The sequence below is a fragment of the Wyeomyia smithii genome, chromosome 2 (genome assembly GCF_029784165.1).
Source record: "Wyeomyia smithii strain HCP4-BCI-WySm-NY-G18 chromosome 2, ASM2978416v1, whole genome shotgun sequence".
Taxonomy (NCBI): domain Eukaryota; kingdom Metazoa; phylum Arthropoda; class Insecta; order Diptera; family Culicidae; genus Wyeomyia; species Wyeomyia smithii.
In genome coordinates this window covers 125,106,560-125,176,371 of record NC_073695.1, presented here as the reverse complement: position 1 = coordinate 125,176,371, position 69,812 = coordinate 125,106,560, and the positions used below count along the sequence as shown (strand labels likewise).

The window sequence follows — 69,812 nt, the reverse complement described above, 5'->3', positions numbered from 1 at the left end:
AGGCGACCACTCCACCATGACCAAGGATAGCGGCTGGAAGGGGGACCCTTTTAACCAAAATGTTTACCATTAAAATCGACGAAGAGGCGAAGGTAGTGGATGGGGCGGACGGGTTAGTAAACCCGTTTGCCAGGCGGGGCATCGCCCGGTCTCCACCGAGACTGGCCGATGCCGGTAAAGGCGGCGCACAGGTTGGTACACCTTTTGCGACACCGACAGGGGAGTTCCGAGTTGGGGCAAAGGCGGGCACGCCTAAGCCAGCACCAACCGGAACGGCGAAGACTGGTGGCAAGGTGGAAACACCTAAAACCGCCAAGGAGCGGGAACAGATATCTGGGGCTATGCTACTCTCTGCGGTAGAAAGCCACATGAATAAGTTCCCAAGCGTGGAGGCGGTGTCCGTACAACTTGATGAAATACTCAAGTTCACGGACGAACGTAGCAACATTTCAAAAGACCTGAAACAATGTCTTCTGTTGTTACGTATGAACGTTTGCAGCGCGAAGTCCGAGCTTTCGCAAGCCCTTAAACGGGCTGACGATGCCGAAAGCAAGGCACTTGCGCTAGAGGCGAGGCTCAACCAGCCTAAAAAAGGGAGTGCTGCAGCTGTGTCTAAATACACACAAACAGCTGCAGCATCGTTTGCCGAAGTCTGTTCAACCGAACCGACTGGCAAACGTGCGAGGGGCTCTCCGGGGGAAACGGCCCCCAGGACGCAACGAAGGCGGTTGTTCGGTGACAGCCATGAAGCTGGCTCGTCGGTCCGGCCGAGCAAAGAACCAGCAAACGGCGAACCGGCAAACGGCGTAGCCACGGATTGGACCACCGGCGACCGCAATAAGAAGCCGCAAGGGGCGAGTAGGCGGAGCAAGGGTGACGCCCTCATTTTCAAGACCGATGCGTCTAAGTACGCCGAAGTCTTGAAGGCCATGAGAGGCGAACCCAAGCTCAAAGACCTCGGCACGGACGTCAGGACAATTCGTCGGTCACGCACCGGCGAGATGATCCTCGAACTCCGCAAAGAGGCGAAGGGCAAGTGCTGTGCCTATAAAAAGACGGCCCAGGAAGTGCTAGGCGAGGAGGTTTTAACCTCACTCCTGAAGTGACTCTCCAGCTTAAAAACCTGGACGAGATCACCGAAGGGTGTGACATAGCACAAGCCTTCAAACGTGAGTGTGGAGTGGTAGTGACCGCAGAGGCAGTTCGTCTCCGCAGGGGCCCGGCCGGCACCCAGGTTGCTACCATAAAGCTTCCACTAATGGAGGGTAACAAGGCCCTGAAGAAGGCCACGTTGAAGGTGGGTTGGTCGGTCTGCCCTCTGGGCACCTTTCAACAGCCTGACGTTTGCTTCAGGTGCTTTGAGCGGGGGCATAAATCCTGGTCGTGCAAAGGGCCCGACAGGTCCAATTTATGCCACCGCTGCGGTGGCGCAGGCCACAAGGCACGGGACTGCGGTGCACCTCCCAAGTGTCTGGTATGTACCGGTAAACGGGACGCCAAACACGCCATGGGAGGCCCCAAGTGTCCGGCTGCACGGCCGGCTGCACGGCCGGCTACTAAGCCGCAGGCCTGAGGGTGATACAGTTAAACCTGAACCACTGCTATGCGGCGCAGCAGTTGCTACACCAAGCGGCTACTGAGTCGTTGTCGGACGTGGCCATCGTCTCGGACCCATACCGTATCCCAACCGGAAACGGTAACTGGGTATCGGACAAGTCTGGGAAGACGGCCATTTGCACGACAGGCAGGTCCCCGGTTCAGGAGATTGTGTCGACCTCCAGAGAGGGGTACGTTATTGCCAAAGTGGATGGAGTATTCTACTGCAGTTGCAATGCTCCGCCAAGTTGGTCTACCGAAACGTTCGCGCAGATGGTCGATCAAGCAACCGTGGAACTGACGGGCCTACGGCCGTTGGTGGTTGCGGGTGACTTCAACGCTTGGGCTGTCGAGTGGGGGAGTCGCTGTACAAACCAGAGGGGCCAGGTCTTGTTGGAAGCTTTGGCAAAGCTCAACTTAGACTTGGCTAACGTTGGTACAAAATGCACCTACAGTAGAAACGGTGCCGAATCGATTATCGATGTGACGTTCTGCAGCCCGGGACTGATCACGAAATGGAGGGTAGACGACAGCTACACGAATAGCGATCACCAATCGATCCGCTATGAGGTAGGCGTGCGGAAGCAAGCAGCGAGTAGGGCCAATATTCCATCCTTCTACGGCTGGAAAACATTGCATTTCGATGCAGATGTTTTTGGGCAGGCAACTAGATGGAAGCACGAAGGGGGTGAACTGCTCCCGGATGTGGACCATCTAAATTCGATGCTGTCATGGGCGTGCGACGCCACGATGCCTAGGTCTCGTCCGCCTAGAGAGGGTAGGCCACCGACATACTGGTGGAGCGATACGATAGCAGGCCTGCGCAATGCATGCCTCCGTGCAAGACGGAGGATGCAACGCGCACGTTCCGACGAGCAAAGAGCGGAACGCGGTGTCGCATTCAGATCCGCTAAGGCAACGCTTAAGAGCGCAATCAGAGCCAGCAAACGAGCCTGTTTCGAACGACTCTGCGCCAGCGCCAATTCGAACCCGTGGGGTGACGCCTACAGGATCGTTATGACCAAGACTAGAGGTGCGCTAGCCCTGGCCGAACAATTACCAGCGATGCTAGAAACGATCATTCAGGGCCTCTTCCCAAGCCACGAACCAAGTCCCTGGCCTCCGGCTGACGAGTCACCACCTACCGTGAGTGACGGCAGCCGTGCAGAGGTTGACGATGCGGTAAGGGTGACGGAAGATGAATTGATCGAGATCGCAAACTGAAGGTAGGCAAGGCTCCGGGACCAGACGGAATCCCGAACTTGGCCATCAAGACGGCCATCAAAGAAGCCCCCGGGTTGTTCAGGGCGGTCATGCAGAAATGCCTTGACGACCGCCTCTTCCCGGACGTGTGGAAGCGCCAGAGGCTGGTGCTGTTGCCGAAGGTTGGGAAACCACCAGGTGACCCATCGGCATACAGACCAATCTGCCTGCTGGACACGGCGGGCAAGGTGCTTGAGAGGGTAATCCTCAATAGACTGGTGAAATATACAGAAAGTGAAAACGGTCTATCAAGCAACCAGTTCGGTTTTCGAAAAGGTAGGTCCACGGTGGATGCAATTCTCTCCGTCACCAGAACGGCTGAGGTTGCAATCCAACGCAAGAGGAGGGGCATTCGTTACTGCGCGATCGTCACGCTTGACGTGAAGATCGCGTTTAACAGTGCCAGCTGGGACTCCATAGCCTTAGCGCTACAGAGTCTCAGAGTGCCGACGTCGCTGTACGAAATTCTGGGCAACTACTTTCAGAATCGAGTGCTAGTGTATAACACAAACGAGGGTCAGAAAAGCGTTCCGGTTACCGCAGGTGTACCGCAAGGTTCCATCCTGGGTCCGGTACTGTGGAACGCTATGTATGACGGCGTGTTAAAACTAACACTCCCTCCAGGGGTGGTGATCGTGGGCTTCGCCGATGACATAGCTCTTGAGGTCTATGGCGAGTCTATTAGAGAGGTAGAGTTAAAGGCCGCGCTATCAATACGCGTAGTGGAAGACTGGATGCACTCCAGGAAACTGGAGCTAGCGCACCATAAGACTGAAGTTATTGTTGTAAATAACAGAAAGTCTGAGCAGGAGGCATCGATTAGTGCCGGTACATGCACTATCGCCTCAAAACGCTCGTTGAAGCTTCTGGGGGTTATGATCGACGACAAGCTCACGTTCGGGAGCCACGTCGATTATACCTGCAAGAAAGCTTCCATGGCTGTGGCAGCGCTGTCTCGCATGATGGCAAACAGCTCAGCGGTTCGTAGCAGCAGGCGCAAAGTCCTTGCTAGCGTGACCACGTCCATACTCAGGTATGGAGGACCAGTGTGGTCCAAGGTATTGAGTACCTCGTGCCATCGCGGCAAACTCGAGAGTACGTACAGGCTAATGTGCCTAAGGGTCGCGTGCGCATACCGAACAGTGTCGTACGAGGCGGTTTGCGTCCTGGCTGGCATGATGCCCATCAGCATCATCGTCAAAGAGGATGTAGAATGCTTCGACCAACGCGACACGAGGGGTATTCGTAACACCATACGGTCATCCTCAATGGCCAGGTGGCAGCGGGAGTGGTCCAACATTACAAAAGGTAGATGGACACACCGACTCATTCCAGAGTTAGCAGGCTGGATTAATAGGCACCATGGGGAAGTAACCTTCCATCTGACACAGATCCTGTCAGGCCATGGCTGCTTTAGGCAGTACCTGCATAGGTTCGGGTACGCCGAGTCCCCTATGTGCCCCGCTTGTACGGGTGCGGAAGAAAGCGCAGAGCATGTGTTCTTCACATGTCCGCGCTTCGAGTGGGTACGGAACGATGCGGATGCGGTCATCACGGCAGCATCACAGATCGTTAGTATTTTGCAGGGCACCAATCGACGGGAAACCATCGACGTGCCCCAGTTAGTTAACGGTTAACTAACTGGCCTGTATAGGCTGCTCTGATACCCATAGAGGTAAGTGCGAAAAGCACGACGGGCCCTCTCCCTGAAGTAATGCCTAACGGCGGTCCCGGGGAGACAAAGGGCTTTAGCTGTTCAGCTTAGGTTGCTCAGCATGGGTAAAAGCAGACTACCCTTGCTTGGGGGTTGCGGTGGTTGATTTCCGACGTGCGTGTTTATGCGTGTTCAGCGTGTATATGCGCACGTCGTTGAATCGTGTGCGCCTGCGTGCGTAGATAGATACATCCATGTACTTGAAACACGTTACAGCACGACGGAGTGTGAAGGCATTATGTGCCGTTACATGAGTGTGGTGTGGTCGGCAAAAGACGCCTGCTGTGCAGCATCGGAAATTAGGTGTCATACAAATGTATGGAATCGATGAATGCGAATGAACTTAGAGAAGCGGAACGGCAGAACTTGTAACTGGATAGCGCCCTGTTGTGTGAGTATGCTACCCGAGGCATATACTATCATCCAACCTCTTTCTACAAAGTTTGGTAGGCTAGTGTGATTACCACGTTGGCATCTTATTGCTGCTCTCGTCAGTGTGCGAGCCAGCAGCCGGTCTGTGGTGTATGTCTCGAGTGCGGTGGATGATTATGTCACGTAGCCGGCACGTAGTGTATCATCCCGTATACAGTGCTTGGCATGATCGATCGTCATCATTGCGTGTAGCTGAGAATCCAAACACCCGGACTGTGGTGTATGTTCCGGGTGCGGTGAATGATTATGTCACGTAGCCGGCACGTAGTGTATCATCCCGTATACAGTGCTTGGCATGATCGATCGTCATCATTGCGTGTAGCTGAGAATCCAAACACCCGGACTGTGGTGTATGTTCCGGGTGCGGTGAATGATTATGTCGCGTAGCCGGCACGTAGTGTATCATCCCGTATACAGTGCTTGGCATGATCGATCGTCATCATCGCGTGTAGCAATCGATAGCAATCGATAGCAATCGAGAACAAAAGACATCTTTCGTCAGTAATAGAAAACAAAAGACATCTTTCGTCAGTAATAGAGAATAAAAGACACCTTTCGTTACTGATAAACAACAAAAGACATTGTTCAGCTGCTGGATAGATCGGCTGGGTATAAATGCGAGCTCATGGCAAGAACCGTTTCAGTACAATTTTTATACTTGTGATACGATTACGGTTTTTGCTTTTGCTTTTGATTCGATTGGATATACAAACTGTTCGATATGAGTAACGCGGCAGTGAAACGTGGTGAACGGGAGCAGGCGATCAAGTTGGCGATTATTGCCATTAAGTTTGGCAAGTCGTTACGGGCAGCTGCTGGAGAGTATGGTATACCCCGTACCACCTTGCTTCGCCACAAGCGGTTAAACGCTGGCCTGATGGTGCAAGCGGACCCGCTACATCCTACGATATCGATGGAGGATGTGCAAATTTGTAAGCGCGAAGACCACCGTTGTTCCCCGAGGAACCAGAACGGGCATTCGAAAAGTATTGCTTGCTATGCTCGGACAAGTTCTTCGGTCTAACATCCAGAGACATTCGTGTGCTTGCACCACAATTCGCGAACCAGCTGGGGATTCCGGTTCCCGAGAATTGGATCGCGAACGCAAAGGCAGGCCCTGTTTGGTTTCGGAACTTTCTGCGCCGAAGGCCGAACCTGTCGATGCGTTCACCCGAGGCGACCAGCATAGCCAGAGTCTCTGCTTTAAATCCCACAAATGTGGGCAAGTTTTTCGATCTTCTACGCACAGTAGGCGAGAATATAACGTTCGAACCAAATTCCATCTGGAATCTGGACAAGACTGGAGTGACAACAGTTCAGAAACCTCAACGAGTTGCCAGTCGCCGTGGAGTCAAACGTGTTGGTCGAGTAACTTCGGCCGATCGGGGCCCGTTGGTTACGATGGTACTTGCGGTTTCCGCCACTGGCAATAAAATGCCACCATTTTTCGTTTTTCCTCGAAAACGTTTCCATCCACACTTTCTGGATGGTGGTCCAACGGGATGCGCTGGAGCGGTGAGCAATACAGGGTGGATGAATGCAGATATTTATCTGGATGTTCTCCGACACTTTAAAGCATTTACGCGAGTGTCCAAAGAAAACCCGCTTTTGTTGATTGTGGACAACCACGGTTCACACAGAAGTCTACCTGCAATCGAGTTTTGCAGGGATAATGGCATTCACCTACTTACAATACCACCCCGCTTACAACCCTTGGACGTGAGTGTGTTTTCGCCGTTCAAGCACGCAATGAATGTGCTGTGCGACGAATGGACATACAGGCATCCCGGAAAGCCGATGTCTATTTTTGACCTTCCGGCTATCATCGACAGCGCCCTCGAACGGAGTGCCACGGAGCGAAACATCAAGGCCGGGTTCCGGGCATCAGGTATTTGGCCCTTCAACCCGGATGTATTCACTGCATTGGATTATGCTCCATCATCAGTGACAGGACCTTCCTTGGTTGACGAAATAATACCAGGATCACTGCTGGACACTCTTTGCAGAATCAGACCAATCCCGCGGGCACCACCGCGTGCTACAGGCAGACGAGGACGAAAACCTGGACGAGCTGCTATACTGACGGACCCCGCTGAAATCGCTCTGATGGTATGTTTTTATTTCTCACGAAGCTCTGTTTGACACTAAATGATTCATTCTCTTCAAAGGAACAAAACATACAAGCGAAGGGAGTAGCCCGACCCACTCAACGGCGAGTAGGCCGACCACGTAAAGCAACTGTGCAGTTTCATTGCCTCGTTAGTGCACCACCAAGACCAACGATAGTGGTGATAAAGAGACCACCTGGAAGACCCCGCAAATCACAGGCTGCAGCGGATAAGAGGCCCGTTGGCCGACCCCGCAAGCCTCCAGTCGTTATACTAAAAAGGCCTGTTGGCCGACCTCCAAAGTCACTAGCCATTGCTAAGAGGCCCGTTGGCCGACCACCAAAGTATCCAACCATTGCTAAGAGGCCCGTTGGCCGACCTGCTAAAACTAAAGGCACTGCCAAGAGGCCCGTTGGCCGCCCACGCAAGATTAAGAGGCCTGTTGGTAGGCCACCGAAACAACCAGCAACCAAAATAAGACATGAATCTGAATAAATAACATTAATCTCATGTCAAATTATTTTAGTTTTTCTTAATCAGAACAGGTCCGCATTAGATCACTTTCCCCTAATAATAATAATAATAATAATAATAATAGTAATAATAATAATAATAATAATAATAATAATAATAATAATAATAATAGTAATAATAATAATAATAATAATAATGATAATAATAATAATAATAATAATAGTAATAATAATAATAATAATAATAATAATAATAATAATAATAATAATAATAATAATAATAATAGTAATAATAATAATAATAATAATAATAATAATAATAATAATAATAATAATAATAATAATAATAATAATAATAGTAATAATAATAATAATAATAATAATAATAATAATAATAATAATAATAATAATAATAATAATAATAATAATAATAATAATAATAAAAATAATAATAATAATAATAATAATAATAATAATAATAATAATAATAATAATAATAATAATAATAATAGTAATAATAATAATAATAATAATAATAATAATAATAATAGTAATAATAATAATAATAATAATAATATTGATAATAATAATAATAATAATAATAGTAATAGTAATAATAATAATAATAATAATAATAATAATAATAATAATAATAATAATAATAATAATAATAATAATAATAATAATAATAATAGTAATAATAATAATAATAATAATAATAATAATAATAATAGTAATAATAATAATAATAATAATAATAGTAATAATAATAATAATAATAATAATAATAATAATAATAATAATAATAATAATAATAATAATAATAATAATAATAATAATAATAATAATAATAATAATAATAATAATAATAATAATAATAATAAAAAGCATGTGGTATAACTATCTATACACATGTCAACGTCATACACACTCTGTAGCTGTAAAATTTTTCCATTCACACACTATTCATATTCCATACAAACAGTGGCGCGTTTTCAATTGATGTTCTTTACGACTCAAAGGGAATTTCTTTTAATTTATTTTTATTTGAGTATCACTTGGTTGCAAGTGTGAATCTCTTGAAAATCAATCCACAATCACTTTAACTTGTGAGGTCTCGTTACGAATGGGGTTGTTTAGCTATTCACGGATATCCGATTTTCATATATCATCTGAAAGAGTGTAATTTTCTGAGCAAAACGTGATTTTTTTAAACTTTATATCACTATCCTTCGATTTTGAAATGAAGAATAAAAACTCGCTCTAAATCGCTACAATGACAGTTGGTATATGAGCGAACTGTCATTGTAGCGATTTCGAGCAGGTTTCAAGCAGTTTTAAATCGTGATTTGAAAAGCGAAGGACAACGGTAGAACATTTTTTTAAATCACGTTTTACTTAGAAAATGCAGATCTTTCACATGATATAAAAAACTGATATAGCTAAACAACCCAATTGAGTCAAGTGCACAATCTCTTGAAAAAACATGACAATTTTTTACCGTGTAGGTTTCGAGCAGTTAGTGAGCAGTTGTCCAGTAGTTAGTATACTTAAAAAATTTGGCATCTTTGCCGACGAGAACAAGTTTCTGTCTGTTTCTGACATCAACAAAGTAAGTTTGTAAAATGGCCTTCACGCAAAATAGTTGTAAATGTGAATTGATTTTTGGAATGTTTTTCGTTTTGATTTTGTTTTAAAAGACTGTATTTGATATCCGTTAAAACCTTATTTATGAAAGGCAATAAATATTTTGGCAACAGCAAAACTGCAAAAAGTAACGATGTCAACCCGATCCCAACTAACTAAAGATTTAAACGGTGAGTTTTTAAGTTACATTTTTAACTTTCTTATTTGGATAAAAGCCAGGTTCTATATTAATTTATTTTTATGGTGAATGTACATCGAAAGCTAAAAACTGTTATTCGACTATTAAAGACTATAATGTTATCAAGTTAAAATATATTTATCACAGAAAGTTCTATTTTTGTCATCTTTCCCATATTAAATCATCATCATCTTTCCTATATTAGAAGAACTTAGCATTATCTTAAAATAGCATTAACATTAAAATAGCATTAACTGCATGAAAAAACATCTATTTCTACAATAATTTAAGGATTATTGTAAAATTGGAAGCATCACCTAAAACTCATGTGCATATGTTCTTTTATTTGGTGCAAAGGTACGTTTCTTTGGCACCTTCATTTCGTTCTCTGTAGACAACTAAGATTGAATAAAATTTCGCCATTAGTAAGATGTTTCAAGATAAGCTTATAACACAAACCACGGAAGACTGAAAACTCGCTGAAAAAAAAATCAACAGATCCCAAATATGCAAAATGTTCTAAATAGTTTCCTTAAAAAAATCAACATATCTATTATTTTTTTCTATTTAGAAAAAATTATAGCATCTCTGAGTCTCACCCGAATTTTTCGGATCTGGAAGGTGATCTTTGAGTGAACGCGGCTTTTCTTCGGGACTGAAAGGTGATTTCCGAGTCTCTGGGAAAACCGCAATTTCTCCGAGAGCGAAACTATTTTCAAGTCGCTCTAGAAACCGCATAAGTCATAAACTTTGACAATTTGTTCTTAAATAAGAAACTCAGAGTTTTAGCGTAGTATTTTAGAATTTTCGGTATTAATTTTTAAAATTTCGCCAAAGGATGTTTCAGGGCTGTCGAGTTTACGGCGAATCTCTATCGTTTACTAAATTCCAATCAAGAATTGGTTGGCATTGTCGCAAAATTGCCGATGTCGACCGGCTGTTAAGAATTGATAAGATAAATAAATTAATTAAAAAACAGGGTAGAATCATTTTGTGAAAATACATGTTTTGTTTCTGTAGAGCAAAGAAATTTGGAAGCTTAATTACTTAATTTTCTTGCATCTTTGGCAACAAGCAAGCCAATGCAAGACTAAAATATATTAATTATTCAGTAACAAGACAGCAGATCAAAGTTCATTTTCTTTGACACAATTATACCACTATGCATTTTTTGACACCATTTTACCGCTAGCAGGAAAAAACAAACAATCGACGCTACCCTGTGAAAAATTTGCCCAGCAGCACAAAACGGAAGGTCATCTGTGATTCGAAAACTGCTTAGTGCTCAGTGTATTTTGCAGCGCTCCCTTGTGGTGGAAAGAACGCATTTTACACAGAAAATGAACAGAATTAATACTTCTTTTATTGAAATCTGTCAAATATCCTGGTATAAATCTGCCATGCGAAAACATTACCAGGGCCGGCGTCACATTATTTTCCCGAGTGGGTAGTAGTGAATAGGGAAGGTTCATGGGTGACAAAGGCGTAGCCGTGCAGGGGGGGGAGGGAGGTTGAACTTCTGATACCTGAACAAAATTTCACGAAAAGTTGACAGTGCATCAACAATAGGGTGCCAATGGAATGTTTAAGAGAAATTAGATTTTCGAGTTTCGTTCAGTAGTCATGTCTCCCATTAAATGGAAAGCAATTATATAGGCTCATTGCAAAAGTAATTTCACGCCCTTGCGAGTGACTTTCCGAGGGTTTACCGAAACATTCGCCATGGTGGACATGCGTGTTGGCATGTTTTTGAGGTCTTTCTTCGTTCTATTTATTAATTCCTCCTTAATTTTCGCGTCAAGATTGTTGAGGTAGGTCTCACGCTTCTGGTTTGTCCAGAAACTCTGGAGGGGATGCAGCTGGGGAACGTTGGGTGGGTTGGCCGACCTGAGTACCGTATCGATTTTTAGCCGCTCCATCTTTTCCAACGATTGCTTCGAGTAGTGGGCCGACACCAGATCCGGCCAGAGTACCGCGTCTTCGCCCTTACGGTATTTCTTGATAAACGATGCAACTTCCGGCAGGCACTTCGTACCAGTGCTGATAAAAGTCATTTTCCCCAGCATAATTATTCGAAAATTACAGCCAATCATTTTCAATTTTCACTTCCAATGATCGTAGCACTCCTTCAGATACACTAGATTTTCGTCCTAGTAGCGTGCTGTTATACTCAGATGAAATAGATCGCGCGCATCGTTCACGGTTACGGAATAAAATTTGACGACAAATCCAACCAAATGATCTTCACTTCAAAGCGAAAAAGAAAAACAAACAGTCCACTCAACCAAAATAAACCTCACCGAAACACTTTTTCACTGACACTGACCGATGCCTTGACAATCTTTGTTAACTGATAAACTGATTTTGTTGTCTCGCTTTTCGCCAAAGGATGTTTCAAGGCTGTCGAGTTTACGGCGAATCTCTATCGTTTACTAAATTCCAATCAAGAATTGGTTGGCATTGTCGCAAAATCGCCGATGTCGACCGGCTGTTAAGAATTGATAAGATAAATTAATTAATTAAAAAACAGGGTAGAATCATTTTGTGAAAATACATGTTTTGTTTCTGTAGAGCAAAGAAATTTGGAAGCTTAATTACTTAATTTTCGTACCAGTGCTGATAAAAGTCATTTTCCCCAGCATAATTATTCGAAAATTACAGCCAATCATTTTCAATTTTCACTTCCAATGATCGTAGCACTCCTTCAGATACACTAGATTTTCGTCCTAGTAGCGTGCTGTTATACTCAGATGAAATAGATCGCGCGCATCGTTCACGGTTACGGAATAAAATTTGACGACAAATCCAACCAAATGATCTTCACTTCAAAGCGAAAAAGAAAAACAAACAGTCCACTCAACCAAAATGAACCTCACCGAAACACTTTTTCACTGACACTGACCGATGCCTTGACAATCTTTGTTAACTGATAAACTGATTTTGTTGTCTCGCTTTCATCGCATGAAATATAATGAGGTGTTTTGACAGTTCACTTCCATGCAAAAAGCGGGAAAGGAGAACTCTGAAAGGATTGTAAAAAAAATAACGTTTATGGATGCTTTTTTCACTTTCACTCAAGAGTGTCAACAAATATCAACCCTGCTTCGTACTATAAAGCTGAACCTTCTTTGAGAACTTGGTGTGTGAAATGAATTTCACCTCAGAGGTCACTTCCCTTGTGGGTAAAGTAAAATATGGAGTGCCCTGCCGGTCGTTGTCATCCAGGGTGAGACAGGTCTCGGCGTGGACCACCATCATCACGTCGCTATTCGCCCGAAAAATCGACTCGACCATCGAGCAACTTCCGCTTTCTGATGTCCATGTTCGCCAGGTACTTTTCTACTGTTTGGCCGGTTGAACTGACCTTTCGATCAAGCGTACGCAGCGATGTAGTCACTTCCCCCTCGGTTTTCCTCTTCAGCATTCTTTGGAGCTTTTTGTCGCTCAGGGTCATCGGCCGTCCGGAACCGGTCTTTATTTCGATGCTCTGATTGTAGTCCAGCAGTGCCAAGATGTTGTAGATACCGGAACAAGCGTAACCGGCGTCCCTTTTCCGTGCGATGTCTGTTTTCGACACTACGGGGTAACGTTCTTTGATCGCGCACACTTCTGAACGGAATAGCTTCACTGTTTTCGCCATTATGGTTAGAGTTTGAGTCAATTTTTTTCTGCTGACTCATGGGTGACTATGATTGATGCTGCATGGGTAGTTTCGTCAGGTAGTGTAAAGGTAAACTCATGAAAAATCGGCCTTTTTTGAGCGTTTCAATGCTAACGTTAGGGCTCAACAATTTTGTCTTCTCGAAAAAAGTTTCCATCCAAAATTTGAGCTTAATCGAACTTCTGAGAGGGTTTTACTTACAGTCGTGAAAGTCTTACATTTTTGACCAACCTAAAAATGCACAAGGTTCAAGTTTCAGAAATCAATTTTTTATAGCAAATCTCTTAGAAACGCATGCAATGTCGAGAACTGATGTTGTTCCATAAAAATTTGTTTTAAAAACAAAAATTAAATTTTAAGGACATGGAAACTTTTGCGTTGGAAGACTCGAGCTACACCAGAACACACAAGAGACACTCCCAGCTCGAACATTTCTTTCATCGATCAAAAAATTGTAACTTTGACCACTTTGAGGCTCTACTTCCCAAAGTCCGATTGAGCTCAAATTTGACATAGCAAATTTTTACGAGAAAACAAAACTTTAGAACTCTATCGTAAATAAAATTCAGAACTCTATCGTAATTAAAACAATTAAAAAATAATCTTTTTCTCTGAGTAACGTTACAACTGTACATAAGTCTGTAGATTTATAACCTCTCGCTTAACGATATCCATAAAAAAACCTGTCGCTCGCAACAGTACTTTTTTTGGTTTTGTCCGATAGTTCCGTGTGGGTTAGTACCCACATGGATATTTTCCGAGTGGGTACTACTACCTATACTACCCACATGAAACGCCGACCCTGAACACTACAGGTGCACTCTTTTAATGCAGTTATGTGTTTATTCTATATTATTACTTGTCAATTCGCTCAAGCTTCCCAGCAATAATGGTTATCTCAAATATTTGAGCCATTGCCATTTTTCAAAAATGAGTTTTTTTACATGAACGAGCAGAATCATTTCAAATCGCCTGGAAATACGCGAAAATTTAATCGACCATTTTTGATTTGAATGAAACTTTGCACACGTATTTGGCTTAGCAAGCTGAGCATTTTTCACAGATGCAGAGATTTTTTACACCCATGAGTTACATTCTAAAAGGGCGTATGCCTTTTGGTATAGGTTTTATTCGAAGCATTGTAGCCCAGAAACCGTTGATTGTATAGAAAAACTGTCTGAGAATGAGTTGTAGGGAATTAAAAATGCACCATAAAAAAATATACACTGCACAAAAAATTTTTTTTTTTACCAAAAAAAATAAACATTAAATTTCAATTAAAGAAAAAAGAGTTGAATTTTTTCTTATTTTTTTTTAAAGACACTTGACGTTAATACGCAACTTTAAAAAAAAGTCCAGGATGGAGAAATGAAAAATAATTTTTTATGGTAGATTAATTTTTTTATGAAAATTCTAATTTAAACATTTTTCAAAATGTTTGTATTCTGATGATTTTAAAAGATGCATAAAGTCATTTTAAATCAAAAAGCTCTTGGTAGTTAACATTCTAAGGCATTGGTTTTCGAGTTATTTTAAATTTAAGCTCGAAAAATTATAATTATTTGGGAAAATACACGTTTTTCTTAATTTGTCCATGGTTCTCCAGCAAAAACCATACGTTCATTCTTTGACAACAAAACGATTGGGCGAACGGTTCTCAAGAAAAGAGTTAAATGTTTTAAGTGATATAAATATATATATATAAGAATCAAATACTTATTTTCGAGTTTCATTATCTTAAGAACATATTTTTTCATGACATAGATACTTTACAGAACTAGTTTCACCTTATATTTCATATACATCATAAGTAAATGATTCGTCATCTTTTGAAAACAGCTTCGTTTATATCTTATTTTCTGAAATCGAAACAAAAGAGTAATACTTTTGTGTGGCAGCTATTATTATAGATTTTTTGAAAATATTGCTCCATTCTGTTACTCCTTGTTCATATTCTTCATATTATACCCAACTAAATGACATTTTTGATGAATTTTTGTTACTTTTCTGATTAGACCAATCATACAATTCTTTTGCGCTTGTAATGGGATGTTCATGTTCTTTAGCTAAACTTGCATTTCCTGCCATTCGTTTTAATATGCCACCAATTGCATCGCATGGGCCTTTAACATGAGAAGTCGCAAAAAAATGCCACTCTGCATCGACGTTATATTTTGTTTTGAACTTGCAAAGTTTTTTCTATTTTTATATTGTGAGGCAGCTCCATCAGACATTAATATCGCTTTTTTCAACTCTATTGTTGTTTTCAAAAAACTCATTAATTTGGCAATGAACACCTAAACTGCAACAGTATCATGATGGAGTACTTCCGATATTATGATGAAGCTGGTATTCTTAAGAGTTCCAGATTCTGAATAGTAAACAACGAAGGGATGAATGGTGGCTTGACTATCATTCAAATAACTAAACGAATCACAAATTGATAAAGACGTATTAAAATGAGCTTGACTGTTCAATGTTTTTAATTTTGCAATAACGTTTTCGTTTAATTTGCGTAAGCTTGATGAGCACCGATGACCAGGAAAGGGTTTACAGCATTTGGGCTTGGTGTATTCCATTTTCACTTTATTCATCTTCACAAAATGCAAACTGTTACTAACACATCTGGAGTAGTGCAATCGTATTTATATACGAAAACAGATATTATAAGTAACCCAGTAGTTATTGGTTGCGTACTTTGAAAACAGTTAGTATTAGTAAACAAGTAGGTAGTGTTGCACGACAAACATATTTTTGCCTTTCTCCTAGAAAGGTATAGCAATCACTTGCAAAACCGAAAGTATAAATGTGCTCCAAAGGGCGGAATGGCATATATCACTCGACTCAGCTCGACGAGCTGAGCATTTTCTGTATGTGTGTGTATGTATGTGTGTGTGTTTGTGTGTGTGTTTGTGTGTGTGTGTGTGTGTGTGTGTGTGTGTGTATGTGCAGATTTTTATTCTCACTCACTTTTCTCAGAGATGGCTGGACCGATTTTCAAATGAAGGGTCTTGTTGCGCCATAAAACCCTATTGAATTTTATTGTAATCGGATTTTTAGTTTAGAGGTTATGTTTAAAAATGTGAAAATCATGAAACATCAATATCTCAGAAACTACACAACCGATTTGAACAAAATTAGTCTCAAAAGAACGGGCTACCCAGAAAACCCTTAAGTTTTGAATTTCATAAAGATTGACCTTGTGGTTCAAAAGTTATCAAAAGAAACGTGTTCTGAAGACTGTTTAATCTCACTCATGTTTCTCAGAGATGGCTGTACCGATTTTCATAAAATCAGTGTCAAATAGAAGTTCTAATTGCCCCATAAGACCCTATTGATTTGTTTTGTAGTCGGACTATTACTTTGCCTGTTATGTTTAAAAATGTGAAATCCAGCTATGCAAAGGAACATATTTCGAAGACTACTTGGACTCACTCACTTTTCTCAGAGATGGCCGACCCGATTTCCACAAAATTAGTGTCAAATGAATGGTCTAGCTGCCTCAGAAGACCCTATTGAATTTTACTGTAATCGAACGGTAACTTTATTTGCCGACTTGTGAAAATCACGAAACTTCATTATCTCAGAAACTACACAACCGATTTGATTATTATTATCAGATGAGCGGGCTAGTTAAGGGTTAACTGATGAATTATGATTGAACACGTGGTTTCAAAGTTTGGCTGCCCTACACGTTCCCATTTTATTTGATTATAATCGAACTTAAGCAACCGTTATGTATTAAATTGTTAATAAAACAACGAAAGTCTATTATCTCGAAGATTACATGTCTTATTTGAACATAACTAGTGTCATACGAACGAGTCATCTCTCAAACTTACAAATAACAAACTTCATAACAATTTGATATGTGGCTCAAAAGTTATGGAAAGAAGAGAAATTCAAAGACTATTTAAAACTATACCTGCTTTGATCGATATATGTGGCCTCAACATAATTTAAATGTGGTGTCGTACTATTTGAACGTTCCAAGTTCATTGATTCCTTGCGGTTTGTTCGAAGTCTGCAAATGCACGACGAATCGGCCATAGGATATGATCAAAGTCAAATAACAAATCGTTTGAAATGATTGGTTTTATCGAAATGACAACATCCTCGTCTTTTGGCTTCTGTACATCGCCTTTATTCTGAATATATTCATATTGGGTGGTATTCGGTCATTATCAGCAGACTTTCTGGCATTAATCTGACATCAGAAATACCCATATTGGGAGGTATTTTTGGTTGTTTTCCAGGGTCAATGTTTGGTTTCTATGCATCATCACGTTTACGGAAATATCCATATTGAGTATTATTCGGTCATTTCCGACTGTTGCCTATAAGTTGCCACTTAGCAATTCAAAATGGTGCCAGAGGTCAGTTGTTAGCTCCTTGCATCAGTCTGGTTCCAGAGATACTCATATTGGATAGTATTTGTTTATATTAGGCTGTTTTTCACAAACCGGTAGTCGCCATCTTGGATTTCAAAATGGTATTTAGGATACTGGTTAAAGAAAAACTCATATTGGGTGATATTTGGTCACTTTGGACCGTTTTTCAGAAGCCGAAAGTCGTCATTTTGGACTTTAAAATTGCCTGTGAAATCAATTTCTGTCATCTGGGCGTAATTCTGGTTCCGAAAACATTCATATTGAATGGTATTTGGTCATTTCCGGCTGTTTGCCAGACACCGGAAGTCACCATCTTAAAATTCAAGATTGTGTCTGTGATCAATTTTTAGCTTCTGTGCATCTTTCTGGTTCCAGAAATACTAATATTTAATGGGAATCGTCTATTTCAGGCTGTTTTCCAGAAACCGGAAGTTGCCATCTTACAATTCAAAATGTTGTCTGAAGTCGATTTGTGGCTCCAGTGCATCATTCCGGTTCCGGAAATACCCATATTGGGTGGTATTTGGTCATTTGCCGCTGTTTTTCCGACACCGGAAGTCGCCATTTGGATTTCATAATGGCATTTGGAGACAATTTCTGGATTTTGAACGGCATACTGGTTAAAGAAAAACTCATATTGGGTGGTTTTTGGTCATTTTCTGCTGTTTTCAGAAACCGGAAGTTGCCATCTTACAATCCAAAATGTTGTCTGAAGTCGATTATGGAACATATTTGTTACCACTAAAAACATTCACCCGCCAATATGGTTCCATTTAGTTGATTAGTTCGCGAGATGTGCAAAAATTTGTGAAGAAACATGTATTTTCAGAAGAGGGAGGGGCGTCAAACCATTATGGACATATTTGTTACCTCTAAAAACATTCACATACCAAATTTGGTTGTATTTTCTTCATTGGTTATTGAGCTGTGCGAAATTTGTGTTTTATTTTCATGGGATCCCTCCCTTATAGAATTTCCCTTATAGGATTTCAAACCATTATGTACATATTTGTTACCACTAAAAACATTTACCTGTCAAATTTTGTTCCATTTGGTTGATTAGTTCTCGAGATGTGCACAAATTTGTGTTTCATCCAACTATTATGGACATATTAGTTACCCCTTAAAACATCCACATGCCAAATTCGGTTTCATTTGCTTGGTTTGTTCTTGAGTTGTGCAGAAATTTATGTTTCATTTGTATGGGACCCCTCCCTTCCAGAAGAGGGAGGGGCTCAAACTATCATAGGAACCTTTATCGGCACCAAAAACCCCTACATACAAATTTTCACGTCGATCGGTTCGGTAGTTTTCGGGCCTATATGGATCAGACAGACAGACAGACTTGACTGCATTTTTATATGTAAAGATTACAACATCAATATTTTAGAACCTAAAGAGTGAATATACATTTATTGGATTGAAGCGTTCATGTAAATCTATTTTTACAAATAAAAAATTGAATGAGAAAGGCTGGGTCTGACCGCTAGGTGGATTAATTTAGGTTTTTTATAAAACATTCGGCAAGGGGGAACGTGTAGGTAGGCTAAGTTTTAGCGCTTGAGTTATTTATCCAATCTTTTTGTTGTCAGAGACTGAATTGTATATTTTTGATCAAGCATTCCAATGAACGTAGGGTTTTTGCTGGAAAACCATGGACAAATTAAGAAAAACCTGTATATTCCGAAATATAATTAATTTATCGAGCTTAAATTTAAAATAACTCGAAAACCAATGCGTTTAGAATGTTTACTACCAAGAGCTTTTTGATTCAAAATGACTCTCTGCATCTTTTAAAATCATCAGAATACAAATATTTTGAAAAATGTTTGAATTAGAATTTTTATAAAAAAATTAATCTACCATAAAAAAATTATTTTTCATTTCTCCATCCTGGAGTTTTTTTTAAAGTTGCGTATTAACGTCAAGTTTCTTTAAAAAAAATAAGAAAAAAATTCAACTCTTTTATTTAAATTGAAATTTAATGTTCATTTTTAATTTTTTTTGGTCAAAAAAAATTTTTGTTTGTACAGTGTATATTTTTTATGGTGCATTTTTATTTCCCTACAACTCATTCTCAGACAGTTTTTCTATACAACCAACGGTTTCTGGGCTACAATGCTTCGAATAAAACCTATGCCAAAAGGCATACGCCCTTTTAGAATGTAACTCATGGGTGTAAAAAATCGCTCCATCTGTGGAAAATGCTCAGTTTGCTGAGTCAAATACGTGTGCAAAGTTTCATTCAAATCAAAAATGGTCGATATTCGACCATCGGTGATTTGGCGCGATCTTGCTCAAACCGCATCTACTCAAGAAGCTGAAGTTAGGAGACTAGAAAAATTTCGAAAAATCGAACTTTTAAGCTGATTTATACCATGTAGAAATTTCGTCCGAAACAGAATGGCCATTCTTATTTGGAACAGAGTGGTCTATGTACATAAATCGAGGTAATACCATCATGTAACATGTTACATGTGATATGTAACTCGTCACTTGCCCTGTAACATGTTACACGTAATGTAACACGAAAAATGTAACATGTCAAATATCATGTGATATGTAACATGTTGTGTTACATGTAATGTTACACATCATGACATGCCATGTACATCATATTACATGTGACATTAGCCATTTTACACGAGTTAACGTCCTTTTTATTCATGTCTATGTACATAAACCACTCTGTTCCGAAACGATACGAGGATTCCAGTGAAATATATATGAAGTCAGAGTGGTCTATGTACATTGGTATGGTAAATTCACTTATTTCGCCAAAAAAATGGTAATTTTATGTATTCACATGTTAAACCACTCCATAACCTTTATATTAGAACATTTTGTTTGAAAGAATCCGTTAAACTGAATTTTATTCAGAGATTTTTTCGAAAATCGCTTCTCCTGACAAATTTGCTCGACGGCACATAGACCACTTTGTTCCGCAACGGCACATAGACCACTTTGTTCCGCAATCGATCTGGAGATTTGCAAATTTTTACTACTGAAGGGTATGGGGATAAAAGGAATATCTAAATTGCGTCCGTCACGAAAAGTGATTAGGATTCGAATGGTTATAGAATCTGCGATCTCGAACCATCCCAGCTGGTCTCGAGGTACGATGCCAGCCTACCAAGCCAGTTGTCGTAGGTTCGAGTCTCGGCTCGGAAGAGGCTGTTAGTGTTAGTAGGATTGTAGCGCTAGCCCCGAAATTGCCCTGTACACTTAAACAGTTGGCTGCGAAGTCTGTGTATAACGGAAGGTCGAGTTCCGATTTGGAATGTAGTAGCAAGGCTTTGCTTCGCTTTAGAATCTGTGTTCTACATAGTATAACTGCAAATTACACCTCACCAGAGAGATTGCATTTCCTATTTGCTAAATCGTTTGTACTACCATTTAAGAAAAGATATTGGTTACATCCACATAATGTGAAAGATCATTCTAAGACTTATTTCAATTTAATATAAACGTGTTCTAACTTAGTTTCGCTTCGACGCATGTTGATTTTGTGAAATATAACTCTGTGAAGACCTACTTTTTCGAGTGCATTTTGCGAAATAAGACCAGTGAAACAAGAGGTGTGAAACGACCCGGTGACAAGCTATTTCATTCGCACTCCTGCTCAACATGTCGGCAACAAGCAACAGGCTTTGGCAAAATATGTAACTGTGTTATTTGGGCCGAAGAGCGAATGTCTTGCATTCACACTTGGGTTGTTTAGCTGTATCAGTTTTTATATCATCTTTAAGAGCTGCATTTTCTAAGCAAATCATGGTTTTTAAAATTTTCTATCGTTATCCTTTTTCCAATTTAAAACAGTTTGAAATCTGCTCGAAATCGATACAATCACAGTTCGCCCATGTACCAACTATCATGCTATTCATGCGATTTAGTGCGATTTTTATTCTTCATTAAAAAATTGAAGGACAATGATGTAAAATCATGTTTGCTCAGAAAATTACACTCCTTCAGCTGATATATAAAAACCAGAAATATGTGAATAGCTAAACAACCCAATTAAGACATGCTGTTAGAATTACGGCAGTTACTCAGAACTACTCACATTTTTTTTACTTTTGTTCTGTTTTAGTCTTTGTCTTGCCACACGGTTTAAACAATAAACAGATATTTCCATGTTTTCAACGCAGATTTTTTTTGAATGGATTTTTACGAGCGCTTTTCACGCGAAGTCTCGAACTCAGGTGGATTCTCGCATTTAAGAGTTTTTTTGCGTTCTTTCACGCGGAAAATATCGTTCGCAAAACTAATATGGTACACATTATCCGCAAAAGCAAAATTAATATGGTACACATTATCCGTTCGTACAACCACATTAACCATTGCTCCAGAAGCTTATTAAAGTTTACCCAATCTCATCTTGCTTATTTTTATTCCATCGGACGCATGTCGCATCAATGAGTCCAAAACCTATATACCTTCAGAGTTTGGATCTCGGGTAATCGATAAAACATGTGATATAATGTAATAACAGGATGAAACCTGTTTACAAATTTCATGGTCGACTGATTCAATATTATAAAGTATTTAGACATTCGTCTAACAAAATTTATCTGTACAACATCTTCTTACAACACAAAGTAGTACTTCCTTCAAACAAAAAAACACTTCCTATTTGATTTTTGACAACGATAAAGTTTCAAATTATTTTCTTATAAATAACTGTCGCTAACACATGATAAAGTCGTGAGAAAAAGACCTTCGCAATAATTGCATCGTTAACAGTTTCGAACATCCGGTTTTAAATAGCATTGATTGTGGTTCGTGTTCAAAACCAAGCTTTTGTTGATACTTTCATTTACTTTCACTACGCTATTATATATATTTTTTCGAATATAAAAAATTGCACAAATGTGAAACTTTGCTGTTTTCGCACCACGTTTTTGCATTGTAAATAAAAGTTCGAATTGAACTGGTTAAACTGTTGAAACAACCGTTAATTTAGAACATCGAATAAATTATGCCACTTTATCCCACTGTCGCAGTGGCATTAACATACACGACAAATATATATTGCTGAGAGCAAAGAAAATTCTGTTGTGATTTTTCAGTCCTCTTAGTGTACACTTTCTGTTTGATCATATACCTGAAGTTGACCTTCCGTTCTGTGCCAGCAGCTACGACTCGAACTTGGCTTATTAGGCCGCCATCGTACCTCGAGACCAGCTGAAAATGGCGTCAAGGCATCAACCATAAATTGCGAAACAATAACGAAAGGTCATTCGAAGAATTTTATACCCAATATTGTAGCTTGATGGAAAATCTTTTGGAGAAAAATATTAGGAACAATTCCAACATAACAGCGTACTTTTCCGGTTTCGATCTGAATCAGGGGTATCCGAGGTCCCGGATTCCATTTCCATAACTGGTTCTAATTACCCATTGCAATTGCATTTTGTTCAAAACGCGATATCAATTTCTGTATCTTGATTTCAATATTTGTATTTGCAGACAGGGATGGAAAAAATCACTTCAATCATAATATCGTTCCTGATTTTATATAGCCTGGAAATCGTTTGGAAGTTTTCATTTATCAATAATGATAAGCTTGCTTGGTTACAGCTATGAACAAAAATCCATAGTGATAATTTCAATCGAATCAATAGCGAAAATTTTCACTTCTCGATAGTGAAAAAAAATCAGCAATTTTTTTCGTCTCAATTATTGTATACTCAATGATGAAATAATCTTTATTAATGAGAAGATTTTCAACAAATAAACGAAGGATAGGTCTTGCTTGTTTATTTCAATGCTCTCATAGAAAGCAATGTTATTTTTACAATATGAAATTCTCGATTTTATACAAAAACTCACACAAGTTTGGCTGAAATCTACGTTTGAAGTAACGGTCATAATCAAGCAACTGTGCATGATGAAATTTGAGATAACTGCCAAAATATATTACTTGGATATAATAATTACAGCATACACAATAAATTAAACTTTCAGTAGTATTTACGAATTTTGGAAAAAAAATAAAAACAACGGGTTTTCACTTCCTATTCCGCTATCATGAAAAGGGTACCACATAGCACGGTTTCTCGATCACTTTCTACTATTAGCTGTTTCCTTTGTCTTTTTCGTTGAGGCTCAGAGCATTCTGGTGCTGCTAGCCCTAATTTTGACATCACGTCAGGATGCTTGGAGGCGAGGTGGCGCTTGAAATTCCCCGGTACAAACGTATTTTGGGAATACGGGCAATGCGGCATCGCGTTACATTGGAATTTTCCTCCTAACTCCAACACAACACTTCTCATGATATCTTTCTGCTTTCTCCTCATGTTTAAATTGATAAACCCGAAATAAAACTTTAAGAAAACACTACGCTCTATACGGTTAACATTCGCTCTATACTACTCCAGTTATATAAGTGAAAATTATCAAACGAGTGGAAATGCACAAACAAATCAAAGCAATCTCAAATGATAATTTTTCGCTACGTGTCCGTTCATAATTATCAATAGCGAAAAAAAATCGTAACCGACTGCTGAGAAATTATCACCTGAACGATTTTTTCCATGCTTGTCTGCAGATGTCATATGTTACAATATCCGCATTTGCAGAAGCACTACATTAGCTACCTAGTAGGCTAGTTTTCCTAATTCGTGTAAACAAAGTGATTTTTCTAACTTTTCACGCTCTTCAGATTATTTCTTTCGTATATTTAAGCTCAATGTATTACTTTTAAATTGTTTTTCACAAAAAAAAAGTAAAATTTATTTGACCCTCTTCCCCCGCAAATCGGAACAGCTGCGGCTCAGATATCTAAAAAATGACATCCGTAACCCGGGGCGGACGAAGATTGATTTGAGCTGCAGGCGAAAACTTATTTTAGCGCCCCCTTCATTTTTTCGTTTATATCAATAGTTATATTCGACATAGGACCTGGATTTTAGAGAGTCTTTAATGTCCGATTTAATTTCGGGCGGACCGGACCAGAACGAAGCTATCTGGACCGGGTAACGTTTGCGGTAAAAAAGGACTTTTTTCAGATGGTGATGAAAAAAAAAACTAAGACAGATAATTGAGTTGGACAAATTTCCCGTTAATGGTTATTATATTATCTTTTTTGCAAAAAAAAATCTACGCCTTTGCGAGCGACCTTTCGGCAGTGCACCGGAACATTCGCCATGGCGGACGAAAATATGCGTGGCATGTTTTTAAGCTCTTTCTTCGTTTTTTTATTAATTCCTCCTCCGTTTTCGCAACAAAATTGTTGTATTAGATTTCGCGCTTCAAGTTTGCCCAGAAATTCTCGATGGGACGCAGCTGGGGGACGTTGGGCGTGTTCGCCGACTACGGTACCAAATTGATATTCAGCCGCTCCATCTCCTCCAACGATCGCTTCGTGTAGTGGGCCGACGCCAAATCTGGCCAGAACACCGTGTCTTCGCCCTTATGGTATTTCTTGATGAACGACGCAACTTTTTTTTTTTTTATTCTCGCTTATTTTCCGTCGGTCTAGTTCCGCCACTGTTGTGGCCAATCACCGACGCCCAGGGAGGCGACTCCACACCCAGGACCCTAACTCACGACCCGTTTATTAACGGACCGGCGCCAACGGCTTTACTTCCTCATGCGATGGAAGGCGTGATCCCAGAGATTTTTCGCCTCAGAAAATCTCCCGGTGTCGGCTAGGATTGAATCTAGACCAGTTGGGTTGGTTGTGAGTGGATCACGCCACCTCACAACCATCGACACCTATGTCGGCGGTGGGATTCGAACCCAGGCGTCGAGCGTGGTTGGCGGAGACGTTACCAACCACACTAGGCCCCCGCTCTGAACGACGCAACTTCTGGCAGGCAAAGTGCCTATACTATAAATTTACAGTGCCTGTACTAAAAATTTTCCCGTTCACGGTCAGCCCGGAGCGAAAGAAGAGCAACTTTGACATCGCTTTCTCGCTGATTGTCAGCCACAGCCGCACCTTCTTGGGGAACTTGGTCTGTGAAATAAACTTCACCTCGGTGCTCATTTCCTTCGTGGGGAAGGTAAAATATGAAGTGCCCTGCTAATCGTTGCCATCCAGAGTGAGATAGGTCTCGTCATCCATCACCACTCGACTTGATCATCTTATTCAACCGCTGTTGCTGCATCGTTGCCTGCAGCTCCGAGACCAGTGGACGGAACTGTCGCTTCCTGACATGTATGTCCATGTTCTTCAGATACTTTTTCACTGTTTTACCGCATGCACTAACCTCCCGGCCAAGTGCAGGCAGCGATTTAGCCACTTTTCCCTCGGTCTTCCTCTTCAGCATCCTTTGAAGCTTCTTGTCGCTCAGGGTCGTTGGCCGTCCGGAACCGGGCTTTCTTTCGATGTTCTGATCGTTGTCCAATAGTGTCAAGATGTTTTAGATGCCGGAACGGCCATACCCGGCGTCCACAAAGTGCCGCACGATGTCCGTTTTTGACGCGGCGGGGTATCGTTCTTTAAACGCGTACACTTCTGAACGGAGTAGCTTCACTTTTTTCGCCCTCACAGTCAGAGTTTGACTGATAGAGCTGTTAAATTTTTTTCGCTTACTCATAGGTTACTATGATTGATGATGAGTAGTTTCGTCAGTGCGATTAAAGGTAAACCCATGAAAAATCGGCATTTTTTGTCCATTTTTTTCCCGCAAACGTTAATGCTTTCGGAATCCTGAAAAGTTCGGTTAAAAATCAACCTCAACGTGATTCATTACCATTTCTATGAATGTGCGTAATTTTAATTCTGGTAACATATTTTAAAGCAAACAGGTATGTATATATCAAACATTTCCAAAAATTGTGTTCGTTTTGCTATGCTTATAATCGAAACCAAAATAATTTCTGCCACTATGCAAAAATGTGCTCTCTTGAAATTTTTCAGTAATATAAACAATCACAACTCTGTTAGTTTAAACGGGTTCGCCACAGAAGGCAGAATCACAAAAGGCAGAAGCACGAAGGGCGGAAATATGAAAGGCAGAATTTCATAGGGCACGAAAGGCAGAATCACTAGGAGCAAAACCTGTCTCACGATAGCTAACAGCGTGATGCCAAATTAGTGCGAATCCTGTTCACCGTACTAAAGCTGCCACTCTACATTTATTATTTTTTATTATTTGGTAACCAAACTTTATAACTGGTCCAGTTTTGACGGAATGTGCAAATCAAGCCTAATTATTAGATCCGAAACGCGCAAACTGGTTTGGCTTAGGTCTTCAAGACTCTCACTAGTCTCAACGACTTGTTGAATATAATTAACATAAACTGATTCATGCGGCGAAGACGCATAATCGAGGGCAGAGAACAGAGGCAAAATCGCCGTGGTGCCCGCAGTCCGAGCCGGCCGCTGACCCGCCGTCGGAAGCGGCGGCCTCTCGCACACAAACAACTGATCTATTGGTTTGCTAGGTCTACTCAAACATAGTTCCTTTCCTTTAGTTAAGTCCGAACGAGCGGTAGCGAGTAAGGACAGCATACACTTGAACAATATAGTCGGCCAAAGACCGCGAGTGTGTGTTAGTCAAGCGAAAATAGTTGCAACTAGTTGCAGCTGCAGCTCTCTAGCACGCACTAGCAGCGATCGAAGCACACCAGTAAGTTACTATTCCCGCCGCTGGTGTTGCTGTTGCACCTGTCGTTGATGTTGGGATTTGCTTACACAAATGCGGCACAAACAAAGCAACATTTGATTCAATAGTGGCTCATGATAGCCAAAGGCGTGATTCCAAATCAACCATTCTCGCCTCGCGTGACAGTACCGCGTGATTATACTTTTCGTGGCTTTCTTGAATATGCCATTTTGTGGTTCTGCCATTCGTGCTCTTTGTAATTCTGCCTTATGAAATATTCTGCCTTTCGTAATTCTTCTTTTCGTGATTCCGCCTTTTGATTTTCCGCCTTTCGTAGGAAACTCACACGTCACATTCAGCTGACAAATTATGTAGGGTATGGGATAGAGATGGTCGGGTACGGGTATTTTCACCCGAAACCCGTACCCGACCCGTACCCGACGGGTTCGGGTCGGGTTTCGGGTAACGCCAAAAAATATTTTACGGGTTCGGGTCGGGTACGGGTAATTAAAAAACCAAGGCTTCGGGTTCGGGTCGGGTACGGGTTTGAAAAATTCTCAATTGGTCGGGTACGGGTCGGGTACGGGTAATTCAATTTTCGTGCATTATGAGAATTTAATTTTTATCATTTCAAGCCTAGGTGTTTTCCTAATGTCGATAATTGGTAAGATCGGAGAAAAAATTGCACATCCTCACTCAACGAGGGATCGCCCAATACATATTCTGACAGTTGTCGGCAATCTATGCACCAAGGGAATGACATCATGCTATCGCTTTCTTATGTTAGATTGAATAGTTCTTCCTGCAACGGTTTTGATTTAAATGGAATTTTTGTCGGGCTTTTTTCATAACTGGCAGGAAAACTACGGAGCATTGCACAGTGAGGCGACTTAATACAAATGCTTGTCAAGTAAAAAGTGTCGATAAATACGACAAAAATATGGTATTTACTTAATTTTGGGGTGCTGAACACGAATCTCCATTCCACTTATTTGGAGACGTTCACAAAGCACGTGACTAAATTTCTCATGATTTTTTAGCACTTTTCCCCTCACTTTTTTATTAAACAGAATTTTATGATCTTCAACCATAAGCAACGCCACAGGGCGTCCTTTTTACAAAAACAGATTACGTAGTTTTTGCACAACTCCTCAAATCAACCATTTTTCGAAATCGAAGCAAGCGTGCAACGCAAGTAGACGTCTTTTATTTTTCGCGTCCGTGTTTTTACAGGAAAATTATAAATACAAACCGACAACAGAAGTATATACATAAATTTATTAAGCTACATATGCCACTAGTGCCAAGTGTAACAATTTGCTGTGATAATAAGCCAGTGAGCTGTTAAACGTGTTAGTTCAGTGAGTGAGTGGAAGTCGCAGGATTGTGGAAAAGTATAAATTCGAATTGATGTTTGTAATAGAACCCTAGACGGCGCAAATATGGTTTATAAATAAGGCTAAGTATTCTTTCCTGCATATTTCTATTCTATCTTAGATTTCATCGATGAAAATGGAGGATTATTTACATAACGCGTTAATATAGTTAATGGAAGAATTGCTGCGTAATAGTTAGGTGGTATTCAGTAGTTTTAGATATTTTTAGTAACTGATATGCTCCCAGGATTTTCTAAGGAAAACTGGTGATGTTGAAGCTATTGAGTTGGTAAATATCTATAATTCTAATTAGCCCACACAACAGCCTTTGTGATATTTAAAGTTTAATTTCGCGTAACGTAGAGTATCATTTACCAAAAAGGAGAAAAGCTGTTCTTTTTCATATGATCACAAATTCTACCCTGTTATACTCGTAGTGATGCAGTGGAACCCGCGGTCTCTAAACCAAACGAGCATCACCATCCCTCTTCTTCCCAAGTAGTACCGCCTTTTGGTCGTGGCCAGCGTCGTTCTTGGTTAGTTGTAAAAGTATTTCGAACCAGTGAAAATTACACAATGAGAATGTAACGTTGATCCTAGGTCCCAAGCACCATTAGTCTGGTTCATTTTGCAATTCTGTTGGTTTGATCAACCACGGAGTGCAACTGCGGGCAGTCTATCTATGCTTTACTATGCTTTATTTAAGGGATTAAACATAAATAATGCCAGCAAAAAAATAACAAAAATAATTTCAAATTCAGCAGCTTAGACCAGAAAAGCCACAAATGAAATAAATCTAGTCAAAATTTAGCCTAGAAGGGCTAAGAAACGCAACAGGACAAATATATTCTAATTTTTGCTGTAAATGGTTCCGTCTTCCATGTATGATTTTTTGATGTAGTTTGATGCGAAAACAAATTTCCCCGAGTTTGGATATATTTCAACTTAAGCCGCAACAATGGCGCCATTTCGAATTTTTGAGAAATCGGAAATTTTTGATGTTTTTTCGACGCCAAAGCCAAATATCGAAATTTCGAGAGTTTGACCACATATTAGCATCTTCTTACCTACCTTAAAAAAAACAGATCTTAAATCGAACAAAAATTGGGCACAAAACGATGATTCTACGAAAACGGTTTTGGTATGGTTTTAATATATTCCACAAAGCAAAATAATATGGAGTATGATAATCATTGATCGTAATGCGCTAATTTCTAAAAGTGGTAGTCAAATTATGTCTTATATTGAGAAAAAAGTCTTAGAAATCGTTTGGCGGGTGTCTGATCTACGTAAAATGTCAGAAACATGTCGTTTTCCCCTACAATACTAAAATAGGTTTATAACGACGTTAAATTACCTTACTTGAAATCTCTTTAATGTAACATCAAGAGTGTAAGCAACACTAAAAGATACAATAACAGCTTGTCTTCACATGATTCTCCCCTTTTTGTGGGGAGGGGGTCTCATTTTTGGCCAGGACCGGTCAAAACATAAAAATCTCGCTTCAGCTATGTGACAGAATCATCGCAGGTAAATTCAATGTCTGAAACATTTCAAATTATAACAAAGTATTCTCATGGAACGGTTTTAAAATTTAATTTAATTGAAATAAGATCCCAATTACATAGTTCTTAGATAAAATAGGAATCAGTATTTCAACGGTGGAATTGCAATTACAAACTTAAGACGTTCTGAGCTAGACTTACCAATAAAGCAGTGCGAAAATATGTCATACCCTTTCATGGGCAATTTGCATTTTCCGAGCGCATTAGATCCGTTGTAATTATATCCATCCAGAGCTTCGTCCGAGAAAACCATTGGAAGAAATTGAACTATCGACATTCCAGCAGGTTTCTTGCGAGTCAAAAAGTTTACCTTGCGAAATAGTTAGAGGTTTTCATATGTTGCCCGATTGAAATCAGCTGAAAAACCTACATATTCCTCGCGGATGCGATCGTTTTGAGAGACCGAATTCTCGAGTCTCTCGACTTCCTCCGGTTCGACTAAGGGGAACGAAAATCCAGTTACATACGGTGCATTTGAGTCGCGAACTTCGTAAATCTCATCGGAGGATAAAATGTAGTATTTTTCCGGTGTGGTTACTGCAGAGTAGTAAAATGTTAGTGCTTTTGTTAATCGCTGCATAGAAGTAAAAGCACTAAGAATTGTCAGGTGAGTTAACTTATCAATGGGCTCGATACGACATACACGATTTGCGTTTGGTATTATATTTATTTTCCTAAATGGTCCGCGTTCGAATATGGTTCACATCATGTGATGATCCACCGAATACCACGTAGTTGCCAGTTTGCGGAACGACGTAGCACGCCGTTTTGATTGTGCTCGTCATGAATGTTTAACTGTTACAGTTTTGAATGTCCAAATTGAAAACAGAGTGCAATTAAGGTGTTTTTCTGGAGCCTTTTTCTCGTGTAGTTCTGTGTAATAGTATTGTTTATTAGAATTTATGGTGGAATAGATTTTTTTTTTTTTTTTTTTTAAGGGGGGATTTGTTAGTAGCTTAAGTATTTATGATAAATATTAGTAAATAATGAGTATGTGTGTCCAATCACAAATGGTGACTTCTCAACACTGTTAGAAATTTGTAACTTTAATTGTTAGGATTTGTTTGCTTTCGCAATTAGGACTTATCATTCGTAGGGATTTAAACCTACTTGTCAGAAAAGGGGAAGTAAACTTACAACTAACTTAATTGCTAACTTATTGGCTATAAAGAGAGCTTATCGTAGCAATTGAGGATTGCAACGATTTTTGTCGAAAATTGTTAATAATTTTATTTGACATAGCTTCTAATGGTTCAACACCAGTAAGTCTATGTAATTCGAGTGTACCAAACCAAGGAGGACGCTTCAAAATCATTTTCAGAATTTTATTCTGAATCCTTTGAAGCGTTTTCTTCCTTGTTGAACAGCAACTTGACCAGATCGGTACAGCATAAAGCATTGCTGGTCTAAAAATTTGTTTGTAAATCAAAAGTTTGTTCTTTAAACAAAGTTTAGAATTCCTGTTAATGAGAGGATATAAACATCTCGTATATTTGATGCACTTGGCTTGTATACTCTCAATGTGCTCTTTGAAAATAAGTTTTTTATCATAAATTAGTCCCAAGTACTTAACCTTGTCGGACCAACTTAAAATAACCCCATTCATCTTAACAACGTGATTATTGTTTGGCTTGAGGAAAGAAGCCCTAGGCTTATGCGGAAAAATTATCATTTGAGTTTTAGAAGCATTGGGAGAGATTTTCCACTTTTGCAAGTAGGAAGAAAAAATATCTAAACTTTTCTGCAATCGACTGCATATGACACGAAGACTTTTTCCTTTTACGGAAATGCTTGTGTCATCGCAGAACAATGACTTTGTGCATCCTGGAGGCAAATCAGGAAGATCTGAAGTGAATATGTTGTACAGGACTGGACCCAAGACTGAACCTTGAGGTACACCTGCTCTGACAGGAAATCTATCAGATTTTGAATTCTGATAGACAACCTGCAGAGTTCGATCAGTAAGATAATTTTTTAAAATTTTGATTAGGAAAATTGGAAAATTAAAAGTTTGCAATTTCGCAATCAAACCTTTATGCCAAACACTGTCGAATGCTTTTTCTATGTCTAAAAGAGCAGCTCCAGTGGAATAACCTTCAGATTTGTTAGCTCGTATCATATTAGTAACTCTGAGCAATTGATGAGTTGTGGAATGCCCATGGCGAAATCCAAACTGTTCATTTGCAAAAATTGAATTTTCGTTGATGTGTGACATCATTCTGTTAAGAATAATTCTCTCAAACAGTTTACTTATTGAAGAAAGCAAACTGATTGGTCGATAACTTGAAACTTCAGCTGGGTTCTTATCCGGTTTTAAAATGGGAGTAATTTTTGCATTTTTCCATAATTTGGGAAAATATGCAATTTTGAAGCAGCAATTGAAAATTTTTACTAAAAATTCCATTGTGCTCTCAGGGAGATGTTTGATTAGTATATTAAAGATTCCATCGTCCCCAGGTGCTTTCATATTTTTGAAATTTTTAATAATTGATTTAATCTCATTCAAGTTAGTTTCAATTATTTCTGCAGGTAAAAAATTCTGGGAAGAAATTAAATCAAATTGACGTGTGACTTCATTTTCAATTGGACTCACAAAATTCAAATTTGAGTTATGAACACTCTCAAACTGCTGAGCAAGTCTTTGAGCCTTTTGTTCATTGGATACAAGAAAACGTTCACCATCTTTTAAAACTGGAATAGGCTTTGAAGGTTTCTTAAGAATCTTCGACAGCTTCCAACATGGTTTTGAATATGGTTTCAATTTTTCAACTTTAGTCTCAAAATTTTGATTTCTCAGAAGAGTAAATCTATGTTTAATCTCTTTCTGTAAATCTTTATAAATAGTTTTAAAAACAGGGTCACGAGAACGTTGATATTGACGTCTGCGGACATTTTTCAAACGAATTAGAAGTTGGAGATTTTCGTCAATTATTGGTGAATCAAATTTCATTTGAGCCTTTGGAACAGAATAATTCCTGGCATCAACAATTGCACATTTTAATGCTTCCAAAGCGGAATCAATATTCACTTCGTTTTGCAAATCAAGCTCATTATTGAAATTTCTCTCAATATGAGTTTTGTATCTTTCCCAATTAGCCTTGTTATAATTAAAAACAGAGCTCATAGGGTTTAAAACTGATTCATGTGATAAAGAAAAAGTTATTGGAAGATGATCAGAATCAAAGTCAGCATGTGTGATCAAATCACTACATACATGACTTTGATCTGTAAGCACCAAATCAATTGTTGAAGGGTTTCTTACAGAAGAAAAGCATGTAGGACTATTCGGAGACAAAATAGAATAGTATCCTGAAGAACAATCGTTGAATAAAATTTTGCCATTGGAATTACTTTGAGAATTATTCCATGAACGATGTTTAGCGTTAAAATCGCCGATTATGAAAAATTTCGAACGATTTCTGGTGAGTTTTTGTAAATCACCTTTAAAATAATTTTTGAGCTCGCGTGTGCATTGAAATGGTAAATATGCTGCGGCAATAAATAAAATGCCAAGTTCAGTTTGAACTTCAATTCCCAAAGTTTCAATAACTTTCGTCTCAAGATGGGGAAGAGCACGATGTTTGATTCGGCGATGAATAACAATTGCAACTCCACCGCCGGAACCCTGAATCCTATCATATCTATGAACCACGTAATTGGGATCATATTTTAATTTTATGTTAGGTTTCAAAAATGTTTCAGTAATAATTGCAATATGCACATTATTTACTGTTAAAAAGTTAAAAAGCTCATTCTCATTGGCCTTCAATGAGCGAGCATTCCAATTTAATATTTTAATTGTTTTATTTAAAATCATTGCTGAATTTTAAATTAGAAACAATTTTAATAGTAAAATTTGTGCCTATTTGAATGGCTTCAAACATTGATTTTGCCTGCAACATGGCGTTCATAAGATCGAACATTGCCTGTTGCAAAAAAGAAAGTTTACCTGCCGTAATAGGCCCCAGGCAGTTGACATTAGAAAAAATATTTTCGGCAGCAATATTAGCTGGAGTGATAGGTGTACAATTATTTTCTAGCCTGTTTTGCTTACCCATATTAACGGTCATTTTCGAACTACCAACACTAGGCGGTATAATGTTCGAACTACCTGTAACCTGTGCATAAGTTAAACGGGTATGCAAAGGAGTAGGTAAACTATGCGTCACTGGTACGCTTGGAGAATTTTGCTTTGAAGTTGGTTTTAATTGAGAAATTGAATTTTGTTTACCTTGCCTTGCCTTAACAATTGCTAAACGGACTGGGCATTGATAAAAATTTGACATATGGTTGCCGTTACAATTCGCACAGCGAAAATTTTTACTCTCTTTCACAGGACATGTGTCCTTTTTGTGAGAAGAGTCTCCACAATTAAGACATTTTTGGTCCATGTTACAGAATTTGGAACCATGGCCATAACGTTGGCAAGTACGGCATTGGGTGATATGCTTTTCACCTCCGCCATACTTCCTATAAATTTCCCACTTTACACGCACATTATACAAAGCATGTGCTTTTTCAAAAAATTTTAAGTTTTTAACCTCATTGCGGTTAAAATGAATTAAATAATTAACAAGGGAAATTCCAGTTCTCTGACTGTTTTCGCCTCGTGATTTTTGTTTCATTAGAATTACTTGGGTAGCGGCTATGCCAAGTAATTCTGTTAAAGTAAGTTTGATCTCATCAACGGTTTGATCGTTGGTGAGACCTTTCAAGACAACCTTGAACGGCTTGGCGTTCTTGGTGTCATATGTAAAAAATTTGTACATCTTGTCAGTTAAATACTGAACAAGACGATCACGACCCTTTACTGAGTCGGCTAATAAGCGGCATTCACCTCTACGGCCAATTTGATAGGTAACTTTAACGTCAGAAACAAACGTTGAAAGTTCCTTTTTGAATATATTAAATTCAGAAGAAATAGTTACCACAATAGGTGGAACTTTCTCCTTTTTTAAAGATTTTATATTTTGTATAGTTTCGTTATTAATAACTTCCATTTCACCAGCTTCTTGCTCAGGCAAAATATCAAAAGGATTGTCACTACAGACACTCGATGTGTCAGAAAGAGATGCCTCTCTTTTCCTCCCCGCAGCGATGCGAGGTTTCTTTTTTCGTCCAGCCATTTCAGGTGATACGAAAAAAGTTAATGTAAATGTTAAATTCAAAAGTAGGTAGTCTTGAGAAAGACTGATGGGAAATAACTTTCAGGCAATCTTTAAAAGACACACTGACAAAACACAAACTTTGAAGCTATAGGCAGTCAAAGACCAGTCCACAAGCAACCGAAAAAACGTCTGATCTGTAGGACAGTTCAAGACGCACTGATGTGGAATAGATTAATTGATATGTATTCACTGATATGTCGTGTGCAATGAATTTTTGAACGCACTGACTCTCGCATGACAGGTAATAGAAAATTCAATAAAGTTGAGTTTGACATCTGATGACTATTTAGTCAGCCTGAAATAATCATGATTGGTTTGGTCTTATCAATATTTTAAAGACTTTGGATTAGTATGTACATCTACACCTGATGTTTGCACTTAATGTTTTAGATACACCAAGCTTTGCCATTTTTCTATCTTTCCAACAGGATCACACCCTAGGTAATGAGTAGCTCAACTTAGTAATGAGCCAACATGACGCATAGTATGCCTCGAATCCGTCATCTACCACGTTTTTGCACGGTCAGGCTTCAAGTAGGGTTCTATCAGCCAAACATGTGTTCACCTCGAAAGCAATGGTTGTGGATAATACATGAAATCTTATGCTTCACTTTTTCGATTTTTCTAGCTTTTGGGCTGCTTATGTTTTGTATACTATGTTCCAATAATGACTAGGTCGGCATTTTGTTAACAAACTTAATATTAGCTCGATGAATGGTCAATATGGAAATTTTCATTTTTAAATTATTAAGGCTTTGTATGCATGAAACTTTGCCAATTTTTCTATTTAATAGGCAACATTAGCATCGACAACTAAGAGAGAATCGGCGTGAAATGTCGTAGTGTTTCGATGTAAACCGCGTTTCCGGCTCGGGAGAATTTTACTTATATTAACGTTTTCGGAATATAATGATTTCGAGTGGTTTACCCAGATACTTGTTCATGTCTCACTGTGACTGTTTAACCGAAGATTTCGTCCGGTCGATAAATATCGCGATTAACGAAAACGCGATGTATACCTTCCCAAGAATCGCGACGTGCGTTCGTTTTTTCTCGGGATTGGGATTGACTCGGGATCGACAAATAGCTGATTGCTACGAGTAGCATGGGCTACATCGCGTGCGTCGTACGCAGAGGATCGCGACGGTTGGCTAGAAATATACTCATGGTTAGTTTTCGTAATAAGCGTTTTTCGCGGTATCTTATCGTTTTTTTAGAGCAGACAAAGTGTATACGAGAAACGTCGTTGGTCGATCTGTTAGGTAGAAAATGTCCGGTTGACCGAACCCCTAGAGACTCCGCGTCGGTACCTCCATGAGGTCGAATTATCTACATATAGATCAACAACGCGCAACTGATTTCGGTGTAAAGAGGATCACCTTACGAGGAGATATCATATTATTCGAAGTTGTCCCAATTTGATCAAAGGTCCAGTATCCTTGCGTACGATTTATTGTTGCGGTGTAACGTTGTCAAACTGAATGACTTCGAATCGCATTATGAATATCGTGACGGAACTTGTTTGCGCGATACTTGTTCTAAAGAACCCGACACTCGAAATCAGCGCATCGTTTACCAAAACGAACCCTGCTGTGTACCTTGCCCTTTCTCCAACATCCCAGTGATTTCTCGTGGAAGTGCAGAGGTGTTCTCGGCTTCCAATAAGCGAGTATCACGTCAACATTTTCCTATACAAATTCCTTCTTTGACCTGCATTCGGATGCGGCCGGCACTGGTATTGCCTAATATAAAGATTAAGGTCACCGGTTTTTACACATTGAGGATGCATGTTGGTCCCAAGCATCATCTGTTGGTTCTCTGTGTAATTACAGCTGATCTGGCAATAACGGAGTAGCAACCGCGGGCGGTCAATCATGCTCATGCTCATGCTCAACTCCTCAAATCAACCATTTTTCGCCTTGGTTTATTTGCAGTCTAATTTACTTGTAAATGTGCTCATTTTTTTGCTATGGAGATTTAAGCGTATTTACGAAAGCTCGCACTTTATCAAAACCCTGCATATCAATATTTTAAAAAAACGTCGCTCAACCATAAATTTAGAATTAAAATACTGTATAGTTAATTTTTAATTTACAAGTAAATATGAACTTTCACTATGTAATCAATATTTACTGTATTTCTATTTATTATTTGAAATTGACGGTGAAGTTGATATCTCTTCACATATATTGTAAAATAAGTTGGAGTTTTTTTTAGTAAAATAATATATAACCATCTCCTAATATGATGTAGAAATTGGAATAAGCCCAAAGTAAGAACAATAATAATAATGACACGTTAAGTACTTGGGACTAATTTACGATAAAAAACTTATTTTCAAAGAGCACATTGAAAGTATACAAGCCAAGTGCATCAAATATACGAGATGTTTAAACCTTCTCATTAATAGAAATTCCAAACTTTGTTTAAAGAATAAACTTCTGATTTACAAACAAATTTTTAGTCCAGCAATACTTCATGCTGTACCGATCTGGTCAAGTTGTTAACAAGGAAGAAAACGCTTCAAAGGATTCAGAATAAAATTCTGAAAATGATTTTTAAGCGTCCTCCTTGGTTTGGCACACTCGAATTACATAGACTTACTGGTGTTGAACCATTAGAAGCTATGTCAAATAAAGCTATTAACAATTTTTGACAAAAATCATTGCAATCCTCAATTGCTACGATAAGCTGTCTTTATAACCAATAAGGTAGCAATTCAGTTAGTTGTAAGTTTACTTCCCCTTTTTGACAAGTAGGTTTAAATCCCTACGAATGATAAGTCCTAATTGCGAAAGCAAACAAATCCTAACAATTAAAATTACAAATTACTAACAGTGTTGAGAAGTCACCATTTGTGATTGGACACACATACTCATTATTTACTAATAATATATATAAAAAAAATCAATTATCTGTCTTGGGTTTTTCCTTTCTCCTAGAAAGGTATAGCAATCAATAATAATGACACCCACAGTATAGATGACAAACTCATATAGGCGGGATCTTACTAGGCAATGATGGCACAGTTGATATCGGATACAATCTGCCTAAACTTTTATTTTTACCTTGAAGACACTGCTTAAAAGCACTTGCATCAACCACCCAAAAACAATAACACGTTGCTGGTGCCTGTCACTGTGAAATTGAAATTCTTTTGAATTCGTAACATTTATTTGCCTGAAGAGCATTGCGGGGAAGCGACACATCGACTGGATTGGTTATTTTTTTGAGCTGGTTAACATACGTTGCATACCTTCAATGCATTTGTCCGTTTCGAACCGCCTCCCACGTCGCTGAATTCTATCTACCGCGTTAAAAATAATGGATCAATCGAATGTCGATGAAAAAATGTAGACAAATCCCATTGAATTCAACCTTAATTCACAGAAGATTATCAGAACTACTAAATTTTAATTGCACGGATTAAAACTGAATCCATGAAACTACTTTCGCTACATCAAAAATATACATCTCTCTCTCAGATAAAAACTTAATACAAATCAACTTTTTCTTCGAAAGTACAGGTCGGACTCGATTATCCGGAGACTCGATTAACCGGAGACTCGATTATCCGGAATTCGATTATCCGGAATTTTAGACTCGATTATCCGGAATTTTATTTTTTTTTGGTGTCCATTTTCAATTTTTATTCCGAAATTTTGCCTTTACCATCCCTTCTGGCATTTTTGTTACCATTTAAGTCACTTCCGGCATGTTTGGGACATGTCCGAATTAAGTGACAATAATCAATGTCCAATTTTTTTTTTAATCAATGTCCAATTTTTTTTTTTCCCCCTTTTCGCCTCAGAAATAACTTCTGGTTACGCCACTGCATCATACAAGAAAAGTAAAGAAAAGAAATATTTATTTTATGTTCGTTAATCGCAAAATTTCAGTATTTTTTGTGTGATTCGATTATCCGGAAAATTCGATTATCTGGAATGAAATTTTTTTTGATGTTCCGGATAATCGAGTCCGACCTGTTATGATATATTTTTTTTTAAATATGTCAAAAACGTTAGTATGCCGAGCTGTGAAAAGTTATAAAAAAATCAAATTTGATGATATTGCACCCAAATTTTGGACTTAAGCACTTAAATGTTATATCAATAATGGAAAAATATTATGAAACAGCTGACGTTTAAACATTTGTTTTGGTGGCCAGCGCTTTCCCACTGTGCATTGAGATGTTTAGTACGAAACAAATATATGAGATTTGACAGCGATTGCATAGTCTTGGTTTGTACTGTGACCAAGGATGCTGCATGTGCAGAAATATCTGTTTTTTACCGATTTTTAGAATTTATCGATGACACCGAATCTATACTCAAAATTACAGGTTTTTGGCAAATGCAGTGAATTATCAAATTTTTCCCTTTAATGTGTTTATAAAACTCGTCGTTTATTTTAAAATTTACCAGACATGCACTTTTCATAGTGGACCGATTCCTTATAGTGGACTACCCGCCTGAAACTCTGGGTTCATTATCATTCGTTCACACGCACACTCGGTTCTAGCCTAAAAATACGCGAGGTACCCAGGCATTTTGAAATAAAAAATTAAAAAAAAAAATCTAGGACGGGTCGGGTACGGGTCGGGTACCGGCAATTTCGGCGTTTTTTTCTATCGGGTACGGGTAGTTGGAATAGATATTTTTCGGGTTCGGGTCGGGTACGGGTATTTTAAACAAACCAGACTTCGGGTTCGGGTCGGGTACGGGTTTGAAAATTTTCGTTGAGTCGGGTACGGGTCGGGTACGGGTAACAAATTTCCCATACCCGACCATCTCTAGTATGGGACTACTTCAGCAGCGGTTTTCTTCGTCTCGTTTAAAACAGCATTCGAATGCAAAATCTGCTGAGAGCGATCGCTGCTGACGCAATGCAATTCTCTACCGATACTCCAGTTATATTTTTATTAAGTGTTCGCCATTTTGATTGGAATTTGCTAAGCGAGGATGCAACCTTTAAGGACTATGTGCAAGTGGTTTTTTTTAACATCCGTGCTCTTTAGATGGTGTCGAAATTTATGTTTTTGAATGACAACTCATAACGACTGAACAACTTAACCTAACCTCACCTAGTCCTGGAACAATTGAGTTTTTAAATTGCAAAGGTAGCATTTACAAAATCTGTTTGATTTGAAACTGTCATGGTTTCGTTTAGAAATACACTAAAATTGCTTTTTACGCAGGTTTTGGCGTGACTTTTTCACGAGGAATTCTAAAACTTCTTCTTGTTTCAATGATGAGAACATCGACTAAATTTCTGAACAATAATAGATTTTATTTGACTTTTCTCGTTTTGATTTTTATTTCGTTTCGTTCGCAGGTGAAATCAACTCTGCTGTTTGACACTTTTTCATGTCCCCAGAAGAGTTTCGGAATTAACATCGATTTTGGAATTTCCATGTTTGTTCCACGTGCCACCTACCCCCGCGTAATAGACGGCTGAAGTAGAAAAAAAAACGATTTTTAAAAAACAATATAACAAGTGTAGTGTGCTAGAGAGTATTTTTTATTTTTCCAAATTTTACACATTTTTATGCTTTGCTATTGTTTAGAAAGCTTATTAATTTAACTTTATCAAATATATATTTCGTCCTTTAAATCATATAATTTATCCTAATAATTTACGAAAGCGTAAGCTATGTGTTTATTTAAGTCTTTTCAATTTTTCAAATATATTGTATATTGGAAAGATGAAATATCTAATGTTTGTTTGAAAAACCAAGCGTCGATAAGCAAGCAAGACAAAAAAACTAATAATGACAAACACGGCCGTCCGATATTTTGGGAATTTACTAGAACGCCTACAAGCTCATACCAATATACTGTAATCAATTTTGAACATCACTAGAACTTAGCATGGCCTGTTGACAATTGGCGTTTTTTTTAAGTGTTATTGTGTAAAACTTATATTAAAAATTTTCAAGCATTCGCCACATGCTAAATTAGTTCAGCAGTTGAAAAACAATGAAAAAAATATGAAACAGTTGAATTAGGAATAAATTGACACAAAGAAACTTGACGAAAGAGTTTCCAGTTAAGTCGATCAAGGCTATGTTTCGTGAAGCTCTAATGTATGTTCAGGAAATAAACCATTTTAAAAACCATGACTCCTCGTCAACTACGTGAGAGTAAAAAAATAGCAGATACAATTAATTATTGACATGGTGTTTATTCTAAAAAGGACAAAAAGTTTGCCAACATTTTTGACAAATTTCAACGGTTTTTGCAAGTTTTTATTTCTACAGAGTGTACTGATTTTTGTAAATGCACTCTATAAAATTCTCAATGTGTCAATATATTTACTTTTCGCTGCTAAGTACAGGTCAGATTCGATTATCCGGAATTTTAGACTCGACTATCCAATTTTTTTTTGGGTGCGTTTTTAACTTTTATTTCGAAATCTTACCTTTACCACCCCTTTTATCTTTGTTACTACTTATGTCTTCCCAGACTTTGGGCGGACCGGAGCGGAGCCAATCGCACTGGACTTACAACCAGTGATGGCATGAACTCGTGCAAAGTTGAACTGAGTAACACTTTCTCAGATTTGAATCCAACTTGAATCTGCTTCCTCTCGATAGTTTGAGTTTTTTTGCACTGCACACTCTGATCCATTGGGTTTAAATGCGTGCAATGCATGCAGCGCACGATGTATCCAACGATGCAGGCGATGATGTGACGCGATGAGTTTTGTTTCAAGATCGAATTTATGCTTTCAAAAGACAATGCAACAAACTGTTGCAGCCAGTGTGTCGAACAGTTGACATTTTTGCATAACACCGTATCGAAAAGTACTGTTGACTCTCTTGCAGACTGCGACAGCAACGTTCAACTGTACGCTTCTCTATTTGAGAGAATCGTTTGAATAGAAGCCAACACGGATGGTTAACGATTCTCTTTTGTGCCGATCTCCGGCCGCTTCGATATCTCGACTGTCGCATTGTGCGAATGACAATAATTAGGGGCCGTTCCTAAACCACGTGGTCATATTTTGATCCCTTTTTATACCCCCGTACACCCCCCCCCCCCCCCCCCCGTGGTCTTTCGTGGTCTTTTGAAAACATTGCTGTCCAAAAATAAAATATATACATTGATGATGTCACGCACTTAGGAGGCGAAGGGGTTCAGATTATTTTGACATATGGGAGAAAGGGAGTTAACTTGAATGTTTCAGTTTCAGTTTTAAAGTTGTTTATTTTCTAGCTCATCTGCGGTAGCTTAACGGAGCAGTGTTTACAATCAATTTTGCTTTAAAAAAAGAACAAACTTTGTTAGTGAGAGTGATCGTTACGCCCGATTTACTGGGGTTAGTATGTATACAATTTTTCTGGTGAGGGATATTTGGGTTGGGAGTTGAGTTTGTTTATAACTTAATTATTGTTATCGACTGATATCTTATTGCTAGTAACTATTATTTCCTTTAATATTATTGCTACTAGTATTGCTAGCTAGTAAACTATTATTTCTTTTAATATTATTGCACTGCGTATTCCGTTTGTTTGAATCTGGAAATTTTTCCTCTACGGGTACCGCTAAAGTCGAATCAGGTTGTCGTTTTTGTGTCTTCAGTATAAGCCATAAGCCATCAATTTTCGTGTAGTGGGATGATAAATCTAACAATTAGATAAAAGAGTTTAAATTTTGATGTCGGCGTTTTTCAGAAAGCTGTAAAGCTCTGACATGTACTGGAAATCTCCGCTTGCCAGGATGTCTCTAACGGGAACGTTTAGCTGTCTTCCTCGGGCCCGAAGGGAATCTGTTAGCTTGGACCTAACATCACAGAATTCGGAACACGACCAAACAACATGCTCAATGTCGTGGTAGCCATCACCACAAACACAGTGATTACTGTCTACAAGCCCTATACGAAAGAGATGCGTGTTTAACGTGTAGTGATTGGACATAAGTCTGGACATCACGCGAATGAAGTCGCGACCTACATCCAACCCCTTGAACCATGCTTTCGTCGATACCTTAGGAAAAATGGAATGTAGCCACCGTCCCAGTTCATCTGAGTTCCATAATGATTGCCAGCTATTGAGTGTTCTCTGACGCAAAATGCTGTAAAATTCATCGTAAGCAATTGGTCTTTCATAAATATCGCCATCAATAGCACCCACCTTAGCTAAAGAGTCAGCCTTCTCATTGCCCGGAATGGAACAATGAGAAGGGACCCACGCTAAGGTAACCCGGTAATTTTTATCTGTTAAAGCACTTAAGAACCGTCGTATTTTCCCCAGGAAATACGGGGTGTGCTTCACAGTCTTCATCGATCGCAGAGCCTCTATGGCACTGAGACTGTCTGTGAAGATGAAGTAGTGGTCTATGGGTAGGGTTTCGATGATCCCAAGGGAGTACTGAATAGCAGCAAGTTCTGCGGTGTACACGGAAGCAGGAGCATCGAGTTTGTAGGAGGCGGTAAAATTTTCGTGGAAAACACCGAAGCCAGTGGACTCATCTAGATTAGATCCGTCAGTGAAAAACCTTTTATCACAACTAACATGTTTGAACTTATTGGAAAAAATCTTAGGGATCTCTTGCGGTCGTAATTGATCCGGGATACCAATAGTGTCTTCTTTCATGGTGGTGTCGAAGAATATAGCATTATTTGAAGTATTTAAAGGTGCGACATTGGAGGAATCGTATGAAGAAGGATTAATGTCTTGAGCCATATAGTCAAAATATAAAGTCATAAATCTGGATTGAGATTGAAGGTCGACCAACCTCTCGAAATTTTCAATTACTAATGGGTTCATGATCGTGCATCGAATAAGTATCCGGTAAGAGAGATTCCAAAAGCGATGTTTCAACGGAAGAATACCCGCTAGCACTTCAAGACTCATCGTATGGGTCGACTGCATGCAGCCCAAGGCAATACGCAAACAACGATATTGTATTCTTTCTAGTTTTATAATGTGTGTTTTCGCAGCGGAGCGAAAGCAGAAACAACCGTATTCAAGAACTGACAGTATCGTTGTTTGGTATAACCTTAAAAGGTCTCCTGGGTGGGCACCCCACCAGGTTCCGGTAATCGTACGAAGAAAATTAATCCTCTGTTGGCATTTTTGTGTCAGATACCTAGTATGACAAGCCCAGGTGCATTTAGAGTCGAACCAGACCCCGAGATATTTAGCGACTAAAACCTGAGAGATCGTTTTACCCGTTAGTAGGAGCTGCAGCTGAGCTGGGTTATGCTTCCTAGAAAAAACGACCAACTCAGTTTTCTCCGGAGAGAATTCGATACCCAGCTTAAGAGCCCATTCAGACAAATTGTCTAAAGTATCTTGCAATGGTCCTTGCAGATCGCTAGCCTCGCTACCAGTAATGGATACAACGCTATCGTCCGCAAGTTGCCGTAGCGTGCATGAATTGGCAATACATTCATCGATGTCATTAACGTAAAAATTATATAAGAGAGGGCTTAAACATGAGCCCTGGGGAAGACCCATGTAACTAATGCGGGAAGTTGTCGAATCACCATGTGAGAAATAATGAATGAAGTTTCTCGGTTAAAACTTCTACAGAGACAGAGTCAAAAGCCCCCTTAATGTCCAAAAATGCAGAAGCCATTTGCTCTTTTCGAGCAAAGGCGAGTTGAATTTCAGTAGAAAGCAACGCTAGGCAATCATTCGTCCCTTTGCCCCGGCGAAAGCCAAATTGAGTATCTGAAAGTAAACCGTTTGTTTCGACCCATTTGTCTAACCGTAAGAGGATCATTTTCTCCATTAATTTCCGGAGGCAAGAGAGCATAGCAATCGGCCTATAAGAATTGTGATCAGAGGCAGGTTTTCCGGGTTTTTGAATAGCAATGACTTTTATCTCCCTCCAGTCGTGCGGAACAATGTTTAGCTCAAGAAACTTGTTGAACAAGTTCAACAAGCGTCTTTTTGCAGAATCGGGTAGATTCTTCAACAAGTTGAATTTTATTCTATCCAACCCTGGAGCTTTATTGTTGCACGAAAGGAGAGCCATCGAAAATTCCAACATCGGAAATGGGGGCTCTTCCGTAGTTACTGAAAACGCGTCGCGAAAAATCTTCTGTTCTGGAACAGAGTCCGGGCAGACCTTTTTGGCAAAATCGAGTATCCAGCGATCTGAATACTCCTCGCTCTCATTCGAAACGTTACGATTCCGCATGCGCCTGGCGGTATCCCAAAGAGTGCTCATCGCTGTTTCCCTTGATAACGCGTTTACGAAGCGCCGCCAGTATCCGCGTTTTTTCGCTTTCATTAAGCTCTTCATCTGCCTGTCCAGTATCTCGTACCTTCGAAGCAGCTTAACCGAGCCATACTTTCGGTAGTCCTTATATGCCGAGGACCTTCGCGCGTACAGTTCAGAGCACTCTTTGTCCCACCACTTGGTAGGAGGACGCCGTCTAATTGTTGTCCCGGGTATTGGTTTCGTCTGAGCTTGAGTCGCGGCGTCGATAATCAAGCCAGAAAGGAACGCGTATTCTTCCTCCGGAGGAAGTTCCTCGTGAGACTCGAGATTTTCCGCTATGAAAGTCTCATAACGCTTCCAATCAATGTTACGTGTGAGGTCGTATGACATATTGATTGGATTCGCGGGAGTTGAACCATTAGCAATTGAAATAACGATTGGAAGATGATCACTACCGTGAGGATCATTGATTACTTTCCACTGGCAATCTAACGCTAGTGATGTCGAGCAAAGGGATAGGTCTAGCACGCTTTCACGTGCTGGAGGATTAGGTACACGTGTCGCTTCCCCAGTATTCAAAAGTGTCATATTGAAGTCGTCGATCAAGTTACAAATTAAAGAAGATCGGGCGTCGTCGTATTGCGATCCCCATTGCAGACAGTGGGAGTTAAAATCTCCCAAAATCAAAAAAGGTGCGGGAAGCAATTCTGCTATGTCAGAAAGTTGCCTCTGTTCAATCCGCACGGATGGAGGAATATATATCGAAGCAATGCAAAGGTCTTTTCCATTCATATTTGTTTGAATGGCAACGACTTCAATGTTCGAGATCCGAGGGAGGTTGATTCTAAAAAAGGAGTAGCACTTTCTGATCCCTAAAAGTACCCCTCCACCATGTGAGTCTCGGTCTCGACGGATTATGTTAAAATCGTGGAAATTGGGTTGATTATTTGAATTTAGGAAAGTTTCACAAAGCGCAAAAGCGTCACAATTATAAGTGTTTATTAAATGAGAAAATAAATCGAGTTTGGGGATGATACTTCTGCAATTCCACTGTAATACAGTGATAAAACTCCTAACCTCTTTCGCCGTCTTAGTCATCGAAAGATATGATAGCTGAAATGAGGGGCCAAGTTGCTGCTAGTTGTTTCAAAAATGTTTTCACTGTAGGGAGGAGGGCAAGAAGAATGTTTCTAAGGGGATCTGTTATGTTGAATGTTTTGAATATCCAGTCCACAATATCAGAGAAATTTATAAACCCTGTTTCTTTTTTATCCTCTGATCGAGAAATGGGTGCACGAGGGGTTTTTGGTGCCCCAGGAAGCGGTGGGTACTCCTGGTTAGATTTGAAATTAAAACCGGGAGGTACTTGCTTCGGTTTTTCTTCACCGCTTCTTTTTTGCGTAGGTTTATTGGTCATTCCGCTAGGGGTTATCTTACGACCTTTGCGAGAAAGATTAGGAGAGTTTACTATTCTCCTCTTCCTAGATCCTTCTGGCATGGCATAAGAACACCCTTCGACGGGATCGTCAGATGTACCCTCATCGGTTGGCAAAAAGGAAAAGATGTTTCCTGTCGAGGGTGGCTCAGCCCTCTTAAGCATTTCTGCAAAAGAGCGCTTTGATCGTTCCTTGAGGGAACGCTTTATTTTCTCCTCGCGCTGTTTGTACGCGGGACATGCCGAAAGGTCATGCCGAGTTCCCTCGCAGTAAAGACACTTTTCAGTATCCTCACTGCAAGTGGTCTCAGCATGATTGCCTCCGCACTTGCTGCAGCGTGCCTTGTTGCAACAGTAGGTGGCTGTGTGACCTAACTGCTTGCAGTTATGGCAGTGCATGACCCGCGGTACAAACAGGCGTACAGGTAGACGAACCTTATGCAAAAGGATATAGTTCGGCAGTGCAGATCCGGCAAATGTTACCCGAAAGGAATCCGAAGGAAAGAATTTCTTCTTTCCTTCATCGATGGACACTGAATGCAATTGCTTGACATCCAATATCTTTACATCTTGCATCATTGGGTTCTTGAAACAGCCAACCCCATGACGCAAAATGTCATCGACAGTGAGATTCCCTTCGGTCACAACACCGTCGATCTCTACATCCTTGGCAGGGATGTACACGCGATACTCTCTCGTGAAGAGCTCGCAGCAAGCAATTGCGTTTGCTTGCTTCAAGCTATTCACGACAACTCGCAGTTTGTTCGGCCTCACCTTGGTGATTTCGGTTACGTCCGAAAACCGTTCTGTCAGGTCCTTGCCAATGCGCAAAACATTCAATGGTTTCTTTATGGGCCGGAAGTAGACAGCGTACGGGCCCTTAAATTCATCCGGGTAAGCTTTTATACGAACGTTAGCTAACACGTTCGGATTTGGTGGACTAGGTGCAGGGGATGGCAGTGGAGATGGAAGCGGGGAGCTGCGGGGTGATATTTCAATCACCTCTCCATTCGTTTCAACGTCTAGGAACAATCCCACCTGCATGTTGTCCATATCGTTCATGTTTGCGGGAGCAATATGCTCTACCGCACACTAACGGTAAACAACCGTGTATAAATGGGGTACCAAGTTAAGGTGATTAAATGAAAAAACAATTTGTCCAAGTAAAATGAATTAAAATTTAAAAAAAGTCACTCGTATAAATGGGCAAAGAATAAATAAATAAAAATAATAAAAACAGAATACTTCACCGAATATCCAGGTCGGTTTTTTTTTCAGCTGCCGTGTCCTACACGCAACCTTGTGGATGTCAGAGGATGATCACTATCCAGTAGCTGATCCGTACTGTTAGCGGGGTATCCAGATCCCGGCGGTGAGGAGAGGGGATTTGCTTCTGCTGCTATCGGTGTCAGCAGCTGCTTCTCGGTGCTGGTAGCGGGGTATCCAGCACCCGCCGCTGCGGGGAAGTTGAACTGCTTCTAATGTGCAGGCTATTGTCACCACAGCACAAAACGAACCGAAAAAAAGCACCGTACAGTATTTCGTGTGGTTTATTGTTAAGTGCGAGTCGTAGCTAACTGAAAAAATAACGTCTATTCGCCACGAAAGCAGAAACGGCACTGAACTTGAATGTGACATCACATTTCAACTCAAAGAAAAAAAATAAGGCAAAAGTCATATATATTATATATTAAATGGCCGTACGTCCTAAGACATGGCCTGCACAACAGAATTCCGCCAACTTGATTGGTCCATGGCTGCCCGCCAATCCCTCCAATCCCGAGGGCACTCCGTACTTGCCCGATCATGCTCCACCTGGCCTAACCATCTGCTAACCTCCTCGTCTCGTACCAACCGGATTCGAGGTGAGAATCAATTTTGCAGGGTAGTTGTCCGTTCTCGCCACGTGCTCTGCCCAACGTATCCGTCCAGATTTGGCAACTTTCTGGATGCTGGGTTCACCGTAGAGTTGCGCGAGCTCATGGTTCATTCTCCGTCGCGTCTCCACACTCCGTTCTCCTGTACACCGCCAAAGATGGTTCTTAGCACCCGTCGTTCGAAAACTCCGAGCGCTCGCAGGTCCTCTTCAAGCATTGTTCATGTCTCATGCCCGTAGAGAACAACCGGTCTAATAAGCATTTTGTACAAGGTGCACTTTGCTCGGGAACTTAGACGTTTCTACCGTAATTTTTTGTGGAGCCCATAGTAGGCACGACTCCCGCTGATGATTCGCCTCCTAATCTCACGGCTGGTATCGCTGTTACCATTGAGCCAGGGTACACGAACTCGTCAATTACCTCAAACTCATCACCGTCGATTATCACAACACTACCTAGGCGTGCCCTGTCGCGCTCAGCACCACCCGCTAACATGTACTTCGTTTTAGACAAATTTATCTTCAGTCCAATGTTCTCTGCTTCACATTTTAGTCTGGTGTACTGATCCACCACCGCCTCAAATGTTCTGCCGACAGTGTCCACGTCATCCGCAAAGCAGATTAATTGACCGGATTTAACGAAAATCGTGTCCCGCGTGTCTATTCCCGCTCGTCTCACACACCTTCTAGCGCAATATTGAACAGCAGGCAGGAAAGACCATCACCTTGTCGAAGTCCCCTGAGGGATCCGAATGGGTCGGATAGACCACCCGAAATCCTCACACAACACTGCACATACTTTATCGTAGCCTTTATCAGTCTGGTAAGCTTCGCGGGGAAGCCGTTTTCGTCGAGAATTCTCCATAGCTCTTCACGAATAATCGTGTCATAAGCGGCTTTGAAGTCGATGAAGAGATGATGCGTAGGGACTCTGTATTCGCGGCATTTTTGGAGGATCTACCGCAGAGTAAAGATCTGATCCTTTGTGGACCGACCCTCCATGAAGCCAGCCTGGTAACTTCCCACGAATCTGTTGGTTAGTGGTAACAGCCGCTGGAAAATTATTTGGGATATCACTTTATAGGCGGCATTCAGGATAGTGATCGCTCGGTAGTTTTCACAATCTAGCTCGTCGCCTTTTTTGTAGATGGGGCAAACAACCCTATCCTCCCACTCCTCCGGTAGGCATTCCGTTTCCCAAATCTTAGCAATCAATAGATTTAATTTTTGGTCGCAGTAGCTAAAACCCAACAAAAAAAAGTTAAAGGGTATGTGCTTGAGTGCACAAACGTAGGCTTGCCGTGGGACTATGGTGGATGTAAAGAGTTAATTCTGCTATAGTCATAGTATATAACACACACCAAACGTACAAATTAACCCATTTAGAAATATTTTCAGAAGCAAAAAAAAAATTCTTTTGAATTGATACAAGAGGTTACTCAAAGATGCGTGATAACCTATTTCCCATCACCTATCAATATTTTTAAACCATTCATTATGCCCATTTAGGACAATTTTCAACAAGCATAAAATTTTTTTTAATTGTTGCAAGACTGTTGGTGGTTACTCACAGATGCGCGAAAACGTATTTCCCATCACCTATCAGTATTTTTAAACCTTTCTTATGCCCATTTAGAGAAAATTTCAACAAGCAAAAAAAATTTTGTTTTAATCGATGCAAGACTGTGAATTGTTATTGAAGGATGCGTGACAAGCTATTTCCTATCACCTATTATTATTTTTAAAACTTCCTTATGCCCATTTTGGACAATTTGCGCATTGGTTTCATTGGTTTCAAAACTTACTACAAACATTTTTTTGAAGCAATTCATAGCCCAAAAAACAGTTGCTGTATCATTTATTTTCGATTTCAATACATTTTAAAAAGTTACGTTATATCGAGGTAAAATTTACGTTATATCGAGTTACGTTATATCGAGGTCTTATATCGAGGTACTTACTGACCCGGCAAACTTCGTACCGCCTATTTTAGTGTTTAATTTAATAATTTTAAACATTTCAAATTCATTGATTTCTTGCGATTTGTTTATATCGTTTGAAATGATTGGTTTTATCGGAATGACAACATCATCGACTTTTGGCTTTTGTACATCACCTCTATTCCGGAAATATATTGCGTGCATTCAAAATGTTGTCTGAGGTCGATTTGTGGCTTCAGTGCATCATAACAATTCCGGAAATATCCATATTAGGTGGTATTTGGTAATTTGTCGTTGTTATTCAGAAACCGGAAGTCGCCATCTTGGATTTAAAAATGGCATTAGGAGACAGTTTTTGGACTCTGAGCGTCAATCTGGTTAAAGAAACACTCAAATTGGGTGGTATTTGGTCATTTTCGGCTGTTTTCCAGACCCCGGAAGTCGTCATCTTACAATCCAAATGTTGTCTGAGGTTGATAGCTCGATTTGTGGCTTCAGTGCATCATAACAATTCCGGAAATACGCATATTGGGTGGTATTTGGCCATTTTGGCCGCTGTTTTTCGGTAACCGGAAGTCGGCATCTTGGATTTTAAAATGGTATTTGAAGACAATTTTTGGCCTCCGTGCGTCGATCTGGTTAAAGAAACACTCATATTGGATAGTATTTGGTCATTTTCGGCTGTTTTCCAGACACCGGAAGTCGCCATCTTACAATTCAAAATGTTGTCTGAGGTCGATTTGTGGCTTCAGTGCATCATAACGATTCCGGAAATACCCATATTGGGTGGTATCTTGGATTTCACAATGACATTTGGAGACATGCCAGAAGAAGGAAAGATGTAGAAACATTATGGACATGTCTCGCTAAACATGTGAAAAGGGCCCATGTGCCATATGTAAACAAGCCACAATTTCACGTTTTTCAATGAATACAAGCTTACTCTACTCGTACGAATAAGATTTTTTGATAAAGAGTGAATTCTTTTATCAATAAATCTTATTGGTAAGAGCAGATTTCGCTTGTATTGATCAAAAAACGAGAAAATTTGGCTTGTTTACATATGGCACATGGGCCCTTTTCACATGTTTGGCGAGATGTTTGTTACACCTAAAAACATTCACCTGCCAAATTTGGTTATATTTGCTTGATTGGTTCTCGAGCTGTGCGAAATTTGAGTTCATTTGTATGGCACGAATTGGGAGGGGTGTCAAACTAATGTGGACATATTTGTTATTCCTAAAAACATCCACTGCCAAATTTGATTCCATTTGCTTGATTAGTTCTTAAGTTGTGCAGAAATGTTAACACACACCCCTACATACAAATTTTCACGTCGATCGGTTCGGTAGTTTCCGAGCCTATATAAATCAGACAGACAGACAGACCGGACTGCATTTTTATAGGTATAGATGACTGTAACTTGTTGCCTTTACAAGTATTCTGTCATAAATATATTTACTTCGGATAAATGCATTTTTGGACACACATGTTATACACACATACACGTAGTAAACATACACGCTATACACACACACACACACTACTCACACACACACACTACTCAGAGACACCCACGCTACTTACACACACATATACAAACACACACATACATACACACAGACACACACACAAACACAGGCACACACAGAAACACAGACACACACACAAACACAAAAACAGACACACACACAAACACAGACACACACATACACACAGAAAAACACACACACACGTTACACATACACACACATACACGCACACGCCACTCACACATAAACACACACGTTATTCACACACCCACACTTACACACCCACACGCTTGATATACGACACACTATACCTACAATATCTCGAAGAGGAAAAGCTCTGCAATACCGACGGAAGTGTTTCTTGATGAATCTAAATCGTCTACCGAAGCTGATGCATGTGAGATGTTCGCCACGTTCTTCTCGTCGGTTTTTGCTCCCGATCCTGTTCCTACACGATCCGTCGAAAGTGCTATACAGAACGTTCCGAATAATTGTGTTGACTTAGATGTCTTTGAAATCACTCCCGAAATGGTCATCACGGCTCCTAAGAAATTAAAAACGTTTTATTCCGCTGGGCCGGATGGGATTCCAGCTGTTATATTTCGCCGATGCGCCGAATTGCTTGCTGTGCCACTATGCCGCATCTTTAATAAATCCTTCGCATCAGGAAAATTCCCGGATGTCTGGAAAAATTCCATAATGTTTCCTGTTTTCAAAAATGGTGATCGTAGCAACGTAAAAAATTACCGCGGCATCACCAATTTATCCGCAGGCTCGAAACTTTTTGAAATTATCGTAAGTGCAGCTATACAACGTAGCCCTAGACACTATGTTTCGTCTGACCAACATGGTTTTACGACTGGCCGCTCCGTCACTACGAATCTCCTAGATTTCACCTCTAGTTGTATTAACGAAAAGGAACGCAAAGCGCAGGTGGATGTGATATACACTGATCTGAAGGCTGCTTTCGACCGCATAAATCACCGGATACTTCTAGACAAGGTTTTACGAATGGGTGCTCCGCAACAATTCGTAAAATGGCTATGCTCATATTTGTGTGGTAGACTAGTGCGAGTGAAATTAGGATCACAACTATCGCCTCCATTCACCAATAAATCTGGGGTGCCACAAGGCAGTAATTTGGGACCACTACTGTTTATACTATATTTCAACGACGCTGCTGCTGTATTAGGAATTGGATAGGCTTTTTTATGCTGACGACCTTTAAATATTTTTGACGATTCGTTGTATCGAGGATTGTCATCGTCTTCAGGAAATGATAAATTCGTTTGTGTATTGATGTAAATTGAATTGTCTGACAATCAGTATTGCTAAATGCAACGTAATAACCTATCATCGTATAAAATCGCCCATTAAATTCAATTACCAAATAGATGGTCAAGCTTTGAATAGAGTTGAGTACGTGAATGATCTTGGCGTGACCCTCGATTCAAAACTGTCTTTTGATCGTCATCGTACAGTCCCTCCACAGTTATGGGTCAGCTACAATTATGGGTCACTTTCACGCAAATACGTCTATTCTCACGAAACTGAACAATTTTCATTAGCAGTGGTATTTTTTGCAACTCACTCGTAACCTCATTCATACGATTAAAATGATTAAAAGTTGAAAATGTCACTGAAAACTATAATTATGCTCGGTGCAATAAGTGAAGTGACCCATAATTGTAATAATGTTACATCTTGCGGTACACAATTGTGGGTCAGTCCATATTTTGGCTATTTTTATTACTTTTACATAATTATGCGACAAGACTGAATAAAATAACTTATTATCAAGCTTTTATGACAATAAAATAACTTGCGTCATGTAATTTGACGATATTATAGTCTAAATGATTTCGAACGCCAAAAGTGACCCATAATTGTGTCTCTGGCCATGTAAGTGATATTTTTCTTCCCAACCGATTTACACGCATCAACTGCAGTGAAACTAATTGTTGATCGAAAGTAGACATCATAACACAGAGATAGATAGTAACACATTCGTAGTTGATAATTTTTCCGATTTTATATCCATTTTTGAATATTCAGACAACACGTTGACTGACCCATAATTGTAGAGGGGCTGTACTATGATTATTTCAAAAGCCAATCGCCAGTTAGGCTTCATATCGAAAATTGGACGTGATTTTAAAAACCCATACTGCTTCAAATCCCTCTATTGTGCACTTGTCGAGTCCGCCAACCTTGTTTGGATGCCACACCAGCTTTATTGGAGTATACGATTAGAACATGTGCAGCGTAGGTTCATACGTATAGCTCTTCGAGACTTACCTTGGCGACAACCTGACAATCTTCCAGCGTATGCAGACCGTTGTCGTTTACTCAATCTGGATACCTTGGAACGCCGCCGCAAGATACAACAGGTATTATTTGTGGCAAAGTTGTTGAATAATGAGGTAGACTCTCCAAAACACTTGTCGTTGATAAATTTTCGTGCGCCGCAAAGAGCCCTTCGATCATCCTCACTATTAATCAATCACTCTCATAGTACGAACTTTGGTCACAATGAACCCGTTGCCTCGTGTATTAATATGTTTAGTCGTATAGAAGAACATTTTGAATTTGGTGAGCCTTCGCAAAAATTGAAGAAAAAGCTAGAAAGGATAAGTTTTTAATATTATATACATATATACCTTAGTTCATTAAGACTTCGAGTCAGATGAAAACTATACCCAAATAAACAAATATCGGTAGCACCCAAACGGCTTCCAAGTCTTCCAATGGTCCCCAGTGCCGTTCACGTCCAATTTCGGGCTGTGTTTCAACAACGATATCTGAATTAGATTACAACTGGTGGGGTCCAACTCAGATCGACGGTCGACCAGGGAATGATCTTCTCTCAACACGGAATGTCCTTTTATAGCGCCACTCAGTGTGGAGAACTTGGGTGATTAGGGGAAGAACCAATCACGTGGAAGCATCTCTGCTTTCTTTCTTCGTCGCTTACGTTGGGTGAGGAATGCGATACCAATTGGCTGGCATTGCTATATTTTAGCTTTCCAACGGTATATTAACTATTGAAATCGGAACAGTTGTTTGAGCGCTATTAGCATCTAAAATCTTCCATTCCGCCAACCAAAAACGTTACATGTTCAATCCAGTTTTCACAGAATGTACCTTAGTATAGTGAAGAAAGACGTAGTCCCACGATAAAAAAAATAGCAATTAGTCGATGCAGAACTGGCCAACTTGCCCGGGCTCATCTTGAGAAGCTCCGCTCCGATACCGTCCTTTCCAGCTGTCTTGTTCTTATGCCGTTGGATAGCATCATTAACTTCGCTTATCGATGGGGGTGGCACATCTCCGTTGCTTGCTACACCGATAGAGTCTCCTGCGTCGCTGTTCTGGTTGCCTGCCTGTACGCCATCCAGATGTTCATCGAAGTGCTGTCTTCAACTTTCGATCACCTCACGATCATCCGTCAAGATTTTCCCCCCTTATCCCTGCACATTTCGGATCGCGGAACAAAGCCTTTGCGGGATGCGTTGAATCTCTGATAGAAATTTCGTGTTTCATGAAAGCGGTACAGCTGTTATAATTATTCGCACTCCTCCTCCTCCTGGTGGCGTTTTTTTCCTGGAAGAGTTGGGTTTGCTGTCTCCGTTTCTGTTTGTACCGCTCCACGTTTTGACGGGTGGCTCTCCGTAGCATTACTGCCCGCGCTGCGTTCTTTGCATCCAATATCTGCCGACATTCTTCGTCAAACCATTCGTTACGCCGACTCGGTACTTAGCGACCTAGGATGTTCTCCGCTACACTGCTTATGGCTGACTTGACGGTATTCCAGCAGGCCACTAGAAAGGCTTCTTCCAGTTCGTCCTCTTCTGGCAGTGCAGCTTCGAGAGAAAGCGCGTAGTTGTCGGCGACTTCGGGTTGCTTCAGCCGCGCGAGATTATACCTTGGTGGGCAACGATACCAAGGTTGTTTATCGATAACTTATCGTAAACGCCGATAACGTTACTGTCTGCTATCGTTATCTACGATGACGCTAACGTCTTCAGACATTAGCGTCATTGCCAAGAACGATAGCTACTGGACGGTATCGAATCAATAACGTCTGATAAACGAATTCGCATTTTGTTTTCACTTTGGATGCTGTCTTCGATAGCAACACAAACAAAGCTGCATTTGGTCCAATAGCAAGGGATCGGTTTGTTGCTATTGCATTGCTAAACTTATGAATTCGTTGCTACTCGAAAATTCTTCCTTCCTTGAGTTGTTATTTTTCAAAAGTGAATAGCAACGCTCGGTGCGGTTATTTTGTTGGTTATCAAGCCAGCTTTAGCAACCGAAATATAGCCTTGCTCTGACAGACGTTAGTGAGCTGATAACGTCAGGTAAATATCTTTATCGTCGATAACGTTAACGTTTGAGGACGCAATCGTCATCGTCGATAACGATAGCAGACGTTATCGGTATCGGTGATGACGATTATCGACAATAATCTATCGTATTAACAAGCCTGAACGGTACCGTATGTTGTTCACAACGGATAGTTTTTGGCGTATCTTGACCATCACTAGGTAGTGGTCCGAGTCGATGTTAGCGCCCCGATGTAGCATTGAGCGATACGACGGAGAGTATCGATACTTCAGTATCGATACCAGAAGAACCAAAAGTATCGAGATATCCAAAATATCGTTCAACAAGTATCGATACAATGGCCGAGATCATTTTTTGAATTTTTGATATTATTTAATATTTCGGTATGCTTTTTATTTTTCAAAATTTGTGTTTCCTTTTTTAAGATATTAAATTCTTTCAAAGGTTTCATAAAGGGTCTGATTTCCATTTTCCGTATGTATTTTGGTTGATTTGTTGTGTTCATGATTTTCATTAATGGGTTATTTGGTGAACTAATAGCATTCCCACAGAAAACTCCCGGGCTGAGTTCTTGTGCGAAAACTACCATATCCTCTGTAATTTTGAAATGATTCATGTATTTAATTATTTCGCATCTTTTTGGTATCATATATGTTTCATCTACCGTGTCGTGAATTGGTATTGAAATTGGCATGTGGTTAATATTAAAGTTTAACAGCCAATATTCATAGTCAATATTGCATTTGTATGTTACTAGAAAATCTCTTCCTAAAATTCCGTCTGTAAAAATTGGAAAATCTTCTTTTACTAAATGAAAAATATGTTTAGTCTGTATGCCATTTCCAAAATTCAAAATTGTTTCGGTAGTTGCCAAAGTTTCAATTTCTCCTTCGGTTATACCTGTTAACTTTATTGTACATCTCGAATTAACTGGTTGGTTTCGAGTAACAATGTTTAATTTAAAAATCGATATATCTGCACCGGAATCTATTAAAAAGGTGCAGACTCTTTCTGCCATCTGCACTCCAACTCTTATAAAGTTTGATGCAGTCATATTTATTGTTAATACATTTGATCTAAAAAATGCTGCTCTAAATTATTATTTAGATTTTGTGCCGTTTGTGGTATCGGCGTTTGCATTGGTACTCTTACTGGTAAATTTATTGGTACCAAGGCATTTTGGTTTTGTTGCCCTCCATCAGGTGCTATATTTTGTAGAGCACTCGCTAACATCATTCTATTTCTAAAATTTTGTTGGTTTCGAAAATTAGGATTAAAATTATTATTGTTAAAATTATTTTTGTTATTATAATTTTGTGAATTTCGCATGTTATTCTGCCACATGTTCCTGTTGGTAGGATAGTTTCTATTGAAATTATTCCTAGGTTCTGTATTGAAACGTCTTTGGTTTCTGTTTATGATATAACCGGTTCCTCTTCCTCTGTTTCTAAAATTTCTTTGGTAATTAGTAGAGTTATTGTTATTATAATTTCTGTTAGTATTCTGACTATTTTTGGCTATGAATATACTATTCGGAGCGACCACTTTGTCGTTCTCGTTTACCTTTATTATCGCTTCATTTATTGAAGTGAAAGTTCCAGCTTTCAAAATAATCTTAGTATCATTATTTTGAATGCCTTCAATTAAAGCGTGAACACCAGCTTTTGTTGTCATTTTATTAGCAATATCTGCTGGTATGTTTATGTTGTTTATGTGTTATGTTGTAGAATTTATTTACATCGCCTCGATGCTTAGTAGCATTTAATTTTAAAACGATGTTGTCAGGAGTAGTAGTGTCTTTACACTTTGCTTTAACTACTCTGACAATGTCGTTTATTGTGTTAATTGTTTCTGGTAAAGCATTTCGCGCTTTACCCGAAATCCGTGTCCTAATGAATTTTATAGCCATTTCAGTTTGGCTTTTAGGAATCATCTCTTGCAATAGTTCAAGAGAGTCAATAAATGCCGCTAGTCCATCTGCATTGCCGTCATAGGGCTGCACGATGGATGTCGCCTGTTTGACATCAAACGTTGGTTCAGGTGTCGTCGACATTTTTGGTAAGTCACTTGTTAAATTTTGATTTGTTTGTAGTTTTCTACGTAGTATTAGTTTTGTATTTCCTAAAATTTTCTTATACTTTGTATAAGTTATTAAACCTAACGTAGCGTTCTCAAGAACTTCGTTGAGCTCGTTTAACAATTTTAGCTTTTTGTGTATGGTTTCGTTAGAAAGCTTAGTGTTAACAGCCTTCCTACAATAAAGGTTCAGTTCCTGTAAACGTCTAGTTTCTTTAATCGTCCATAACTCGTCGTCACTCATAATAGTATAACTTCAGTCATTTGTTTATTTGTACTCTTGTACTATTTGGTATTGGTTTATAAAATTTAGATAGTTCGTTGATTTTGATTTATAAAAAAAAAATATAATTATAATATATTGTTACATTTTATAGGACATGTATATATTTTGTATTGGTTGTACTTATTTTAACTATGTTTAGTTTGGTAGGTTTAGCATCTTCCACGTCTTGATGAATTCCTGTGTAAGGTCCTTTGCGACTTCTATCCCTCTTTCAAACCTAGTAAGTTTGAAGTCCAGCTTTCCTCTAACTTTTAAGGTGAGTAATATTTCGATTTCTCGTTCTCCACATTTCGCGTATCTTTTCTGGACAAATGTGGTGATTTCCTTTATCGCCCGCTCCTACATTTGGAAGTATTCCACACACTCTTCGAAGTCGTCCAGAATATGTTTCGTCGTTTTCACTCAAATTGTTTTTTTTTTCTTTCATTAAGTTTTAATATTTTCTTTAGGCATTTATGTCATTTAAGCTTTTGGCTATCTTAACTGCACGTCTATTTATTCGTTTGTTCAAGAGTTCGTATGCAGTTATTATTAGTTGTATTATATTAATCGGTAAGACTGACCATATTAAAACTTCGTGAGATTGCAGCGCTTCGCTGTGTAACTCTTGATTATTAATTATTTTTACTTGTGGGTCCCCGTTGTGGGATGTTTCCACTTTAGAATAGGTTTTACCCATATTGGTATTATTATGATTTATTTTTGTTCAAAAAAAAAATTCACATTTCACTATAGTTTTTTTTTTAACGTACGTATGTGTTTCACTGAAATTCTTCGATTATTTCGCTACTTTTTACTGAATTTCTTCAATTGTTTCGCTATGTTTCACTGAAATTCTTCGATTGTTTCGCTACGTTTTACTGAACTTTTTCAATTGTTTCGCTATGTTTCACTGAAGTTTTTCGATTGTTTCGCTAAAATTCTTCACTATTATTCATCGAATCCAATATCTCGCGCCCATCACTATTTTAACTTCTAAAATTTTTATCCCGGTTCGCTAAGTCAGGTTTTGTAAGCAGTTATTTCACAATCATCGGTGATTTCTCACTATCATTTATTGAGTTCAATGTTTCGCGCCCATCACAATTTTAACTTCTAAAATTTTTATCCCGGTTCGCTAAGTCCGGTCGCCATATAAGATTATAACACATAAGACCTTTCCATTTGCTGGTCAAAACATCACTCTTTATTTTATCCTTTAGTTTTTCAATCGGAGTACAAAATTCTTAATCTAGTTACATTGATGGGAGGAGTCTAAACGCATACTTATTGGAACCGGCTATGCGCAGCCAGTCGGACTACGCATACCAAAACAAAACAAACATCGGTCGCGTGCCGCTCCATATAAGCATGCCCGCGCGACCGAGATAGGTAGCGTCATCGATCGTACAAGTGGATCGGTGACGAACGAAATTGATCAAAGCGGAATCTAAAAGAATGATCATGACGATTAGTGGATATTGGTTACGGTTCGAAATATAATTAGTGCATGCGTAGGCAATAAGCACTTCTGTGGGAAATTATGGATTTTGGACAGTGCATGCGGAGTGCACTTGGGTTTATTGCCGTGGCTTAAAGTGATGAGGATTGCGTCTATGGGAATTGATACTAAGAACAATCGATTTCGATTGTGGGAATGGATTCGTTGGAATGTTGGTTTGGTATCAGGGAAGTCTGACTATGGGAAGATGTTTACGTAATGAAACTGGATATTTGGATAAGTGTTTGGGACGGTTTTAAAGTTTTGAGTTATAGACTCATAAACTTAGAAAATGGAAAATTGTTTATTTTCAGGATTTATTATTTAATTTATGGGATCGTTAATTAGGAAAGGGAAAGTTATTAGTGGGTTTATTTTAATTACATGACAATTAGTAAAACGCGCCAAATCGCTGTGCAGCTGGTACGGGATCATCGCTAAGCTCCTGATAGCGAATATGAGACATCTCTAGTTCAACAGTAATTTGCCTATGATCCGATGGGCGGATGGAATCTGGTGCCTGACGGAAACATGGTTCCCTTGAACTAACTGGTTAACCAGCAAATCGATTTATGCTTTGCTGAATGAACAGCAAATTGTCATAGCTGACAACCAGCTAGTTGTATTTTGTTTTACTGAACATGCAGCAAACGATCTGTCACTTTTATGCAATTGAGCATTACTGAATAATTAGCAAATTTCATTTTGCTGAACAGATTGCTGGAAGCACAGCACACCAAAAATCAGCAAAATTTTGGTGGTTTCCAGCAATGAAAATTTGATGTGCCGACTTTTTGTTGTTTTTCTGGTATCTATCCGCATTCTCTAGAGCAGCATAAATCAAATGACTTTACAAACAAATACATACAGGTAATGCAGAAATTCTGAGCATTGGCAAACAAATGAATTAAACAACCTATATCTTCAAGATTTGTATTCACTGGCCCAATGGGCTGTGAAGCTCCCGTCTTATTTTTATAAATTATTGACACACTTCCATATTAATTGATGAGGAAGTTGATGACATAAAAAAGTTAGATATGTCAGCGAAAATAAGATAGTGAAGTCTACCGCTGAATTTTTCTAACTAATAAATATTGCCATTTTATTTTTCACTTGTACTCTAACTTGAGTCGACAGAAAGCATGAGTTAGTTTCCGCTTGCCAATATTCGATCTGAATAGTGTAACCAGAAAAATTATATTTGTTTTTAAAGTACAGTCAAATTTCGCTCGTTGTGCTATGTTTAGTTGGGCTACATTTTAGTTGGGCTCCCGCTCGTTGGGTTATAGCCCAACTAAATCGAAGCCAAACATCATTTCTGATAACGTTGAATTTCGTTTGAGGGGTCTGTGGATGCATTTTAACGCAGAAAGTAGAATTAATTCAAATAAAAGCAAATGAAGCTGAGTATAAATGTAAACAAACAATATTTTAATCAATTGTCAGAGAAACAATGTAAGTTTTGTGGCTAAATAATGCAACGTAGAGCTATGCCTATTTTTGAAAATATTTGAGAACACGTTATTATTGAGCACTCCTTTTTGGCTTTAAATGTGTGGCTTAAGCAAAACAAATTTCGAATTTGGCCCTATGCTGCGTTTGGCTCAGATTAAGTTTTGCTAATGCAAATAGACTTGTGCGATATTTATACTGACAGTGGCAGCTTTTCAGTGGTTCCAGCTCGTATCAACTAGCTGGCTTCTCTATCCGATTTGCTTTGCCTTCTCGCAGCTAACATCGCAGCGGTTCTACGATGTGTGGGCTCCACTGACACTGACAGACAGCATAACATAGCGTATGAAAAGTGGCGGTGATCTCGTGTACACATTGAGATGTTAGCCCTTGTAACATGGCGCGATGTCAGCTAGCTGGTCCGTATGCATAAAAGAATATCGATACAAATATCGCGGTTTTCGGTATCGATGCGGTCGAGTATCGGACGCTTGTGTATCGATCCAAAAAATCGGATTATCGTCTCAAAAGTATCGATATTTCCGATACCGATACAATATCGCCCATTGCTACCCCGATGTGTTTTGACGTCGATAATGTCTGAAAAGTGCCGACCATCTATCAAAACGTGGTCGATTTGAGTTTCTGTTTGGTTAGGTGATCTCCAGGTGTACCGATGTTTGGATGTTTGAGGTTATGCTGGAAAAAGGTGCTACGTATGGTCATGTGCTTGGAGGCGGCGAAGTCAATTAGTCTAAGGCCATTTTCATTTGTCAGCCGGTGTGCGCTGAATCGTCCAATTACCGGTCTAACTTCCTCCTCCTGACCGACCTGAGCGTTGTTATCCCCGATGACAACGCGGTTTTTCAATTCTTCGGAAAGTATACGGGTACTTCCTAGGAAATTGAGAGAACGGCAATTCCATGTTCCAAGTATCCAATCGTTAGTCCGGTTTCGTCGTCTGGGTCTTTGCCGATTATTCTGGTTCGAATTTTCTGTTAGGGGCCATCCACATACCACGTGGACATCTTTTAACGATTTTGACACCCCCCCCCTCCCCTCGTGGACAAATGCCCATATAAATTCTTTTTTTTTGTAAGGACCGTGGACATTACACTAACCCCCCGCCTCCACCCCCTAAGCTGTCCACGTGGTATGTGGATGGCTCTTTATAGCGTTCGTTGCTTTTGTTTTTCGCGGTGCGGGCTTGCAAGGCCCACGATCAACTCTACTTTCTCGCAGGAGGACCTACGTAGTGCTACGGTTCTGAGTCCCGAACATAACCAGGACTTGGACATAACGCTTGTGGGTGCGTCACTTAGAGCGCTTGTGGTGGCGTTACCTATCTAAGAAACTTCTTTCCGGGGAAGGAAGCCCGCTTCCCCTGTCAGCATACGACCGGTTGTCCCACCGGGGTTGGTTACCAGATCTTCTTACTAGTAACTCGTACTCCGGTTGGCACCAACGAGGAGGTAGGGGCTCGGTAGCTGGAAGGCTAATGGTTCGCATGTGGGAACTATATTGCGCCTTTGGTCCAGTCATTTGCCAACCTCGTTAGTCCTATTTTACCGTGTATGTTTGTTTTTGGATGACAGCGCAATTTCATTCATTTTTTAGTCCCTCGTAATCCTACACAAATTGTGACAAAACGTGAATTAGGATGCTCGGCTATTGTAACTGCCGTTACTACCTCGGCTTTCTATGTCGTCGATATGTGACCCCATCAACAGAATCTTTGAATTAAAAGCCTTCTCTAGTTATCTTTTATAATCTTCTTTTCCTTTCAGTTTCAGTTTTTCTTTCAGTAAAATCTTTCTAGTTAAGAAAAAATGCATTTTTTACAAAGTACTCAATTTTTTGTCAATTATAACTATAGAGGGTAAGAAGGGTATAAAAACGTGACGTAAATGAGGGGTGAGGGTCAAGAAGGTTGTGACAGTTTGTGACAAGAGGGAGGGGGTAGTTAATTTTTTTCCAAATTTTGCGTGATATCATTAATGGATGGTTGTAGTACAACGTTAATATGTTATAGTTTCATACACCGAAATCATAAGAATTCGTTGGAGAATTAAAATAGATGTTTTGAAGGCGCAAGGATATTTGATGCTATTGCTGGCTAGTAAAAAAAATATGGGAGTGCAAACGGTGAATGGATACTCTATGGTATTCGTTTATTCATATTGATCTACACTTACTTACATCGTCGCATATATAGCTTATCAGCACATTGTAACTGATAACGTTATTAGTATCATTTCTATCTTTGACGAACGTTCTCACTACACATTGCTAGTGGGTGAGTCAAGTCTAAATGTGTTAAAAAGTAATAATATGTATCAGTTTAAAAATCAACGAGCAGAATCAACTATCGAATATGTTGAAAACTATTTATCAAGTGTTTTACGTATGATGCATTCAGAAAATATTAAAAACATTCCCAGTATTGGAGTAATATATTGCGTTACAATTTAATAATAAATATTTTTATTTTTTTCAGAAAGCGTAAGGGCTCTCCTAGGACGACACACAAAAATACTGGTCAAGTATATGGTAAAATTGGAAACGAAAAGTGACAAAACTGAGAACAGAGTTTTGGTACGTTCGCGATATACGTTATGCTATGTCTAAGATTATACTAAACTTATATTTTGTCAGGTTTTTACTCCAGTTCGCGTTTATTTACTAACGGCAAAAGTACCTACGCGGGTAAGAGATAATGCAATGTTTTGGAGAACCCTTATGAACGTCATTGAACAATTTTTTTTTAAATAATTCTACTTGTACTTGTAGATTGATGGAAATTTTCATTACCTCGATATACAGTCAATCGATAGTAAGAAGCCAACTCATTTTACAATAACAACTAACGACAAAAGCTACTCTTTTTCTACAATTGGAGATGCTGGAAATTTCAGTTCTGTATGTGGAATCTATGCAGGCATTTATTTATACAATCGCTTTTAAACATAACGTATTTTTTTAGAACGCGGATGTTATCCTCACTGATTTATCTTCAGCTATCAAACAAATTTTTCCCACAGTGCCATTGAAATACATTATACGAAAGGTAAGTGAATGTTCAAACATTATTTATCAGTAGATAAATGATATTACTTTGAAAAGATCGAAATTAATCCCATCGAACGTGCGACAATATTCTCTGATGAGCTACATCCGTCTGATCCCAAAAATGTTGGGCCCTGTGGTGGTTTTAGTATGCAATATGCATGTATGTGCGATTTTCATGCAGTGCAATATAGAGAAGAGGTTGCTTGGGATATCGATACTATCTATTTGTCTCACGACAACCGCGTACTTAACCTGCGAGATTTTGATCACCTTGAACAGAAAGATTTGATGGCTATTATTTCGGCATTAGAATACAATACATTTTTTCGTGGACTCAAAATCAATAATACACGTTTATCGACTGAAACATTGGAACGGATTCTGCATGTGTTGAAACGGTCTATGTGGTTAGAAGAGCTACATCTTGAAGGACTCGGATTAAGGTAACTTTCACTGCTATTATCGCCATTAGTTTGTTCGGAAACTGTTTTGTTTGTTTGCAGATCCGATTTTGTCCACAAACTTGCTGTCGCTGTGATATCCAATTCAAATCCGGCGCTTCGATCAATTGATCTTAGTCATAATTTAATAGAGGACAAGGGTAAGTATCTAGCAAATTTGTTTAAAGAATTTATAGCGTGTTCCAATTACGAAGCTTTACACATTTGTGTGATAAATTTTTAAGCTTTTGTGTAATAGCTGCAGTCAGGGCCGGATTGAGGTGCTGGAGGGCTCTAGGCCCTCTTTTCTTATAAAAATTAGAGGTAAGAAAATTTTGAATTTTGAAATGACAACACTTCGCTGGAAGGCGACGAGCAAAAAAAAAAGGCCTCCACTCTGTCTTCGCGTCTGGCTCAGAACTAGGGGGCCCTCGTGTCGGAAGGCCCGGGGCATTTGCCCCCTTTGCCCCCCTTAAATCCGAACCTGGCTGCAGTCAATTTTCAGATTTTTTAAAGATTTTGCTTGGCTTTGATTGAGATGTAGCTTTATAATATAAGCCCATGGTTGCTTGCCCGAAAGCGAGTATTTGCAAATGCAACTACAACATAAACATTCATGTCACTGACGTAGCGTGGTGGGGGCGGCCCGCCCAGGGTGTCAACCATGAGGAAAATTTTCATATTTGCCAGTTTCAAAATGATGACATCCGTGAGATTAATTATATTAGGTGGAAGTCGAGATGAAACCCTTGAAAATTATATAAATTTGCTCCTAAGAGTATAATCTCAACCAATTTATCAAAAATGAGTGGATTTAGTGCAGGGTGGCCACTCTATCGGGAAAACGGGAAATGCGAGAAAAAGTCGGGAATTAAATTACATCGGGAAAAATGCGGGAAAAAGTCGGGAATTTTTTTCTTTAATCGGGATTTTGTTTCGAACTGAATTTCTATTTTTAACAACGGCTTTTTCCCGTTAACACGCAAGTTCATTAAGCAGACAGTATGTGAAATAGAGAGAACGAAAACTAAGCGAAATGGTCCCGTCGGGATGCGGTATATTTTTCCAAATCTGTATCATATCTCCAGTTTCGCTTAGTTTTCGTTCACAATGCATTGGCCAAAAATGGCAGAAGCATCGATACTCGAGTATCGATAATTCGTCCTTGGTTGTATCGATACCGGGTTGATATTGATGGCGGAGCATCGATACCAGCTGTATCGATACTCTTCCTGCTACTTGAAACAGGTCTATGAAAAGCTACCATTTTTTCTTGATCTTAATAGACGGTTAATAGACCTAATGGGACAGAATTATATGTCACACACACAAATCAATGCAATAGCATAAGCGCGTTTGCGGCCTTATTTGAAATATAGGGCAGCACGAAAAATCTGGCTTCTTATTCTTTATTATCTGCCTTTTTGCAAAAACTCGCTTCCGATTTTGCTCTGCACAGACAGTATCATCAAATGCGGCAGAATTTTCCTCTCAAGAGGCATGAAAAACCGCCTTGGAAATGAGCGGGTATATTCAATCCTGTTGGTATCTTTTACAAAAAGAGCACAAATCAAATTTCTGCACTGTTTGTAGAAGACTTTAACGCGATGGATCGTATCCGCACACTTCTACAAGTATTTTTCGTTGGACAATTTATAGCAATCAACAAGATTTTCCGATTTTATAGTTTCCCTTCAGTATCGAAAAAATATCGGGGCGAAAGTATCGATCCAGCGTGATATTAAAGTCGCCTGCATCGATAAAAAAACGATATTCAGACACAAAGGTATCGATACAGCAAGTATCGATACGATATCGGCCAATGCTAACTTCACATACTGTCTGCTTAATGAACCCGGGATTTTGTTACCAAGATTTTTCAAAGTATTGTGTATGATGCAATTACAAATGATGGAGAAGTTGGAAGTGCAGAACTGCAAGTTGATCCATTAAAAGTTACATTTTTCTTCAGCAGTCAATTTTTTAACAAAAAAGTCACTTGCTTTTTTTGATCCGCTGACCAGCTGACTACTTTTATCAGGCCTGCTTTTCAAATGAAATAAATGTTGACACCAAATGTCTTAGAATAGCACAAAAAGTCGAAATCTGGTGTTATCTAAAAAAAAATGAATGGACTCTGTGGGACTTCTCAAGATGGTAAAGCGAATTAAAACCGGGGTCGAAAACTGGTCCGGAGTCTGGGAATGGAAGTTGCCAGTTTGTCGAGAAAACGTTTTTAGCGAAAGAATCAATCATAAATTCGCATATGTATAATAGAAACTGTTTCAATTTCTAGTAGCAATGGGAAATAAGTTTTACTGTACAATCTTACTAACATTACTAGTTATTAGTAGTTATTTTGAATAAACAAATTGAGGATAAAATAAGTGGTACACAGCTCTGATTCTCCAGTTTTTCAAAGATTTTTTTGAAGTAAAATACTTCTCTCAGGAAGTTCGGCTACATAGGGATGTGAAATGAAAATCTAAAACCGAAAAAAGTGAAAAATATGTCCAATTTCAAATGCTAATAAATCGGTTGGTTTTGATGGATTTCCTTCGTTCTTGCAGCAATAGCTTGGAAAATCTTCTAAGATTCTTCCCAAATGCAAATAATTGTAATTTTATTTTTCAAACTATTGTACTATTGAGAATAGTCAAGCCTTGTCAAAACGAAAACTTCGGCCTCTGATTGGTCGTTATATGATGGCTTCCCAAGCACGGTCGACAGAATCATAGACCTTGCCATTTGAAATGTGCTATTTGGCCTATATAAGAGCCTGTTTCACCCGAAGCCGCTCATTATAATTCTAGACTGCAACAACAGCAGTCCTCTCTTAGCAGCAGTAGTAGCAATGCAGCGGATAACGGCCACAGCTGTGGTATGGCAACGGATAGCGGAGCGCGTCTCAGCATCGATAGCAGGACCAGGTGATGTAGGGCAGCGGATACCAATGGCAACGGAAGCGTCCACTACTGTGGCAACGGGGATAGCGCAGCGGTTGGCGTTGGTCTCAGCATCAATATAAGCAGTGCCAGCTGATGCAGTGTGGCATTTTAGTGAAATGCTGTCTCTGAGCGATAGCAGGCACACTAGCAAATGCATCCAATGAAAGAACGTTCTGGAAGGCTTTTCAGTGTTTATTTTCCCCCAAGGAATACTTTATTCGCACTGCCAGTGATAACGCAAAGATGTGATCGGCATCTTATCAGACATTGAATTAAACAACAAATTGTCCTTTTCAGGATGAAATAAAAACCTAATTGAAGAGTTAATATTTTTTCTTAAATCAGTTTACACTTTCAAGAAATTTGGAACAGATATATATTTGGCTTCATCTCCGTGTCTCAGAACGTACTGAATTATCTTTTCCTTCAGTCATGAACACAACATCCGAAAAGCTTTCATTATCAGCATAAAAATTAATTTTTCGCATAATCAAAATACAAAAATTATCAAGTCCAAATCATGACAAGCAACTATATTATTGAGAATGGTTAATCCTTGTTGAAGCGCGAAATTCGACTGATCTGATTAGTCGTTAATATGATTGCTTCCCAAGCACGGTCGACAGAATCATAGAACTTGCCATTTTGAATTTGCTATTTGTCTGTATAAAAGTAAGGATGGGAATTATCAACTGAAATGGCTGTCGATAGTTATCGATGATTTCCTACTACTATCGATAGGTTTTTCATCCCTATATAAGAGCCTGTTGCAGTCGAAGCCGCTCATAATAGTTCTAGACAGCGACAACAGCAGTCTTCCCTTAGCAGAAGCAGTAGCAGTGCAGTGGATACCAGGCGGATAGCGGCCACAGCTATGGCATAGCAATGGATAGTGCACTAGTTGCAGCGGATCTCAGCATCGGTAGCAGCTGGGCCAGCTGATGCAGGGACAGCGGATACCAATACCAGCGTATAGCGGCTAAAACATTGGCATGGCAACGAATAGCGTAGCAGTTGCAGCGGGTTTAGCATCGATAGCAGCTGATACAGTGAGGCACTTTAGTGAAATGCTGTCTCTGTGCGAAAGCAGGCACTAGTAAATGCATTCAATTAAAAATGTTGATTTATTTTGACTACACATAAGCCGTCTAGTTTTGAGTGTTAAATCAGCTTTTCACTGTTTATTTTATCACAAGGAATACTTTATTCGCACTGTCAGTGATAACGCTAAGATGTGATCGGTATCTATCCGATATTGAATTGAACAACAAATTAAAAAATAACTGACACGCAAGCAACCGGCTTTTCTTTCTTGTAAAAGTATTCTACTTCATCCTTGCGGTCGTGGCTTTGCACACAACCCTCCTGTGATTTTTTCAGCTAGTCTTTTAGAAAAAATATTTGGCGAACTCCAGCGAAACTAGCTACCATTTCCGCTTAGAAACTCAATGCTGGTGAAAATTTGGGTTCGGGATGAACTTGCTATGCGGAGCAGTTAATTGAAAAATAGAGCAAACATTATTTTGGAATTTTTTTAAAACTAAATTTTGTACATATTTCAAATTCGTATTCATACAATTTGACTGTTAAAAAACTATTTTTGATGTAAATACAATCAGAA

At 39.4% G+C, this 69,812-nt stretch overlaps 2 protein-coding genes across 5 annotated transcripts; one reads left to right on the top strand and one right to left on the bottom strand.

The window, feature by feature from the left end:
- The first annotated feature begins 9,166 nt into the window (after nt 1-9,166).
- On the top strand, nt 9,167-65,502 carry LOC129725622 (F-actin-uncapping protein LRRC16A). 3 transcript variants are annotated; one of them, XM_055681665.1, is made up of 7 exons: nt 9,167-9,403; nt 64,232-64,329; nt 64,390-64,440; nt 64,525-64,653; nt 64,718-64,801; nt 64,858-65,246; nt 65,307-65,502. In XM_055681665.1, the coding sequence occupies exons 1-7, from the start codon at nt 9,367-9,369 to the stop codon at nt 65,485-65,487; spliced, it is 969 nt and encodes a 322-aa protein (XP_055537640.1). In that variant the 5' UTR covers nt 9,167-9,366; the 3' UTR covers nt 65,488-65,502. The 3 variants fall into 3 exon arrangements, with proteins under 3 accessions (XP_055537640.1, XP_055537639.1, XP_055537638.1); XM_055681664.1 differs by lacking the exon at nt 9,167-9,403 and adding an exon at nt 58,426-58,495; XM_055681663.1 differs by lacking the exon at nt 9,167-9,403 and adding an exon at nt 64,001-64,138.
- On the bottom strand, nt 28,234-37,003 carry LOC129725628 (uncharacterized). 2 transcript variants are annotated; one of them, XM_055681675.1, is made up of 3 exons: nt 36,728-37,003; nt 30,332-30,498; nt 28,234-30,271 (listed from the first exon to the last, which is right to left on the bottom strand). In XM_055681675.1, the coding sequence occupies exons 1-3, from the start codon at nt 36,744-36,746 to the stop codon at nt 30,044-30,046; spliced, it is 414 nt and encodes a 137-aa protein (XP_055537650.1). In that variant the 5' UTR covers nt 36,747-37,003; the 3' UTR covers nt 28,234-30,043. The 2 variants fall into 2 exon arrangements, with proteins under 2 accessions (XP_055537650.1, XP_055537649.1); XM_055681674.1 differs by lacking the exon at nt 36,728-37,003 and having other exon boundaries at nt 28,234-29,939; nt 30,103-30,271; nt 30,332-30,834.
- Nucleotides 65,503-69,812: the final 4,310 nt, after the last annotated feature.

What these genes read in the sequence shown, in the direction of transcription:
- LOC129725628 (XM_055681675.1), bottom strand. An exon ending in ATCGCATCCGCGAGGAATAT is followed by an intron (nt 30,272 to 30,331) that starts GTAGGTTTTTCA and finishes CTATTTCGCAAG; the next exon opens with GTAAACTTTTTGACTCGCAA.
- LOC129725622 (XM_055681663.1), top strand. Translation starts at nt 64,066, where the DNA reads ATGTATCAGTTTAAAAATCAACGAGCAGAATCAACTATCGAATATGTT. An exon ending in CGGCAAAAGTACCTACGCGG is followed by an intron (nt 64,441 to 64,524) that starts GTAAGAGATAAT and finishes TTGTACTTGTAG; the next exon opens with ATTGATGGAAATTTTCATTA. An exon ending in CTTGAAGGACTCGGATTAAG is followed by an intron (nt 65,247 to 65,306) that starts GTAACTTTCACT and finishes GTTTGTTTGCAG; the next exon opens with ATCCGATTTTGTCCACAAAC.